This window comes from Sceloporus occidentalis, unplaced genomic scaffold, assembly GCF_023333645.1.
Source record: "Sceloporus occidentalis isolate IW3139 unplaced genomic scaffold, rSceOcc1.0.p SCAF_109, whole genome shotgun sequence".
NCBI classification, from domain to species: Eukaryota; Metazoa; Chordata; class Lepidosauria; order Squamata; family Phrynosomatidae; genus Sceloporus; species Sceloporus occidentalis.
In genome coordinates this window covers 2517363-2587550 of record NW_028317089.1, presented here as the reverse complement: position 1 = coordinate 2587550, position 70188 = coordinate 2517363, and the positions used below count along the sequence as shown (strand labels likewise).

The 70188-nt window shown below is 45.7% G+C and overlaps 4 protein-coding genes across 13 annotated transcripts; 3 read left to right on the top strand and 1 right to left on the bottom strand.

The window, feature by feature from the left end:
* Positions 1-7918: 7918 nt before the first annotated feature.
* Positions 7919-11744, top strand: LOC149283203 (eukaryotic translation initiation factor 5-like). Its single transcript, XM_089497852.1, has 10 exons — positions 7919-7990; positions 8078-8159; positions 8619-8791; positions 9193-9304; positions 9743-9870; positions 9968-10126; positions 10198-10359; positions 10487-10651; positions 10855-10995; positions 11652-11744. The coding sequence occupies exons 1-10, from the start codon at positions 7919-7921 to the stop codon at positions 11742-11744; spliced, it is 1287 nt and encodes a 428-aa protein (XP_089353978.1).
* Positions 11745-15919: 4175 nt separating this feature from the next.
* On the top strand, positions 15920-43103 carry LOC149283202 (MAP/microtubule affinity-regulating kinase 3). Of its 10 annotated transcripts, XM_089497861.1 has the most exons (19): positions 15920-16006; positions 16624-16626; positions 19432-19623; positions 21390-21443; positions 26807-26855; positions 27228-27293; positions 28431-28501; positions 28629-28685; positions 29144-29380; positions 30577-30696; positions 31134-31233; positions 32484-32596; positions 32989-33142; positions 33929-34146; positions 34902-35005; positions 37183-37440; positions 40360-40386; positions 42004-42048; positions 42758-43103. In XM_089497861.1, the coding sequence occupies exons 1-19, from the start codon at positions 15920-15922 to the stop codon at positions 43101-43103; spliced, it is 2301 nt and encodes a 766-aa protein (XP_089353987.1). The 10 variants fall into 10 exon arrangements, with proteins under 10 accessions (XP_089353987.1, XP_089353988.1, XP_089353992.1 ...); XM_089497862.1 differs by lacking the exon at positions 16624-16626 and having other exon boundaries at positions 15920-15970; XM_089497866.1 differs by lacking the exons at positions 16624-16626; positions 40360-40386 and adding an exon at position 32790 and having other exon boundaries at positions 15920-15970; positions 33038-33142.
* A 5458-nt stretch (positions 43104-48561) lies between these two features.
* Positions 48562-52627, bottom strand: LOC149283201 (creatine kinase B-type-like). Its single transcript, XM_089497845.1, has 7 exons — positions 52435-52627; positions 51816-51970; positions 51430-51562; positions 50140-50311; positions 49430-49553; positions 48905-49094; positions 48562-48740 (listed from the first exon to the last, which is right to left on the bottom strand). The coding sequence occupies exons 1-7, from the start codon at positions 52625-52627 to the stop codon at positions 48562-48564; spliced, it is 1146 nt and encodes a 381-aa protein (XP_089353971.1).
* A 6335-nt stretch (positions 52628-58962) lies between these two features.
* Positions 58963-67028, top strand: LOC149283200 (tRNA (adenine(58)-N(1))-methyltransferase catalytic subunit TRMT61A-like). The gene is made up of 3 exons (XM_089497853.1): positions 58963-59293; positions 61004-61270; positions 66721-67028. The coding sequence occupies exons 1-3, from the start codon at positions 58963-58965 to the stop codon at positions 67026-67028; spliced, it is 906 nt and encodes a 301-aa protein (XP_089353979.1).
* Positions 67029-70188: the final 3160 nt, after the last annotated feature.

The window sequence follows — 70188 nt, the reverse complement described above, 5'->3', positions numbered from 1 at the left end:
GGGGGATAGGCAGGCTGTTTGGGTGTAATTTTCGCACTGGTGGCCTGTGGTTTCTAGTTACGCTCCTGCCCACCACTAAGTCGAGTCTTCGGGGACCGGGCTCCACTGTGACATTTTCAACGTGACAAAACTACAAAAATCTCTGATTTAAATCAATTTCACACCTTCCCTTAAAAATGTGAAGCGTGAGCAGGAGCCATTTCTGGCCCCAGCCCATGGTTCTCTTAACCTCAAACCCATGTAAGTAAGCATATAAAAATTTCTCTCACATCCCCTCTCTCTCTTCTCTCCTCCCAGCCGGACATATTGAGTTCTCCTGACGCCTGGCGAGAGTGACTGGCTGGCTTAAGCGGGGATGAGACCGCCGGCTACTCACTCTGAGATAGTCCTAACGATCAGTGACAATCCCTGTAGTCATTTTCAGACTCGGCAGTTCAACCCAACGCAGTCACCGGAGTCACAACAACCCAGGGAGACAACTCCAGCGCTACACCCCCTAATTATCTGCCCCTGGAGAGGGACCGATGCAGCCTGAGCCGTTCCAACATGTGCATAGGTGAAAACTCTCCTGATTTATTTTGAGCAGTTCTGTGACCAGGATTCATATATCCGACTGGCCGACTGAAAATATATATATTTTATATATAAATATATATACACACACATACATTATATATATATATATATATATATATATATATATATGGTATATACTGTAGGGGACAGCTCACGCATGGGGCGGCAATGACAGTTTCACACAGGTTTCCAACGTAAAAGCGTGTTTATTTAGATGTTGTAATCACAGAGCACCTTGTAAACAAAACAAACTATAAGCCTGTCCGGCTCTAACTAAACAGCAGGATACCTCTCTAGCAGCCTAAGGTCTGACGCAAAGCAAAGTAACCAGTTTTGTATGGGGTAAAGCTTCATACCTGGTGGGCTGCAGCGCTGGCTGTAGCTGCTCCTTCATTCAGTGTCTCCCTCCCTCTGAAAACCTAACAGCCCTTTCTTTTAAGGCCTCCTCCCCAGTAACGAGCTTAGGAAGCCTCACCTGAGAGCACCTGGGTTTGCTACCAGGCCTGGCTGAGGTAACCAGGTGAGACATATATCCCATCAACCACTCTCCCATACACTTTACCACAATACACATACATACACACTTTTTATTACATTACGGTACATTTTATTAATTGTTCAGAGACAGTTTAGAGCGGTTAATAACGCCTCGTCCTAGCGTGGGATGAATATCACAAGTCTGAAAGCTGCATCTGTTTATCGACACATTTAAAAAGGACCAAAAAAAAGTGTTATCAGAGCCGCCACGCGCTGCAGCGTCATTCCCGTTTCATGACGCAGCAGGAGCGTTCCCCGAAATCTGTGTTCACGGCCTGAGGACTGCTGCGTACCGAGGGCTGGCAGAAACACACAAAAAGCCGCGGGGTGAGGAATGATGGACGGCGCGGTCACTCAAACGGTGTCTTTCCAAATGGATCCAGTTAGCAGGAGCGTGCAGATTGCTGGATTCAAGAAGAATGCATTGTATTAACCCGTTCTCTGCTGTTCGTACGAACACTTTTTAGGACTGTAGATGCTCTCGTACCCATACCTGGGAACACGCCATGTTTGACCCGGAGTCTCCCAGCGAAGTGCCGCTTCTCCGGGTCGTAGGAGCCACGTCTTGCCCTATTACCCCATTACAAAATGAAGCCGGCTGGGGCCACAGATCAGAGAATCAATCAGTTCCCAGGTATCCTCATCCCCAGCAAACATTCCGGGCGCCTCGAAAAAAAAGACATCAGGGGGCATACGAGGGGCACCAGGATTCTGCACGATTGGGGGGTAGAAGTTAATAATTGGGGTTTTAGCCCCCCCCATACTATTTACTTACGGATACAGCCAATAACATCCATGCCGTGTTTACGGGTTTATTTATTATTATTCTGATGCCGATCAAGCCAGAAAAATAAAGACTTTTCTTTCTCGGTGACCTCGCTTTGCAGACACTGCTAGAAAAACATATCCTTCAAATCACACGGTTCTGGCTGAAATAAAACTTGCTTTTGTAGACGGGGTTGGCACAGAAACGTGGCATGGGTGGCTTAACTCTTTCTGTGCCAAGCTGGCCGCAATGTATCACTTTTTTTTTTTTTGCTTTTTGGTATACTTGATGAACGGGGGAGGGGGGGGTCTTCCTCTCGGCTACCAAAAAATGGGGTAAAAAAAACAAAACAAAACAGGGCTGCAGTTCAGTAACGATAGTGAATAGATATCGGCACAATAAATACGTTTATTAGCGCGGCTTTTTGTCAAAGAGAACTTTTCCTCTTCTCTGGAAGAACTTTTCCGATGACCTGTTCTAAATGATTTACAATGCCTTTCGGGGACAATGGATGCATTCTGCTGCTCATTGTATGGGGCTCTAGAGAGAGCCGCCGGTTTCCATGGCAAGTGCTGGATATTTTCCATTGGAACGCATCGCCTGCGACTGCCCCGGCAGCCCCCTCTCCAGCGTTAGAGGGAGATCTCGGGTCATTCCCGTTCCGTTTGGGAGAATTTCCCGATAAGACTTGGGACGTGAGAATTTTTGCCTTTCATCTGGAACCGGCGGGATATTATTTTTTATACCGTATTTTAAAGCGCTTAAAACTTAACCCTCGCCACCCTGACCAAAGTTTTTTTTGTTTGTTTTTTTTCATAAAGTTGTCAGCCTGCACATGTATGAGCTTTTGTCGTGAAGGGGTTAATTGCAGGACCTTATCCAATACACCCATCCCATCAGTGTTTATCTTATACGTGTGTGTATATACACTAGTGTCCAAAAGTTCGGGGTCACTTAGAAATGTTTTTTTGAATGAACCGCAAACTTTGGCCATTAAAATAACATGAAACTGATGAAAAATCCAGCGCAGACGGGGTTAATTTTGTAAATGACTATTATAGCTGGAAAATAATTAATTTTAATAGAATATCTTCATAAGTGTACGGAGGCCCTTTATCACTCCCATCACTCCTGTGTTCCGATGGCCCTTTATCACTCCCATCACTCCTGGGTTCCAGTGGCCCTTTATCACTCCCATCACTTCTGGGTTCCAGTGGCCCTTTATCACTCCCATCACTCCTGGGTTCCAGTGGCCCTTTATCACTCCCATCACTTCTGGGTTCCAGTGGCCCTTTATCACTCCCATCACTCCTGGGTTCCAATGGCCCTTTATCGCTCCCATCACTCCGGTGTTCCAATGGCCCTTTATCGCTCCCATCACTCCTGGGTTCCAATGGCCCTTTATCACTCCTATCACTCCTGGGTTCCAATGGCCCTTTATCACTCCTGGGTTCCAATGGCCCTTTATCACTCCCATCACTCCTGGGTTCCAATGGCACGTTGCGTTCGCTGATCCAAGTTTAAGTTTAAAAGGCTAATTGATGGTCAGAAAACACTTTTTGCAAATTACGTTACAGCCGGAATTGTCCTTGTTTTCCATGGAAACAGCTCTGCGACCCCAAACTTTTGAACGGAATTGTGTATATATTACGGTATATTCGTACACAGACCTGGATATGTTACTATTCAATAAAACATATAAAATATTTGTAAGGTGAGAACATCCGGTATCTTCCATGTGTGACTCTCTGTGACTCATTAAGAAGCGCAATAGAAACATCGGAAACGCGCTGTAAGAATCACACGGGTGGCCAGACCTTCGTTTTATGATCCAATACCTGATTTTATGGCTATGACGGCAGTCAATCCAACGAGCATCATCATCATCATAATGTCCCCCACCCCAAAAGAGTAGTGCTGCTGAAATAAGGGACTGCTACACTGTGATTCAGTTTACAAGAAAACAAACATAAATAATAAACAAACATGAACACAAAAAACCCTCACACTCAAACACGGGCCAAAAAATATTATTATTATTATTATTATTCCAGTATTTTACGCTTCACATCTTAACTATCATTTCAGTCAAAAACCAAAACTCTTCATAAGTAAGAAAATTGCTGGAAATCAAGGATTGGGAGGGGGAAAAAAAGTCTGTCTGGCCAAATAAATCCCTTTTCCTGATCCATTTATATGGAAGGATTGCTTATAGATTTGGTCGGAGCAGTGCAGGCAATGGACCGGATGATCTGAGGGTCACGATAGATGTTCTGGCCCTCAGCCCTCACACCCCAAAACAGACCGGAAACAGGGTAACACATGGGGGGGTGAAGTCGCCGGGACAGAAAGCCGGCAGGTGTTATAGGGGGGGAGGTGATGCCGACGGTTCAGGTGGTTCTGGCTTCGGGTGAGTTTGGTGCAGGGTCTTAGAATAAAGGTTAATGTAGTCTGTAGAAATATAGGGGTCTAAACACAAGACATAAGCTGTACTATAGTCATAACCAGGAACATGAATCAAGACCCCAACGGGGGGGGGGGGAGACAATTAGGCAAATGCCCCCCAGGGACTCGTTTGGTTAAATTGCTACACGGTGCAAGTTCCTTCCCTCTCCGGCCCAATTGAGTCAGACCTCTCTACTCCGTTTTGCGAACCAGTGTTATCGCGTCTGTTTCTATTCGGGGGCAGTTTAATGTCACGGGCAGCCTCGCCAAGGAACGATGCACATGAAAGTATTTTCTATATGCATTCTTAAAATAAATAAAAAAAATAATAAGGTAATTCGCCTTAAGGAGAAGCTGCAGCTCTCCTCCCCCCCCGGGGTCCGACACCTCTCACCGCTGGTTCCATACATTTAAAGTGACCCCTTAGCTCTTATATACGAGTGCATGGGGTGGCTGGAGTGTCCCTTTAACTTTGTTTTTAAAGAATTTAAAAAAACACCTTCACCCCTTCCGTACCGGTGACGTACCTGGTACTTCCTGGTTGGGTGTCGCCCACAGACGGGGACGTACCAGGTACGCCATCGATGTTGCGCGATCCAGCGTCGCTATGGACGCTGGGATCGCGAGGGGCGGCTGCGACTGATCGCTGGGTCGTTATTTAGTGCTTTAAAGGATAAAAGTCTTACTTTATTTCCTAAAAAATGAGGGTTATGTCTGAAAAAAAAATTGGTGCAAAGCTTGAAAGGTGGCGTTACTACCAGTGCAACCAAAAGCAGGTTGCCTTGGTTACTACCCTTTCTCACAATCTACACCATATATGTTTGCACATAACCCCCAGACGCTCGTTATTGGGGTCACAGATCCCCCTGTGGTGACCCCGGATGCTGCAGATACCCCAGGGGTAGTTGGGCTGCCTTAGTACATTATCGCACGTGATGACCCCCGGCTGGGCCGAAGGTGGTTCGTGTTACCCGTCGTCGTCAAGGTCCCCGTCCAAATTATCGCGACACGTCCCGCCCCTCAGAGCAACCACCTCCCTCCTCCCACGCTTTGGCACCATTGGCTCTTTGCGATTGGCCGCCGTTGTAAACCAACCGTAATCCGACATGGAATCCCTGTCGGGCCAATCACAGCTTGGCGATGGGTGGGCGGTGTTCGTCCCACAGCTAGGGCCGGACTGTGACAGACGGGCTCAGCTCACAGCGCCTCCGTGCTCCACACGCGCTACAACTTTCCTGAGGTGAGTGGCGGCGCTTGCGTCTGAAGGGGGAGGGGCGATTTATCGTATTCGTTATATCCGCGCCCTGAGTGGCGGCTAATTAAGCATCAGTTAACCCCTTCGGTGCTGTTACACCGTATGCATGCACCGGGGGATCTCGGCTCTATCGTGTGTTATTGCAATCATTGCTGTGATCGGTGATTAATGGCTTTACCCCTCCCCCTTTGTTGCTCCTCAGGTTCCCCGATTGGAGGGTGTCTCCCGTTTGAGTGTAAGGGCTTTTAAACCCCAACTCGCTCGGCCTGTGCCCAGACTCGTGGCCAGCTCTGCGCTGTGCCGTCCATCTATCCCCGCCGGGCCGCCATTGTACGACGCTTCCTGCTGCTTCCGTTCATCGCACCACCGGGCGAGCCGCGTTGTGTTTATGTCTTTATTGGACGAAAACGGTGAGTACTGAATGGGTATGATGGGTTTCGTGGTCACTGTCCGGTAACGGTGGGGTTTAGAGGTGGCGGGGGGGGGTAAGGCTTCCCGCGGGGACGCTGAGGGATACAGCGCTAAAATGGCGGTCGCACCTCGTGACTCTGGCTGTGACGCATGTTGGAGCAGCTCCCTGCGCCAGCACCTAGCGCGCCCTCCCTGCAGCTTGGCTGGGTTCCGGGGCTCAGGTGGGTCCGTAGGGGGTGGGCAGACCCTGGCAGAGGGCCTGGGGTGCAGTATTTACTGGGGTGACGTTGGGGAAGGGCACTAGGCCGTGCGCATGCGCAGCGGATCACGAGGCTGACTCAGTGCTGCAGTTCTGAGTCATCAGGAGCGGGCCCTCGGCTCTCCTTCCCCCTCCCTGCTTGTTTTTGTACCCCCAGCCCCCTGGGTGAGTTACCGGGACCCCGGGGACTGCCTCTATTTATACGTAGATCTCGGGGGGGGATACCGATCCGCTGATCCGCAGCCCTGGGGTAGAGGGACTGCTGTTTGAAGGGAAGGCTTCCCTTATGTAACACGCCTGCTCCTTTACATATGGAGTTCTGCTCAACCTGCAATAAACTGGGTGCGTGTTACGTGACATCATGCATGGAGCCTTTTTGGTTGCTATGCAATATATAATGGGGACCCTTAAACAAACGAGGGCTTCATCTCAAAGGATGATAAATGTTACAAGGTCTTCATCTAAAAAATAGAAGACCATAGGCTTTGTAATGGAGACTTGCTCTACTGAAATCGTGGTAGATAAGGGGAATAGCTTCCCAGCAGAGGTGGCAGAGACTAACACAGGGGATTTAAACATGCATGGGATAGGGATATGGCTCTTGAATCTAGGATGAGACCAACGACTGATTAAGGTCTGAGTCTTTACAGCAGGGGGGTTCTTGTCTGTTACGGGGTCTCAGCATCGTGTAGAACATGTGGGACGTTAACCGTTTCCTGCCTGCAGCTGAGTCTGAGACACGAGGTTGTGGTGGGAAGGGAAGGCTGTGTGTCTCGTTGGGTTAAGTGATTATAAGGATTATAATATAATGCTGTCTCTGTGTGTTTAACCTCTTGTTAACATGAACACCGTGTCCGTTATAAACCAGCGTTTGCATGTGAGGGATCTGTACCGAGTATGTACTGTTACCACGCACACGCTGAATGGAACTTTGGAACACGTCTCTGTTCTGCTTCCCTCCCTCCTGGTTTTGTGGGTGGGTGATACTGACGCCGCTGCCCGTGTGGACTTTGCGATTAAAGCCGAGCCTCCGCTGCCATGAACGCTTCTTACACTCGCCCCGGGAACGTGGCTGACGCATAACCCTGTAACAAAATCTGTCCACTCTTTCCTCGCCGCGGTCCCGTGGAGCTGATGCGTTTCTTGGGGTCTCTACCGAGAAGTTGCTGTCTTACGGATCCGGCTCTGGGCTGCTTTATGTTATTATCTTACGGGATTCTAAATAATAAAAGCGGGGAGGAATTACATCTGAACAACGGTGTCCATAATTGACTGTTGTTCTCGCTGTATTGGCTAATGGCGGAGTCTGCTGAGCAGCTCTGGGGATTAACAGATAGCCGACCGTCAGCACTCCTGTGTTATCTGCAGAGCTGCCTGTTAGTGATGTGATTTGCTAAGCTGGCTTTTCTTACTCTTGAGCGTTTCTCTGTATTAACATATAATTTTTGTTTCCGTTTGCAGAGCTGTTGCGCAGCCATTGGTACCTGTATTGGGGGAACATAGCATACAAGCAAGAAGCTCACAGCCTCGGGGGCGAAATTATTTTCATGTCAGAGACCGAGAACTCTTGCAGTCGTTTATGTCATCCAGTCTTCTCCAGACAGAAGATACCAAAAAGTTGCAATCCAAGAGCTTTTCCTCTTATTGACAAGGCTAATAAAAAGCCAAGATGTCTGTCAACGTCAACCGCAGCGTTTCCGATCAGTTCTATCGGTACAAAATGCCCCGTCTGATTGCCAAGGTGATGTTTCTGAGTAACTCCTGTTTCTCCGACAGACTATGATCCGACAGCTTCTATAAAGTGTTTTTCCCTCTTCTCCCCTTACAGGTAGAGGGCAAAGGAAATGGAATAAAGACGGTAATAGTCAACATGGTTGACGTTGCAAAGGCGCTTAATAGGCCTCCAACGTGTAAGTGACTTGTGCTGTCTGAACTGCGTTTTTATTTATTAGAAGTGGCCTGAGTCTTAGTGTGTGCTGCCTGAAGCCGTCTCAAACCCTAGGGAGTGTTTGTTCCTATGTGCATTTATTTCTAAGCTGGAGTGGGCCTAGGACCCCTAAGTGGGAGCCAAACGTCCCGTGAGCAAAATGTTACCCCATTTTGCCGCAAAGTTGCTGTTGGTATGGCTGCCGCTGTATGTGTTATAGAGGGACGGATGATGGCAACGGGATTAAATGCTCAAACCTGTGGGACCCGGTCCAGAAATGTGGTGGCTTCCCACTTGACCAGTTGGTTAAAAGGAGGGTAGCGCTGACCTGTTCAGTTGGGGGGGGGGGGTGTCTTGTATGTTTAAATTTGGTGTGAGATGCTGCCATTTCTTGCTTGTGGGCTTATTGTCTTAATTATGTGTTGTTGTTTTTTTATTATAGATCCCACCAAATTTTTTGGTTGTGAGCTGGGAGCGCAGACCCAGTTTGATGTTAAGAATGACCGTTTCATTGTCAATGGATCTCATGAGGCAAACAAGCTGCAAGACATGTTGGATGGGTTCATTAAAAAGTTTGTTCTGTGTCCTGAGTGTGATAATCCTGAAACAGATCTGGTAAGTCTGGCTAACGGCGTGATTGTTACACTGAATGGGGGGGGGGGGGTTCTTGTGTACCTTCTGGAGATTTTCCAGATTCTGTATCAGTTACATTGTAGATAGCGCTCCCTGCACGCACTAACTACTACCCCTGCTGAGACCCATCTTGCATGTGAAGCATTTTAATGTTGGTCTGGCCGTCGTGCGTGCGCGCGTGTGTGTGTACGCATGCTTCGTATAAGCAGGTCGCCATCGAGCCTGCCTTAAGGATTCCGAGGCTGTTTGAACACTTCTAGTCCTGTTTATGGCATCAGAAGTCTATAATTCTATCGCCATCAGTCAGCTGTTTGTATTGCGGTCAAAAAGTAGCAGTTTTTTGTCCAAATGTAGTTCATCTGATGCCTGTTTTCTTATTACAGCACGTCAATCCCAAGAAACAAACAATAGGCAATTCTTGCAAAGCCTGCGGCTACCGAGGCATGCTGGACACAAACCATAAGCTGTGTACTTTCATTCTCAAAAACCCACCAGGTAAGGCGCTTGATACATTTTTCTTCATAGTTCAAGCTGGCTCTGTTAATTCATGCTTAAATCAGCATTTTGTAGATATGATCCATCTCTCATTCACTCGCTAGTTTCTGTAACTTGGGTAGAATTGTTTATAAGGCACTACGACCAAAAATGCTCGTACCTTTTAAGAACCTGTTTAAGAAAGTTGGTTGGATGAATGTTTACCCCAGCCGGTTAATCCGGTCAGTACAGGCCTGCAGATCTCCAGAGCGAGGTGCAAGCAACACTCTGTGGCAGACGGCTGTCTTCTGTCCCAATTTTTCGCTTGCTAAACTAAATACAAGCTGAACGAGCTTTCACGGTAACCTCCCGGTGAGATTTACCGGTTAGTTGGCTCTGACAATCGCATCGGTCGTTGGAGCGGCACTTTACGATGCTAAACCGGTCTTCTGCTTGCAGAGAATACAGACGGCAATACGGGGAAAAAAGAAAAGGATAAAAAGAACAGGAAGGGGAAAGAAAAAGAAAATGGCTCTGTAGCAAACAACGATTCCTCGGTTTTATCAGAGTTCGGTCCTCCGCGTGGGGTAAGTAGCTGAGCTGCGTTTTGTATTTTGTGCGATTGGCCGTGCTGCGCACAGGGAATTCACGGCCATTTTTGCAATCAAAATATTTCTCCCTCAGGAGGACGATGACGACGAGGACTGGGGCGAGGACACAACTGCGGAGGCACAAAGACGCAGGATGGAAGAAATCAGTGATCACGCGAAGAATCTTACGCTCAGCGATGACCTAGAGAAATCTGTTGAAGACAGAGTAAATATGCTCTTTGACTACGTCAAGGTATGTATCGCTTCCTTCACTCCGCTGCGGTGAAACGACCTCTGTGAATAACACTCCCGTCGCCCCTGCAGAAAAAGAAGGAAGAGGGTGTAATCGACTCCTCGGACAAGGACATCTTGGCTGAGGCGGAAAGGCTTGAGGTGAAGGCTATGGGACCTTTGGTGTTGACTGAAGTTCTGTTCAATGACCAGATCAGAGATCAGATTAAGAAGTACAGGCGTCATTTCCTCCGTGTAAGTTTATACGTTGTCAATAAAGTTTGTTTTATCTCTGATTTGAATGTCAAAAACCACTGGATTAGTAACGCGAACAGAGCAACTGCCCCAGTTTCTAAAAACATTTTTTTTCTTTCTTTGCCAGTTTTGTCACAACAACAAGAAAGCACAGAAGTACCTTCTCCATGGCTTTGAGTGTGTTGTGGACATACACCGGGCTCACCTCCTCCCCAAAATACCGCATATCTTGAAGGAAATGTATGACGCAGACCTCCTTGAAGAGGATGTGATCATCGGCTGGGCTGAAAAGGTGGGTGAACACGATCGTTTTTAGTCCTTTAAAATCTGTGACAGTTTAGCAAAGCATTGATGTCGATATTTGCAAGAGTGTGTAAAATACATGGGTATAAATGCTGCTCCTGCGCAGCGGCGCAGTCAACCCTTTGGTGAATAGCGGCGAGGTCTTGTGCGTAGAACAGCTTATCAATTCATGATGATTTCCTCCCTCCCCAGCCTTCAAAAAAATACGTCTCTAAAGAGCTTGCCAAAGATATCCGTTCAAAGGCAGAGCCCTTTATCAAATGGCTGAAGGAAGCTGAAGAAGAGTCTTCCGGTGAGGAGGATGACGACGAAGAAGAAGATGAAAATATTGAGGTAAATAAGAAATAGAAATTTGCATCTTGTGCTCTTCCCACCCACATAATGCTTAGTAAAGTAGTTCTGTTTGCAAGTGGAAAATTCCGTCACACAGTAGCGCCCACCTGTAATTTGTGTTTGGGGTTTTTTTGCTAGTATCGGTTCTAGTTCTAGAACTGCTTCTAGTTTTTGCATAATGTTTTTTTTTTCTCAGGCAGCTGCATATTAGCTGTTTTGTATGAGTTCTCGCTCTAATCTGAGTCCGAACTACTAGACATTTCTACCTCTTATCATATTGTCTGTGGGAAACAATAGGTCTGCCTTAATCAACCAGCTGGACTCCCTGACTAATGAAGGTCTATGGGGAACAGACTTCATTAGCATTGCCATAAAGCATCAGCTCAGTGTGGTGTTTGGGTCGGGAAAGTCACTCAAAATATCACATGACTGACAATGACGGCTGCAGATAAAGGGAGTTTATTGGATGAAAAGAACCTGTAACGTGTAAAGCGCTGGAAAATGTATTTCTGCTCTGCGTCTTTGTGTCTGAGCTGCTTGTATATAAGATGCTCAGCTGCCAGACTGCATTTCACATCCGTTTAAAACCTTTTGAGTTATGTGCCCTGGGCCTGGCTTGCTGGCATATTTTAATGGCTGCTCGTTTGTCTCGGCAGGTTGTCTATTCTACATCCGTGAGCGTTCCTAAGGTTGAAACGGTCAAGGTACCCGTTGAGAAAGATGACGACATCGATATCGATGGCATTTAAAGCTGACCAGATCTACTTAAAGTTATGATTCAGTTTCCGCTTCTACGTTGTACGCCCGGAGTGCAGCATGTATGTGATAAAGCCGGACGAGCCGAACATCATGCTGCACTTTTTACGCTTACACCTTTCTTTATGCTGTGATTTATGGTCTTTAACAATGTTTAACAAATTATGAGACGCCAACAGAAGGGTCTTAGTTTTGTCTAAAGCATGTGATTACTTTTTTAAATTCTAATGTTTGATGCACATTTATACAGTTGTGAATAAAGGGTTATGAGGAGATCTGTTTCGTGGCTGCTATTCTGATTTGGGGCCGGTGGGAGTGTTCGAATTAACACCAGTTTCATACTGGGAACTGAATGGGTGCGGGCAAAAGAAACCCTGATCCTTTAAATTCTGCTAATGATGCACCGTTCCCAATGACCGCAGTGAAACAAACAAAGCATAAGTACTGAGATTTAAAAAAAAAAATGGAAATATAATATAAAAATGCATATGGGATATAAAAAAAAAAAAAGTTTTTTCCGGCCCAACAGGAAAAAGGAAGAGACCGTAAGTCTTCAGTACAAACACTAACTTGACTGTATCTACAATAATATTGCTGGCTGAACTTCATGGGAATTGTAGTTTAAACAGTAGGGGGTGACAATCGCCATCTTTAGTTGGGCACAACACATTTTCAGCTCGGACTGTTTGTGTGGCTCTGATTCCCTCCCCGATCCAGGGGAAAGTAGGTGATCGCCTATTCAAAGGGTCAGGACAGAATTATTTACATGCAACAGCCTTTTGTACCCCCCGCCCCCCAAGTTTTTGTCTTTTGTCTCCCTCTGGATTACCGGGAGGGAAGTTTAGGATCAGGCTGTAGGTTTGCACTATTTACATATCTTGGTCACACTTCTGCTGTTCCAAACGTAGATGTCAAGCATAGAGGGCCCCCCCCCCCGGCAAATACCAAACCAGCAAAGTGCAAAAACCGACAATGGGTACGGTGATCAGTGGAAGGGGTTAAATCCCCACAACTAAAATCTAATATACGGATCCAGAATTTTATGTAACTGAACTTTCTGTCCAAGGAACCAAATGACATTAAATGTCAATTTGATTTAAATTACATGACAATTTTAGAAGTGGGATGAGACCAAAAGGGCAGAACCCTGAAAATGATTTGTGGGCGGGGCTAAACTGCTACATTTGTTTGGTTCTAGGAGCCAATCAATGAATGAGGAAGACCCTTTTTTCTACAAGTCATTATTTGACATATACATCTATATATAATTCACTGCTGCAGAGTCCAGCGCCGCTCCAGCCCACGCTCAGCATTGCCCATTTCATGAAGCTGATGTTGCTTCCAACCAGGCGTTGGGGTAAAACAACATTTATCTCCCCCAGCAGGCTGAAGAAGATGGACTTCCAGTTCTTGATCTGTATCTTTTCTACGTATTCAACGAAAGATGTCTAGACGGCACCTCCGGGTTTTTGGGGAGCTTCGTGTCATGCTCTGGGTCAGCCATTAGGGGGCACCAAAAGCAAACAGCCAGAGTAAGGTTACGTTCAGAGAGGTGGGAAAGAAGACGTCATAATCTAAAACTAGAGCGTCGTAGATGTATGTGTAACGTCAGGAAGTTTTACTACACTGAGGGGGGTAGATAAGTGGATTAGCCACCAGACAGAAGCGGTAGAGGTTAATACAGTGAGGGTATTAAACGTGCATGGGATCGGCATTTGGCTCCTGAGTCTAAGACGAGGCCAGCGACTGATGAAGGTTTGAGTTTTTACAGCAGGGAAACGAGGCAGACTAGACGGGCCAGGTGGTTTTAATTTTATGAGTCCAAGGTAATGACTAAATATAAATCCTGTCTCTGCTTGCACCACCATTCAACGCTACTCGCTGCTTTGATTTTATTATGCTTGTCACTGGGTCTGCTGAGGAGGCAGATCGAGTGAGTATGGAGGGAGGTTGGGCAGCGGCCCACTTGGCATTTGCCCGCTGTGCCAGATGGCCGGACCAGGCCTGCCAGTTGCGCTGTGCTTGTGGATTATTGGAGTTTGCGTGTTGAATCTGCAGCTCCTGCGTTAGTTAGCAAACCTCTTTATGAAATCTCGAAAAGTCTTGAGGCTCGCTTTAGCTCACTTTCAAATCTGTTTTCAGAGGGTAACAGGTAGAAGGAACAAATTACCAAGTGTTTACGAAATAAAGCCCATAGAAACAGAATCTGCCGGCAGATCGGCCCCATTCGGCCCGTCCAGTCTGCTCCGAATACTCAAACCTTAAGTCAGTCGTTGGCCTCGTCTTAGACTCAGGGGCCCTTAGCATCGGCCATATCTCCCATGCAGAAACATGAATGGGATGTGTATGGAAATACTGATCCTACTGTGACTGTTGGTCATAGAGTCGGCGCCATTTGGGTCAACTCATCACTTCCTCAAATGACCAGAAACTCGCCACAGAAGACCAGCGACGTATTGATGGGATCAAGTCCCGCTTTGCTCAGATTAGACTCGGCAGGGAACCCGGCGATGGGGCAGCAATCGCTGATCAATATCCATCGAGAATTACCTTCTGTGGATGATCTCAGGTTTACGCTTCCAGGACCCTGCTTGACACGAGGCTTTACTCATAAAGTACGAGTCCCAAGAAAGGAAAAACTCCTCAACTCCTTAAAGTTACTATCGGCAACATAAAGATATACGCCTCCCCCTTTCCATTTTTTTAAGTAGCATCTCACGGGTTCGTCTATACATTTCCGCGAATGAGAAACCTGTCATCGTTAACCCTTCATAATACACGCCAAAGCGTAGAACAAAATGGGCACATCAGCAAGCTGTGCCGAGGGGCATCCCTGTCCTCCAATCTATCTTACCTGCGTCACCGAATAAGTCTTAGAACTTAGAAGTCGTTAGATGTGCGGCTATATTATTACTATTTATTGTGTTATATAGCACCATCATATTCCGTGGCGCTGTACGTGTGGACATGACATGACAAGTAGTATATAACATAACAATCTGACTTACAGAAACAACAGGTACAATGGAGGCGTCCTAGAGGGGCAGTTGCCTCAGCAGGCGCCACAAGGCGAGGGATGTGCCCCCTGGCGGCAATGCCCCTGCGCTCACTTATATTTTCACGGTGTCAGCGCAAGGTGTGACCTTTGACCCTCACCCCAAACTCTGCCCCTGGACCTGGGCCTCCCGTGAGGCGTAATGTTACCTTTCATTGTATGGCAACTCACCGTTTAGTGAATAAGGCCTATGGTGAAATATAACGACACAATAAACATTATTATTATCATTATTGTTTTTCATTTTAATAATAATACTAATAAATGTTTATTATTCTAATAATACAGAGCGGGAAGAAAGGGGAAGGACCCTCACTGTACGGCTTCAGCCCATGAAGCCCGCTGCAGACCCCGACAGGCCTCTGTATCGCTCCCGGCCAGCACCATGACAAATACCGACTTCGCAAATCCAGTCGCCCTTAGCAACAACAAGTAGCTCGCGCTGGGCTCCCACCCCAATCAAACCCGCAGACTGAGGCGACGTCACTTCCGGCGGCTGTAGGGCTAGGCTATCAGGATCCGTCCGGAGGAAGCGGGGTGGCCATCTTGGATGTTGTAAGAGCAGCACGGAAGGGGGCAGAGCGAGCCAGCGGGGGGAGAGAAAACACCTCAAAATTCCCCCCCCAAATGCTTAGCGGAGTGCTGCGAGCTCACCGGTTACGGTATTTAGCGGTAGCGGTGAGTCCCCGGAAGCCTGAAGTGTACATTTCGGAAGCCTGTCGTTCGTGAGCCTCGCCCCAGTGACATTACATCTCACCCGGGGCCTGTGTGACCGGCAGTTCGGTGGCTGTTGTTTCTGGAGGGAGGTCCCCGGCTCTCTGTGTTTGCTCTTGGCCTGCCCGCCCGGGGTTCATGATTGCACTTTATCTGTACATAGCCCTTGGATACCGTTATATAAGCCCCCTCACCGGATCCGCCAAGGAAGAACCCTCATCTGTATATAATGATCCCACAGGGCACCCGTGGGTGTCTGCTGCGGTGAAGGACTGGAATACACCCCCTGCACATCTGTCACCGAGTGGGCATCTGGCTACAACCACTATAAATACCGAGCCCATCACCCACCCCTCTTCCTGAATTACAAACACAGCGAGGGTGCTCAAAGGGAATACAATGTCCACGCGAACCCCGCTGCCCACGGTCAACGAACGGGACACGGAAAACGTAAGTGGATTAGGCGCAGCATCCTCGGCTTGTTGGGTGGACAGCTAGACACAGGGCCCTGGGAATAAACAACGGTCGTGGGGCAGGAACAGTCTACTGGTTACCATGGTGACTGCTCAATTTATAGGTTTTGCCCCAGAGTAGCTGTTTATGAATATGGCCCATCGTTGGCTTCCTGGCATGTAATGGTTAAAAGCGGCTGATTGTGTGTGCTGAGCTTATGTATTGGAGCGATGGCATCACGCGGCCCTATCTTACCTTCCGAGTAGATCTTGGGGGTTTATTCACTAAACCGGGAGTTGTGGACCCAGCTCTTTTCACAATCCACTCTGAAGGGCCAAAGCTTCCAAGTTTCTGAAGAAAGAACGCCCCTGCTGACCCCGTATAAATTAATCTCACGGGATTGAGGAAATCTCACTGATTTAGCTATACATTATGCAGGGCCAGACAAGCACTTCCTGCGGGAGAAGCTTGCTAGATATGGACTGTCATAATGTATGGCATATGTAGTAGGACCTCTTTCCTACTCTCTCTCTCTTTAGTGAATAACCCCCGTTAGCTGATCCTGTTTATATTCCAGGCGGCCCGTGGTGCTGCCCAGTCACGCTGAGTGGACGGTTTCATTGATCCGTTACTCCGCGTGGTTACCGTAGAAGGTCAGGGTTGGGTCTGAGATACCGGCCGCCAGGAGTTTAGACATAAAGTATCGGCTGGTCGGGAAAAGCTGAGGCTCGTCGTCAAGGTGGGAGACGCAGAGTGGGGTATTTCTGAGCGCTTTAGGTGCAGGAGTCGCCCCGCAGCACGCCGTCATCCTGCTTTCCCCGACGCGCTTAACTTTCTTTTACAGAACCGGACCCGACGCGGTCTGAACACCAAATAATACGAGGAGTTTGTACTTTCTTTGGAATCCTCGCTGTTGTCTTTTATGTAAATATCGGGAAACGTTCCCGGGAAAGTCTCTAAGTAAGAAATCTTCTTCGTTTGTTTTCTTATTTTAATTCGTTATACCCAGGAGAGCGAAAATCCTTATTTCTCATCCAAAATCCTTAAAAGATGTCAGGCTTTCCGCGTCCTTCTCCCCCGGCTCTGTACATTAGTTGAGTCGCCGTAGGCTGGATTGATTGCGGAAGGAAGCCGAGGCGCTCCGGGGCTTTTGTTCCACGCTGCGGTACTTTCAGGCTTTCCAACGGACCTTTTGGCCGCGTTTCTTTTTTTCTCTATAAATGCCGGCTTTCTCACTTTCCTGGAAGCTCTCTGGCATTGAGCTTAAAGGCTTTATCCCTTTTGTAATAGATGCGCGCAGTAACTTTGTTCTGGCGATCATGCTTACTGGCTGTGGTTAAAGTTGATGGATGACCGGTCGGAGCTCTGTCGAACGCAGCGGCAAGAGTTAAAAACTTGTCAAAGCGGGAGGCGTTTTTACCCCGGGTGACCCTTTGTGACGGCGATACGGGCCGGTGTGCCATATGCTCCCGTGATCCAGCTGTGGTCTGTCTCATGTCCCGCCGGTCCAATCCCTGTAAGAAGAGCCATGTGATGTCCCGATCCTCGTTGTGGAATCATTTTTGTTTTATTTTTTTTATCCTTTTCTATGTAATATTTGATGCGTCTGGCATCCTTTTCCGTTTTTAGTGTCGGGTTTCGGTCTGCGATCCCCGGTTCCTCCGTCTCCGGTACCAGGTACCGGATTTGGGGTTGCGGAGTGAGTCGCGTGTCTGTTGAGCCGAGGCTCAGGAAATGCGTCAGTACTTTATGGTGAGAGCTTTGCGGATGACGACGTCGGTTATGCATCCCCCGGGGTGAAGCAGACCCCGGCTTAATGCCCCCTGCTTTGTTCCGAGCCGCGTTCTTCCGACGAACAGACAGCAGTTGTAGGAATATCTAAAACATATGTAGAGATTTACCATTAAGCTTCAATTTGATGCTTTTTCAATCTTGTTATATATTTTTCTATTTCTTTATATTTTGGAAGTCTCTGGTACTCAACCCTTTTTTGCACAGGCAGGATAATAATTTTGGCCGCTTTCCTTTTTTTTTTTGCCGTGCGCTCCGGATCTTCACACGTATGTAAAAGTGAAGTCATCCCCCGTCTGTTTACGTCTACCCCGGGCGGGCGATAAGCATGGTGTGCGCAGCAATCGGGACGAATTGACACAAGATAAGAGTCCGTGGAAACAAAAAAAAAAAAAAAGTCATTCCAGGCATAAGTCATTATTTGCTTTGTGTGATAAACAAAAGGGCCGCTCGTGTCCGTTTTCAGCGGCTGATTGGCCGGAGGTGTTAAGGATCCGGATTGTGATGCGGAAAGAACAAAACTCAAGAAATCCAAATGTTAAGGGGGAAAAAAACTGCCCTTCGACGTTATTTATCTAGAAAGTCTTCTTGCCCCAAAATCCCTTAGAAGCATTATGTCTCTGGTGTTTGGCTCGGTGTAAAATACAACAGTTGGCAGGGAAGTTGGCAGCTATTACGATGCGTATCAGTGACATCACTTTTTTGTGGCTCTTCATAGAGGACCGGTTCCCTTTTTTTTTTTTTTTTGTTGAGAGCATATGTTACATGTGACGACGCGGTATAGACCAATCAGAGCAGAAGAACCAATGTGAATGAATGCTGTGTCGGGTACACGTTACACGGAGTCGTAAAGCTATTACAACGTAAACGGCCGTAGGATCAGTGATTAGCGAAGGCTTATAGAGAGAGTTAATATTCTCTCTATAGCTGCCGCTAAGGAAAGGAGGCGTCACGGACCCGTTCCCGTTTTAACGCCGATGATGTCATGATATCTTTGATGTCATGATATCCGTGTGTTGCCGCTTCAGATATTCCTCGTTTACTCGCTGAAATCTCTTGTAGACTTTACTAATCCTTAATTGGACAGGCGAATAACGCGTCGTTAACATATTATGTTTTTATTGGCATTTTTCCTTACATATAAAGTATGCGCTGTCCTCATTCTTTTCCCTTCCATTCATTCGCTCGCGGACTTTCTTTGGCCGTTTCATCGCGCACGTCTTTTAACGCCAGTGCGGCTTATGATTCGGGACGCGTAGGTCACGTGACCCGGTTTCCCGCCGGTTAATATGGCGCTCGCGGCCGCGCGGATATCCGGCGTCTGGATGAAGCCCCCGGGGCTGCTGGACGCCTCCAAATGTCTGTATTAAGAGGAACATCACCTCGTTGATAGGGTCGCCCAGGAACTAGTAAGGGTTTTGGATCTAATTAAATAATTAATCAACATTGGCGTCTCTACGATGATCTGAAGCTCTACTCTTCCTTGTCCTTTGCCGTTAGAAATTGTTTCCTTTTTAATATATATTTTTTAGTTTGTTTTTCCTATGACCTGATCTTTTCATGCTTTGTATCCCAGAAAACCCACCAGCCGTCCAATTTTTTTTATTTTTTTTTATAAATCCTTGTTGAACTCTGAAATAAAGTTTAATTTTGCCTTGGTGTTGCAGCATACGTCTCACGGAGATGGGCGGCAAGAGGTCCCTTCCCGGTCGGGCCGCTCCGGGGCGCGCTGTAGGAACTCCATAGCCTCCTGTGCCGACGAGCAGCCGCACATCGGGAATTACAGACTCCTTAAAACCATCGGCAAAGGAAACTTCGCCAAAGTGAAGCTGGCCCGTCACATCCTCACCGGCAGAGAGGTAAGCAGCCTGTTACAGTCCCGAGGGGGGCCGATGGCGTGACTGGTGGTCCTTCCGCCGTCTTCTAGCTGTAATTTGCTTTTTATGGTGACAGGATTGCTTTTCTACTCTGGGGACAGTTGGCGTTTTCTGTGGAAATGAACATTAGTGTCCTTTTGGATTAAATTTCCACGCTCCGACACACGGGAAACCATCCCATGTTCTAGGGCAGTAAAATCTAATATCCGTCTAACATTTAGGTAGATAACCCGTATTTGAAAGATTTACGCACTAAATTATTGCTGGTTATAAATGAAAGCAATAATCTTAACTTCTCGGGATCTGTTTGATTAGTCCTCCCCATCCCGAGAACTCTAGTACAGGGAAGCGATTGGATGATGCCAGTCGTGCCTGGTTCTTCCCTGGTGTATACGTTCAGCCTATATATCTGAACGAGTACAGGGACTATCAAATATGCATCGACAGTTCTAGTAAATTAATCCAAGTGTGAAAAAAGTGTGGGGTCAAATTTTGCTAGTGTTTGATAGAAAAGCTCATTTTGTCCATTAACATAACAGGGAATGGATCAGAAATCCAGCGCAGACAGGGTTAATGTTAGAAATTACTATTAGTCTTCATATGTGTACAGAGGCCCTTTATCACTCCCATCGCTCCTGGGTTCCAATGGCCCTTTATCACTCCCATCACTCCCGGGTTCCAATGGCCCTTTATCACTCCTGGGTTCCAATGGCCCTTTATCACTCCCATCACTCCTGGGTTCCGATGGCCCTTTATCACTCCCATCGCTCCTGGGTTCCAATGGCCCTTTATCACTCCCATCACTCCTGGGTTCCGATGGCCCTTTATCACTCCCATCACTCCTGGGTTCCAATAGCCCTTTATCACTCCCATTGCTCCCGTGTTCCAATGGCCCTTTATCACTCCCATCACTCCTGGGTTCCGATGGCCCTTTATCACTCCCATTGCTCCCGTGTTCCAATGGCCCTTTATCACTCCCATCGCTCCCGGGTTCCAATGGCCCTTTATCACTCCCATCACTCCTGGGTTCCGATGGCCCTTTATCACTCCCATCGCTCCTGGGTTCCAATGGCCTTTTATCACTCCCGTGTTCCAATGGCCCTTTATCACTCCCATCACTCCTGGGTTCCAATGGCCCTTTATCACTCCCATCACTCCTGGGTTCCAATGGCCCTTTATCACTCCCATCACTCCTGGGTTCCAATAGCCCTTTATCACTCCCATTGCTCCCGTGTTCCAATGGCCCTTTATCACTCCCATCACTCCTGGGTTCCAATGGCCCTTTATCACTCCCATCACTCCTGGGTTCCAATGGCACGTTGTGTTCGCTGATCCAAGTTTAAAATGCTAGAAAACCCCTTTTTGCGATTGTTAAGCCAGAAATTTCCTTGTTTTCCATGGACAGCTGGGTGACCCCAAACTTTTGCACAGTAGTGTGAACAGACTCCGATGAATGTATTCGGTTAGGTGACCTGTGCAGATACGCGGCTGCCGTGCCTTTTCTCTTGATATTACTGTAGAAGCTGAATCAGACCCCCCCCGTGACGCGCCGGTGATCGCGGTGACGTGTTAACGGGGAATGTTTCTGTGTACGCCGCTGTTTGTTTCCGCGTCTCGTTACATTCCCAGGAAAGCCCAAGCCGTTCTCTCTGTTTACCCCGTTGTGTTTGTAGCGGCTCGTTGACCGGAGTCCGAGCCGATGCGTAAAAGGCCGCCGCGTGTTTATCTTCTGTTTCTTTTTATTTCAGGTGGCAATAAAAATCATTGATAAAACACAATTAAATCCAACCAGCCTGCAAAAGGTAAGAGACGGGCCTCGTGATTCGCTAATATGTTCCGTTGCCTTACTTGCTGCCATATGTATTAAAATAAAGGCCATAATTTCGCTTGCTTCGTACTCTGTGGTTTGGCAGATTCCGTAACTCCTATTGCCAGTGAGGCATTTCCCTGATAATTAACCGACTTGCATGAATCACAGAATTTTGGGGTTTTTTTCCCCCTCCCCGCTATGTATGATTTGTGCAGAATTAGACCAAACCTATATTCTCTCGGCCTTAGACGGCATCAGATCTTGTTTTATTCTACCCTTCGTGGGTTTATTGGCACAAAAGTGCGCGCTCAGCAAGCCCTTTCAGTAGCGGTAATCTCTCCAATGCTGTGTTTAGTGGAATGGTGGAACAGCAGCTTTAAAGAGCGAGCAGTAACCGGTTGGAGGGGCTGTAGGATGCCCCTCGCCGGTCGCCGGATGGGAAAGGGGAGGCTCGGGGACTTTACGCAGCGCTCGCTGTCCTCGGCGCCCTGTTGAAAGGCAGCAGCTTTTTCCTCTTTCCTTTTCTCCTTCAATCATATTAACGACGGCTGCGAAGAGTCTGCGGGAACGGGAGGGGGATGGGACAGGAATGCCGCCGAGACAAAAGTCCTCTTCATGCGCTAGACGCTCCGCTCTTTCTCTCCACATTCCAGAGCTTGCTATTGTATGTGTGCGTTTGTCCGTCTCCGTAGCTCCCGCACAGGCTGCGGCGCTGTACAGCAGACACACTAGTTGGCGATCGCCGATTGGAATAAAGGGGGGGCGCGGGGGCTTCACGTTTTTGTGAATGGAGAATCCCACATGGAAAATGTCGAGGTCAAAGGCAGCCGTTCTTAACATTCCTTCTGCGGATATCTGAATGAAAAAGAAAACAAAGAAGCTCAGGCTAGGAAGCTGTGAACCCTTCGGTCATGTGGGCATTAATAACTAAATAAAGCTGAATGTTTGCCACGCGTTACAAGCACACGTTACACTTACATGCTTACTGATCGTTAATGCGTTTAAAATGATCTGAATCCTCGTGCGTTTCGTCCCTTATTGAGTCCGGTTGCACCCCAAGAATTCTCTGCGACTTGCAGACGGGGACCCCGGGGATCTTGTACAGCGCTGCGGTGTATGATGGCGCTATACAGAGCAATTAATAATAATCTGGCGGGTTCCCTGTTGCTCGGCTGCTTTCTGCGGAGCTTTGGGGGGGTGGGCGGCAGCGCATGGTGAGGATTGCGTGAGTCGCGGCTCCTCTTTCATTGAAGGTCCGGCCGCCCTGCGACTTGTTACCGGAAGCTTCTGTTAATGAATGCTGCAGCTTTCTGCGCGGTCAGCATTGCCCCGGGTTAGGTTCGTGCAGCCGGGGGGGGGGGCGTTAGAGTAACCCGTGGGGTGTAATTTTCCGCACGCGGTTACAATGCGGAGATAACGCGCGTCGGCTGCTTTATCCTAACAATAGGATGCTTGTTTGTTTTGTTTTATTAGAGGTGTTGTTGTTCCCTTTTGTTTCGTCTTTTCAGCCGTAGTGTTGATAAATACTTTCTTTTTGGGTTTCGCCACAATAAATATTTGTATTAAATCCGGCCATTGTTTTTTTTGTGTTTTTGTTTATTTAATGGAAGATCAAATCGGTCGTTTTGGGTCATTTCCTTTGTTTGTTTTTTTTCTTCTGTTTTGGGCCGTATAGACCCCGGCTCCGTCTGTTTCTCCAGTAAGGCTCTAGAATGATCTTCCCCTAATGTGTCGGATCTTCTTATTCCGTGTTCTGTATTCCGGATCGCAGGGCTTTCTTGGTGACAGATGCTCGGAATCGCCGCTATAACCTCCGACTGACCGCTGGAGCGCGACTCCATGTCCCGACGATCAGCAATGATCAGCATGGGAACCGCAATCCCCGGCAGATGCCGTGCCAAAGGTTAACCCTTACCACCCTCAGTCTGTGTGCGACAATCGCGTTGTGTCCAGGCTGCCGCTGCTCAATAGGCTGGTATTGTGTATCTTGTGCAGGGGGGTTACGCGGGGGCAGTAGGGTGCGGGAGGGGGGGTTACACGGGGGCAGTAGGGGGCCCGGTGTAGTTTATAAGCCCATAGTTTCCCCCACCAGGTCTTTGTGGAATCGTTATTTTCTTTGTTTCCCCCGGAACCCAATTACTCAAACCTTCCGGATTTCCACTAATGTAGCTACTTCCCTTTAACGCTTTCCTTGCCAGTCTGCAGGTGGGTTGCGTTTACATGCCGTGGGTAGCATTTAGGCGATATTGGTTTTGCGTGGTACGGAAGAGACATGGCGTACGAGGGGTATGGCGTGGGCGAAGCAGATGATTTCCCGGGCCCGGTCGCGCATGCAGACACTGGGGCTTTGTTTGTCAATGGATTGAAGAGCATGCCGGGATTACCAGGGATTTTCCTCCCCGGTTTGTTTTCCCAGGTCCTTTTGTCACCGTTCAGTATGATGTCTGATTGCCGTCGCTTTATAAACTGGGCAGTGCTGTTCGTTTCTTTGTATAATATAGCGCTTCATGCGCGGAGGAGGAATATAAGGACTGGCTGTCCCTTTTCTCCGTGTTATTAGGCGATCGTGGGCATTATATCCCCCCCTGTGTTTGGGACCCCTTTTGCAGAAATCTCCCACCGGCCTTTGAAGGTCTCGCCTGTGAGCTTTAGGTGGTTTTCACAACCTGCCGTCTGATTACTGAGCTGGAAGCCGTCTCGTCTAGGTTTGTGGTCCGAGGTCTCCCATTTCTGGGCGTCTTGTGGAAGAAGCCATCGTCCGGTTTCGCCATCTTCCCCTTCGTGGCGTTTCTCGCTCGGTGTGATCATCTGGCACCCTTGGGTTCTTCCCGACGCCTCCGTGTCCGCTTGTATAAATCTGTAGTGAGTATAACCGGTTCTTGTGGGCTGCCCGCCCGCGGCTGGTGTTACGGTGTCTTAGATGTAGATGCTGACAGTCGGCCCGTCTTCTCTTCCCCTCTTCCTCGCGATGGCTTTATGCTTATCCCAGCCTCCTCGAACGGCTCCGTTGAGTTTCTGCAGTTACCTCCGAGTGGCCGAGTCCTGATTGCGGTGTTGTTTTCCTGTTTTGGCTGCGGCGGTTTCCCTAAAGTCTCTTCACGTTGACCGCTCGGCTCGGCATCATCGTTTAAATCCATCTCCGGTAAGACGCCTCCTTCTCCGGCCTCGGCAGACATCTGTGATTTTCAGGCGTGAAGGGAAAGGCAGATCCGCCGTCGCGGGTAGCTGGATCCGGTCGGTTCCTGTGATATGGATTGGCGCTGTCACACCTCCGCGCTATGATGTCATACCTAACTGAGTAGTGAGATTACGTGGACTGTCCATCAAAGCAAATATTTGGCTACAAATCTAGCGTTTCACGGCGCGTTGCTGTTCACCGCAACATATTGTGTTTTTCTTTAATGGTTTAGTGTCCTGGACTCAATATGTATTCATCAAACCAGTAGGGGGTCAAGTGGTTACCTGACACAGAAACTTTGCTGCTGCAGCTGCCCTCCTATATGGTTTGGCCACTGTCTGGCAGGTAGAAGCAACCAATCAGTGGCAGGAAAGAGCTTGTATTGAATTCTATGGGCAAAACCCGGCACTGGAGCTGACCGGCGGCAGATACCGTATTTGCTCGATTATAAGACGAGGTTTTTTTCAAAGCAAATGCTCTGAAAAATACCCCTCGTCTTATAATCGGGGCCGTCTTATAATCAGACCTCAAATAGGTCTGACTATGAGACGACTAAGATCCAGATCCCCGCAGCTGCTGGGGACCTGGATCCTCCTGTCTCCCCACCCCCGCCCCACTTACCGGTACTTATGAGTCCCCGGTGTGTAGCTGGGGCAGCGTGTAGATGTCTACGCAATTTGCGTAGACAACTTCCACTGCAGCCGGAAGGAGGTGTGGCTAGCAGCGGGGATTGTCTGCGTCCATCGCGCAGACCTTCCCTGGCTGTCAGAGATCAGAGTTCACCGCACCGGTGCCGGAGGCAGAGTGGCACATAGGGGGTCAAAAGGCATATTATAGGGCACAGTGGCATATAGGGTTAAAAGGCATATCATGGGGCACAGTGGCATATAGGGTTAAAAGGCATATCATGGGGCACAGTGGCATATAGGGTTAAAAGGCATATCATGGGGCACAGTGGCATATAGGGGGTATAAGGCATTTCTGGGGCAGATTTCTGGGGGACAGGTTGGAAAAGAGAAGGAAATAAAACCAAAATATTTTTCTCAATCATAGCTTTTATTAAAAAAAAAATAGTTTAGATGAATTAACATTTACTGGCAAAACTTTTTTCCTATAGGGTCGTCTTATATTCAGGCTTTTTCTTTTTTTTTTTCCTAAATTAATATTCAGATTTGGGGGGTCGTCTTATAATCGAGCAAATACGGTATATCGCGTGCAGGGCATTTAGTAGGGGCAAATTCATATTGAGGGGTTCTGCAGAATAACCACCCACCCACCAAAACATTGTAAAGATAGCACACAGTGTTATATATATATATATATATATATATGTGTGTGTGTGTGTCATCGCGTTGCATGCTTTTTTGTATTTAGGTTACTGAGCCCGTTTCTGGCGGCACCGGCGCGTTGCGTTTCCTGTGCTTTTATTTCTCTGCTTCCCGGTGCTTCCCGTCGGCGATCCGTTTCCACGCCGCGCGGCTGGAGCAGGAAGCGAGGAGTCACCGGCGTCCGTTCAACGCTTCAATCCGCTGCCGGCTGATGACCGTCTTATTACTTCATTCCAATCTTACGTCATAACCCGCTCCTCGGCTTCGTAACACAAACTCAATGAGTGCATTGTGCTCACGCCTGTCCCTTCTGTTGGCGATGACCTTTCTCTTTTTTTTTTTTTTTTTTTTTTTTCAGGTCACTTTTAAAAGCAGCCATTTTTTTTCTGCAAATGTATTTGTTTATTTTTTTATTCTTTTAGTCCTCCCCCCAACTTCACTGCTTAAAAAAGTCACATTTTCTTCTTTTTGAGGTGATCTGGATGGATTCGACATGCTCAAATATTTATCTTTATCTAAATCTTTGTAGACCAGGGTTATGTTACATTGCATACCTGTACACGTTATATACTGTGTGTGTGTATATATGTATGTGTGTGTGTGTGTGTGTGTGTATATATTACACACTTTTTTAATCAGTTTAATTTTCTCCGTCTTAAGACTTTCAAAGCGTGTTTTGTACACGTGTACTAAAAAAAGTGCGAACGCCGCATGCAGCTGATGCTCCGTATCCTTCTTCTCTGTTATATCGCACGCGACTTGCGTAATATATATGCGCTGTGATATATGCTTAACAATGTAATTACTGCTGCGTATACTCACATACACCCTGTCTGTCTTTTTTTTCAGCTTTTCAGGGAAGTAAGAATAATGAAGATTTTAAATCATCCAAATATAGGTAAGCGTTTACAAAAAATCTTTTCCAGGTGGAAATCTAGTGAAAAGTCTGGGTGTGAAGCAGGTGACCCAGCGGTTGCTTTGCGTGGCGCCGCGTCATATTCCGCATCGCTCCTCGGTTCTTTATCCCCGCGCCCGGCATCGATAGCCGGCACACTGCAGCTGTGTTTATCGAGTAAATCTCTTTGGTTTACGTCGCCTTTTGAGAATTGGCCGCGGGCGCCGGCGGGTCCCCGACTCCCTGTTCTTTATATTACCGGTGAACGCTGAGGCTTTGGACTCGGAGCCGCTAACGTTTTTCTGTTACGTTTGTGCGGAACCGTTTGAACTCGTGTTAGAATCTCACAGATGTTTGACTTCTTCTTCCCTGCAGTTAAATTATTCGAAGTTATCGAGACAGAAAAAACCCTCTACTTGATCATGGAGTATGCGAGCGGAGGTAAGGGATTCTCGCGGCTTCCGTGGTTAGAACGCGATGCTTTCCTCCGTCTCCGGTTATCACGTTGGGTTTATTGATGAGGCCGGCAGGTCGGTTGTAAAGTAATCCCGTACCCAGATGAACCGGGAAGAGCAGAGAACCCTCGTCAGACTGCCGATGGTCTCAATTAACGTGCTTATCCGTGTGTTCCGCTCGAACGTTGGTTGGTTGGCTGCTGTTGGGGGTAGATGCTGTCGTAGGTGTTTTGGGGGCTTGGGGTAATTCACAGCGCAGCACATGCTATTGCCAAGGGCTGCAGCGTTTGGGGGGTCTTGCTATTGCCCCATAAAGCGGGATAGGATGAAGGGTACAGCAGTTTTAGGATGAAACGCCCGTCCTCCTAAAGGGTGACATTTAAACCTCGAGCTTTGACTGCTTGCCTGTGATTTATCTGCGTCCAAAATGCTTTTGGGCCGATTCCACGTCATTAGGGTTATTTTTGCATCCTTTTGGATAATCTGTCCTAGTCATAGTAATGGAGTCCTAATCCGACCTTGCAGGGGTGACCTTTTGAGGGACGTCCTAGTGCCCTAAAGCCCCGTTCTATATACCCGTCCACAAGAGCCGAGTAGCCCAAACCCCTCTTCTGCCCGGAAAATAAAGATGTTAAACCCGATCCTCCCAGCATGTAAAGTCCGGAAAAACCAGGAGTACAACTCCCATCATACAGCGAGTCTCATGCTCTTAAACTGGCAGCCCTGCCAAACCGTCCCGTACGTTTCTAACCCGCTATGATTTTGTTTGTGTTTTAGCAAAATTCTTTCACTTATTTTCTCATTAGCCCTGAGAGAGTTGTTAACATGCGAAGAATTCTTCTCCGAGGCCTCTAAACCGGGGAAGCTGTGTACGCGGCCGTGTACTTGCGTGGCACAGGCGTGCGGCCCGTCCAGCGGGTCTTGTAATAGGAAACCGATGGCTAAAATCAGGCCGTGCCCCCCCCCCCCCATAAGCCCTTATTGAAATATAATTTAGAAACTGTATTCAGGTGGACTGTTCCTTTTTAATTGTCCGAACAATTTGCAACCGTTTAGACGTTCAGGCACCTTTTTTTTTGTCATTTTGTGCCCCGTCTGATTTGTGCCCCGTTCTGTTTTCCAGGTGAAGTGTTTGATTATTTAGTTGCACATGGAAGAATGAAGGAAAAGGAAGCGAGAGCCAAGTTCCGGCAGGTCCGTGCGATGGAAGGCGTTTTTTGTTTAAATGCACATCTCGGCGTTTAATGTAAAGAAATGATTTACCCGTCCGGAGCCTCTCCCGATAATCCCGCTCTCCGCTTCTTCCCTTCTGTTTTTCCAGATAGTGTCTGCAGTGCAGTATTGCCATCAAAAGCATATTGTTCACAGGGATCTGAAGGTAACCCTTTCTTCTTTTTAATATATACACGGTCCTAGTCGTACGACGCTCTTGTCTTTGCGTATGCTCAGTTTTAGGAGAAATAGGAAGGAATGAACAAAAAAACAATGCATTTTAATACAGGGTTGACTTCTGTAGAGCAGCTTGCTTTAAAAAGACATCTTCTGTCTTAAGTTTGGTTATTAAAAGTTTCTTCTGGATTCGCTCCAATCTCACTCACACACTCACTCACACACTCACTCACACTCACACTCTATCACCAATGGCCACATCGTATCCCTTGCGCCAGTCCTTATATACTGTAACACAGAGACGTCCCGTTCTCCGGACGGGGGTGGTAATGAAGATGGGACGTGATGCCCAAAGACTCCTAGAAACCCATGCTGTGTTTGGTTGTCATGGTAACGGGCCCTGTTTGCACCATCCTTGGAAAGACTTTATGCCTCTTCTCGTTTCAGGCAGAAAATCTCCTTTTGGACGCGGATATGAACATTAAAATTGCAGACTTTGGGTTTAGCAACGAGTTCACCGTCGGCAACAAGCTGGACACGTTCTGCGGGAGCCCGCCGTACGCCGCTCCGGAGCTCTTCCAAGGGAAGAAATACGACGGGCCGGAGGTGGACGTGTGGAGCTTGGGGGTGATACTTTACACTCTGGTCAGCGGATCCCTACCCTTCGACGGACAAAACCTAAAGGTGTGTTCAGGGTTTCCGACGCTGCCGGCCAGCCGACGTTTACGTTATATAGCCCCCTTCTCCTAAGACCCCATATGTGAGGACGTTCCCTTCCGTTACTTACAGCGCTTATACTTGAATGTAAACTGTTAAAGTAGCTGTATGGGTGGAAGGAAGGGTCCCTCGTGTTTCCGAAACCAGGTTGCTGGCTGAGATTTCGGGAGTCTCCTGGGGCGTGATGGGTAAGCTGTGGAGCCGAAACCATTTTAATGAATTCAGCCCTTCTGGACACTTTCTTGGGAAATTGCCTAAGATTCCTCCCGCCGGTGTAGACGTCTATAGAATGCCAGCTAGCCGTTTCAGATTCTCTCCTAAGCGATGCATAGGATGGTAGAGCGTGAGAGGAGCTAAAGATGACCTGGAAGAGCGAGGGCTTCGATGCTTCGCTTCCTAAAGGCGTCTTCGTGCCTTATTGTAAATTGCTGTTTGCGGAAAGTAGAAAGACCTTAGACGTTCTGTTTTGAAAGTATATTAAGATCGTTGATGTGCCTTTTATGTGTGTGTTGAATGTAATAACGCTCGCGGGGTGCTAGGCTTTCAGCTTGCTGGACGGCGACGCTGTGTTGTTTCCCGGGAAACCATTAAATATTAAAATGTATTCATTTTAGATGCGAGGTTGTGGCAGAATGGAGTGCAAAACCTTATATTTAGTAAACGTGGCTTTTTTTATTAGTGTTTGTGCTTCAGGTCCACTTTTGCTCTGTAGAGAAACGTGCGCACATTGAAAAACCCTATCCGCCTCGTTAACACCATCCGTGGGCGATATTCCCTGTTATTTCCACGACCCTGCTGGGCTACCGTCCATGCTCTCTCCCGACCGCTCTCTTGTTGCCACTTACATCCAACGCTCGGGGTGCCAACATCAAGCACTCCGCTCAGTGCCTAAAAGGAGCCTCCGACGAGGCCTTACTTGGCCACCTAATCGTCAAGCTATCTTTTCAGATCCCAGAACTCCAAACTATAATTCGTATGATATATTGTACGCACGCCCTAGGGTGACTCGGGAGGCTGATCTCCCTGCCGAAGAGCGTGCTTGGCTGTTTGTGTCTTTTAAAATATAATTTCCTGAGGTTTAGTGAGCGCACGGTTAATGGTTAAAGCCGGTGTACCGTCCGCCGCTACCAAGAGCTAACTCCTCGCGATCTTTCCTCTTCTAGGAGTTAAGGGAACGAGTGTTACGGGGGAAGTACAGAATTCCCTTCTACATGTCAACAGACTGTGAAAACCTTCTCAAGCGCTTCCTGGTGCTAAATCCAACCAAACGAGGCACCCTCGAGGTACGTTCCCGCGGTCAGAGCGCCGCCGGATGTATGGAACCAAAGGGCTTTTAATCTATTCTGCGTAGTTAAGAATGCAACAATAACATCTGTTGACATATATATAATATACATACATACATACATATACACACATATTTTTGGGGTTCTTTTGTACATTCTTTTGGGGGGTTGTGGGGTTTTTTTGGGGGGGGGGTGTTCCTTTATTTAGGGTTATGGAGTTTTGGGTTTTTCTTCCCCATTCTCCTTATTTCATGCAGTTCATTGGTAACAGTTTTGACGCAGACTGAGCCCCAGACGCCCCAAGGACATGGCAAACGTCTTCTACATGCAATTCAAGCCCTTTCACGAGGCTTTCCTTCTCCCCTGCAATGATTTATATTATATAACAGATGTGCATATTAAGGAGTTATCATTTTTATATTCTTTATTTTAAGCAAATAATGAAGGACAGATGGATCAACGCAGGCCACGAAGAGGAAGAACTGAAGCCGTTTGTGGAGCCTGAACTCGACATTTCAGATCAGAAACGAATAGGTAATAAAGGCGCCATTTAATCGGCATATCGGTGACTCCATCACTGCTTGTGCCAGTTCCCCAACGCTATAGAGTGCGATTAAAGCCCTGGCGTAATGCTTTCCTCCGATCTGTCTTCTGTTTAAATATAGCGCTAGCGGTTTGGGTCTATGTTCTTCCCTGTATGGGGGCTTTCTCAGTGTCTTCTGCAATCTGAGGACATCTAACGCCCCGCTGAGTGTCTTATGCCTGCAATCTCAATTTCTATAATGCCGACTTTGATCAATTTAGTTAAATTTATTTGTCTAGTTTAATATAGGTTGTTTGGGTTTAATGTCCTTGGTGTCACGGGAGCCGCCGCGGCACTTACCTCGCGTGCTCGCGGCAGCTCCCTCCGTCCTGCCGCTGGCGCCGTGCGGTCACGTCGGGGTCGCGGCTCCGCTCCCGCCGCGACCGATGTCGGCTGGGCGTCACGCGCGCCGCCGCGGCGCACACGCCAGGGGCTCCCGGCGGCGCGCCCGTCAATGCCGCCGACGCCGTGAGGTCGCGGCTTCACCGCCGCCGCAACCGGGACGCCGGCAGGGAAGTCCTGCCTCCACGGCCTCACTCGGGCTTGCGCCTGCCTCGCCAGGGACGAGCAGGCGCGTCACCACCTTCCCCCACCGGGATCGCGGATCGGACCACTGCCGCGATGACGTCACGCCGCGCACGGCACGCCGCGGCCTCATTGTGAGTAGACGGTTTCCTATTTAAAGGCCATTTGTTTTATCTGCTTTACCCGTTCAAAGTTTATTGCTTTTTGGGGTGTGCTGTTCTTTATATTACCTTGCCTTGTGTACAGACCCTTGCCTGCTCTTTGACTTCGATTCTGATCTGCCTGCCTCGACCTCGGACCTGTTATACCGTGTTGCCTCTTATCTGCCTGCCTCGACCTCGGATACGTTTTTGACCTCGCTGTTTGCCATTGCACTTTTGACCGGACTACGCTACGTCCATATATCTGCATAGTGGATCCTCCCCCTGCTACCTGACCCCGTGACACTTGGTCCCTTTTGTATCGGTATATTTAAATATACTTTTACTATCTGCGTGAACTGAATTTCCTTACGATTAATGTTAAATTAATTTTTTGTTTTTGGAAAGCCGTCTTCATATATTATATATATATATATATATATATATAATATACTATATACTGTGCCGAGAGGCTTACCGTAAGAAGCAGAGTTGTAGTGTTCTGCACGCAGGTATATTTAGTATTTTTTTTGCAGACATAATGGTGGGAATGGGATATTCAAGGGAAGAAATTCAAGAATCCCTGAGCAAAATGAAATACGATGAAATCACGGCTACCTATTTGTTGCTTGGAAGGAAGTCCTCGGAGGTAAGAATAAATTCTTCGATTATGTGAATCCTGCGGCGGGGTTGATACTGCCGAAATAAAGTGCTCTTCTCCTTGATAGCGTAACTCCTTGTGCCCTGTAGACCATCTAGTTGATCGTTCTATTACCTCCTATACCGTAAGAGCCATTTATTGCACATGCGTAGCAGGTTGAAACAGACCGAGCAGATAAAAGGGTCTGTCCAGATTAAGGAGCCGGGGTACCATCTTAAATTAATTGTTGACAGCAAAGGTTGTAAACATTTAGAATGCACCCTACAAAGAGAAGACTATTTGTAATGCGGAGGCAGCTGGGTTCCGTTTTTTGGATTGGTGTCGTTTTTTTCCCATCCTTACCGACCGGGTACTGTATGTATTTCCCCCCCCCCCCGTAGCTGGACGCCAGCGACTCGAGTTCCAGTAGTAATTTGTCGTTGGCCAAAGTCAGACCGAGCAGCGACCTGAACAACAGCACCGGTCAGTCCCCGCATCATAAAGTGCAAAGGAGCATCTCCTCCAGCCAGAAGCAGAGACGGTACAGTGACCACGGTGAGTGCGCCCGTCTTACCGGCTTCCGGTGATCAGTTTGTGATTTGTCTGTGAAATCCCCGTCCACTGGAAGTATTCTTGTTGGATTTTGCGTACTGGTGGCCAAAAATAATCTTCAGGTAGCAAGCTGTCCAAAGACGTGCAGGTTCTGAGCCCCAGGTGAGGCGCTCCTGTTCTATCCACAAGGATCTTTATGGGGGGGGGGGGTTTAATTTGGTTTGAATTATAATGAATTCAGTGTACCTGCCGAGTAACGGGCAGGGGGCGTAATGTACACTTGCATTTTGGTGTCAAAAACATTTGTTTTACATCACACTTGTGTACAGGGTCATTTATGTATGCATGCCCTTAATGCACCTTCTGTGATTTCCCAACTCATTGCACTTGCAGACATTATGTTGGAAAGGAAGAAAAGTTAAGAAGCTTAATGTAGAGTTTTCATTTTTACCAAATCCTATAGTTTTTATATGTATTCAGACGGCCTTTGTAAGGGTAGAGAGGCTTTAGGACACAATATTGCTAAGACCATGCTGGCTCTGCCACGCATCACACCTGCCACGCATCACACCTGCCACGCATCACACCTGCCACGCATCACACCTGCCACGCATCACACCTGCCACGCATCACACCTGCCACGCATCACAAGCTGTAGGTAGTTTGAATGTAGTTGTTAAAGCAGTGACAGCGTTAGTTCCCATTAACTGGACTTTCAGTGGCCCAAAGTCTATCGTTTTGATGTATGTATATGTGTGTGTATATATGGATGTTTTATTTTTTTTCAAGCTGGTCCCGCTATTCCCCCCGCCACTTCTTACCCGAAACGGAGCCAGACAAGTACAACGGATAACGATCTGAAAGAAGACGGTGTGCAGTCGCGGAAGTCCAGCGGCAGCGCGGTCGCAGGGAGAGGGGTGACCCCTCCAAGCCCTATGCTTGGGAACGCTAACAATCCCAATAAAGCAGACATCCCTGATCGAAAGAAGAGTGCCGTCGTCTCCACTGTAAGTAACTAACAGGGGAAGGTACAATATTACTAAAATATATGTATCTGAACTACTTCTGCTGCAAACTACCAATGAACTGCAGGATGAGCCAAGCAATCCCATGCTCAGATCCTGGTACCGAGAACCTAGCGGATCCTCCCGATAGCTTTAATGGTATACGTTCTACGTCAGGGGTTCTCAAACTGCGGCCCTCCAGCTGCTGCAGGACTACATCTCCCATACTCCTCAGCCAGCCCCTTAGCTGAAGGAGCATTATGGGAGATGTAGTCCTGCAGCAGCTGGAGGGCCGCAGTTTGAGAACCCCTGTTCTACGTGGTCTCCCACAGCTGTGTCGTCATGATCTCCTCTGAGTGTTGGTGGATCTATCGGCGAGTCCTTTTTATTATTATTTTTAATTAAAGTCTTTTTTTGTTCTTTTCTTCGGGACTAGCTGAAGCAATGCCGTGCCCGCCGAAGTCTTGTAACTTGACCTCACCTTCCAGACTCTGCTAAAGAAACAATTTGTATTAAGGAGTCGACATAATTAGACGGGATTATATTCTTTTGATGCCAAAAAATGCCTTAATCTTTTTGGTAAACAAAAAAAAAAAACAAGTTAAGGGCCAAAAGCCCTTTTAAGTATTGCTTATGCGCATGTTCTACTGGATCCCTGCGTGGTTGTATAAATGGGCACGGTACTGAAAGGGTTAACAAACTCTCGCTCTCCTAAATTTGAACAAATGACCTCATTAAGCCTTTTTATTTCTATATAGAGCAATTCTACGTCTAGTGGAATGACCCGTCGAAACACCTATGTTTGCAGCGAGCGAGCCCCGACCGACCGACACTCCGTCATTCAAAACGGCAAAGAGAACAGGTAGGGAACGTTGCGCGCATGCGGCGTCCCATACGTGTCTGTGAATACAGCCGCGTGCGGCTCATCCGGGTTCTCGTAGAGAAGAGCTGTTTGAAAGCAAGGATGGCGGGGAGGAATCGGTCACAGACAGCTTCCAATGTAAGGGGTTATAAGTATTCAGCGTACCCGTTATTTATAAAACCAGGGCCTGCGGTTACGGGTTTATCCCAAAATGGCGGATCTGCAGCTCTGCTCATCGTCCTTTCATGCCGTGTATGAGGTCACTCGGCCCTCTGAAAGTGTTTTCACTTCAAATGCGCCTTTTTGTGTCCATCTTGTGCTTTTTTTTTCATGAAGAAGCCGTTACAGCAGGACTTGGCTCCAGCTGCTTCCTCCCTCTGGTGGTCCTTTTTTTTGTCCATCGTATTGAAGCAGCGCTTTCACCTGGCCCCTGACCGGACGTACCGTGACATAACGTGGCATTCCTCCCGGCCCGTGGCCGTTGGTAGCGATTGCACCCGGAAGGCGCCCGACTCGTTTCCCCCGTTTTGTAGAGTCCAAGTGCACCGCTGCGCCGAAGCCAACCTTGCCATAATGACTACCGACATTGCGTAGCGATGCCGGAGCGGCCACTCGGGGCTCTCTGCGGACCTCTTACTACCCAAAAAGAAAGCCTGAACACGCCACCGAGGGGGAGACTTTCTGCTTAAACCTGCATTTATTTTTAATCATGCCCGCAGGCGCTAAGCGCTGCTACTGCTGTACTGCAGCTTACATATGCGTAAGAATTCAGCCAGCAGTCCGCCGGCGAGATGTTTGCATGGCTTTATTAATTCATGGAGGCCATTGGGAGCAGAGTAAGCGCATGGGCTGCTTCTAGGCGATGTCATCGCTGCTTTACAATCGTTTGCGTCATTTTTTTTCTTCTCAATTTTGTGTAATCTGTTGCATTTTTGCTGACTCTCATAACTTGCGCCGTGTCATTGGTCCATTATACTGTTCTGTCTGCCCAAACCTACCCCCCCCCCCCCACCCCCTTCCACCCCGTCCCACCACAGCCTGACGGAATTTTCGCGTACGCAACTAGTCCTGCCTCGGTTTGCGCCATATCCTCCATCTTTGCTCGGCTGCGGCATCCGAAGTCGATGTCCATGTCGGCCTCCAGGCACTCCGAGATGTTACCGCCGATAGCCAGCGAAGCAGATGACGTCGGCTCTGCGTAAGAAACTACGTGGAACTAACGCGTCCCCCCGTGCCCTCCAGTGTTGTGCCGTCCCCGGGTGTAATACAAGCTCACCGATGTGTTGCACGCCGGGTCCATCTTGTCTCCTTTTACTTCTTCATGAAGCCCCCTCCCAAATATAAACCTTAAGTGAGCTGCTGGTTTTTGTTGTTTTTTTTTTTTGGCTCAGAAGTCTGAATATAATGTTTTTTTCCTTTAACGTTGGTTAAAAGTTGCCGTTGGTCTCTGATCCTTCATCGTGTCCGTAACGATCCCTGTACGTGACGAGTATCCCGGTGTTACATTCACATTCATGTGCGTTCCTTTCAAGCTGTTCTTTAAATGTATATAAAATGTTAATCGTTAAAGGGGAACTCCGTTACATTTTTTTTTATTACCCTGTGAAATTAAAACTTTTTCAAAAATTAAGCTTTTTTTTTTTTTTCTTCAAAAAGTTGTCCTTTTTACATAATGTTTTCAGGCGAATCAGCCATTTGTTTGAGTTCTCGCTCTTCGCTCTGTTATCTGAGCCCCGATCTCCTAGACCCCCCCCCGGCAATAGAATAGCTCAGTCTTAATCACCCAGTCTGACACTGACTAATGGCGGGATGGACTTCATTAGCATCGCCATAAAGCATCAGCTCCGTGTGGTGTTTGCGCCGGAAAGTCACATAAAAAAAAATCACACGACCGACAACAATGGCGGCCTCTCGCTAAAGAAAGTCGTAAATACAGCTTTATTTTACATTATTTTAATATATTTTTTGGCAGGACTTCCCCTTTAATATGGTTTGACACTTAATACAAGGATATTTCATATATATTTGCTTAGATTTCTATATTTAAATATAATATGCTAAATTCAAAAAAAAAAAATTGGTCTTTAATTACAGATATTGGGCCCCCTTAACACCAAGTAAATGGTAATGAAAATGTAAAAAGTAATTAAAATAATTCTGTTTTCATCACCTTGCAGCACGATGCCCGATCAGAGGACTTCGGTCTCCTCGACTCACAGCATAACCAGCAGCACCACGCCGGACCGCATGCGCTTCCCGAGGGGGACCGCCAGCCGAAGCACTTTCCACGGCCAGCTCCGAGAGCGACGCACCGCCACGTACAACGGCCCACCCGCCTCCCCCAGTCTATCCCACGAAGCCACCCCACTGTCACAGACTCGAAGTAGAGGCTCCACAAACCTATTTAGTAAACTAACGTCCAAACTGACCAGAAGGTAAGTTTCAATGCTTCGGGATTGTTCCGCCATCACACTCTGGGTGCCATCACTACCAAAAAGACGACGACAAAAAACACACACAATCGCAGAAACTCGCGTCGCAAAGATAGCGTTCTCGTGTTCTTTGTACCTCTGTTAATGTGCCATATCTCTAATGTTTTGTTTAAACCTTTTTCTTTTTTGAAAATGTTCTATTTTGTAGGCCCTCTTAGATATTCCAAAATCTAAACGGCAGGCGAGTTTACGCTCTAGAGAATGTATTCTCCAGTAAAGTTCTACAAACACAAAATTCTTAACCAATATCTTCAGTTTTGTATTTCTTTTTATTTTTTTTCAGTTTCTGGAGCACTATTTTATTATTGTTAGAGTAGGGGGTGTTATGTTTGAGTCCCGCACCTGTTTTCACCGAGTTACATATAGATAGAGCACGTGGAATTTTATAGGCAACTGGGTAAGGAAGTACATGTTAACGCCACGTAAATGCTTAAAATCCATGTTCTCTGTATAAATAATATATAAGTCGAGCGCTTAACCGGCAGTAAGTACTCTTGGCATATCTCTCTGTACCCCTGTGCACTGCTTAATGCAGCCCGTCACTTTTTATCTTTCTTTGTCTGTGTTTAGCCTCACGATTTGATTATCATGCGTGTTTTGTGAGGTTCATCCGTGACCTTGAAAGCAGGGCTCCCACCGCTTTTTGTTACATATTTTTAATAATTTTAGCCACCTGTATGCCTTCTGGATCCGCTATCTTGGCCTAAATACGCCGTCTCTTTCTAATGCTGCCTTGTAGTAGACAATAGAATGACTCGGTCTTAACACTCTAACAAAAGTCTAGCAGAACGGACTTCATTAGCATCGCCATAAAGCATCAGCTCAGTGTGGTGTTTGAGCCGCGAAAGTCACTCAACATATCACGCGGCTGACAGCAATGGCGGCTCCAGGTCTGCGAATAAAGGGGGTTCATTGGAGCCAAATAGGGGTTATTGGTGCCCATTAATATAATTTTTTTGAAACCCCTAGGCAACTTATCCCGTTATAACCATTGGAACGTAGACGGACGTGTATCTTCCTCCCTACGGAGGTCGTATGGGTTCAGTAGTCACAGGGGGGCAGGAGATGACTCCATTGTGTCTGTCATGTGATTGCGCATGTTACTGCTTGTTAAGTGTTTTTCCTTCGGTTCAGGCTCATTAGAAAAACATATAGAGAAGAGCATAAGTCTCAGATTTTAACACGATAGAGGGGGGGTGCGAAGTGTCCTGGCGTGGGGGGAACTTGAGTACCCCCGTTTGGTGGAATCCGTCCATCCCGCCTCAACGAATGTCCAATCCAGCCTAATGGGTTAACGCCCCCAACTCTTCGCCGCCGCTGGGAGCGGGGGGCCGCGGGATACGACGTGGTCGGAGCGCTCGCCGGCGTTCCCTTCAATGCCTTTTGTACGTCTCGATAACATGGAACCTACCTCCAGAGCTTACAGGGACGCAAATGTTCAAAAATACGTTTATGCCATAAAATGAGGGAAAATCCTAAAATAAAATAAAAATCTCACGGTAGCCCGATCGGCCGTTGAGTTTCTTGGTGGAGCCTCGGTATAAACGGACAGTTAGACATCCAAAATTTAAGGGAAAAAGAACTTATTTCTGTCCATTAGCGTCCCTGTAAGAAACCACAACACAAATGTCGTCCCCTTGAATCGTTTTACTCCGGGGTTAGAGAAACGGCCCGACCGTGGCCGAAACCGTTCCTCCGGCGCCGTGTATTAACCCCTAAAACACTTTCAAGTCCTCGTCGGGGCCGCAGCAAAGCTTCATACGTGTGAATCTTGGAAGTCTGAATGAGTTGTTACTCTGATGCTGCTCCATCACGCACTCTCTTTACCTTTAGTATTAGTTGAGGTTTTTTAATGTAGACATTTAATGCATTTCTGCTGTAAATTGTATTGAATTTTTCGCCGTCAGCCTGTTAATAGATTATTCATTGCAATTACACGAGTGTTTTGTACCCGATCTGTCTATGCCTCAGGACCAAATCTCCTAGTTCTGTAATAAACGCTGCTCACGGCTCTTTCATCACCGAGATGTCGAGGATCTGGCAGGCCCCAGACCTTTTCACGTGGAGAAAAAATAAAAAAATAAATGTTTTGTAAATTCTGAACTACCAGCTTCTGTAACAACAACGTCTAACTAATAAACTCTTCCGAAAAAGAAAACTGTGTGAAATAGTGTCATAGAACGTTATTAATCTGTAGTATATTCTTAAACACGGACTATATATCCAATTCTATTCCATATTTAGGTTTTACGTCTTAAAGTAGACTATCGAAAATATGTAATTGCACAAATTGCATGTTTTGGGGTTTTTTGGTTTGTTTTTTTTTGTTTTAATACATAGGAACGGAATGCTTCTTTAGGTCACTTGGCTTCTTTCTTTTATTATTCTTTAATCCAAAAAATATGGCTATAAAAGACATAAAAGACAGAATTTAACACGGATACACATTTTAAAATGTCGGGTTTTTTTTGTTTTTGTTTTTTTTTCTGCCTGAATTTATTATGCATTTTGGATTGATCATATTCAGTAAAACTTATTTTACCCTCTAAACGCCAGCGACTTGTTCAAACTAACGCTCGCTGAACACGCAAGCGGCTGAAACAGAGGCTGACGTTGGCATAAACCGGTCGGTCGCTCAATTTGCTTTTTTTGTGTGTTTTGTTTTTTTTTTATTGCAATTTTATTTGTGTTTATGTTTATTGCATGCCGGTTACGCTTATTAGTGCTGGTCGTATGAAATGAGTCTAGTGATTACTTTTTAAATACCCGGAACAAGACACCTTTTTACGTTAAATTATAATAAAAATAATAATTAAAAAAAGAAAACCAAACACTGAAAAATGTCAATTTTGTTTTTTTTAGAAACATGTCATTCAGATTTATAAAAAGGTAGGATTAAAAATGCATCTACATTTTATATTTTTCTCTTAAACTTTTGTCTTTCTGGTTCTGATTTTTTTTTCTCAATACTAAACTTTCTGCTTAAAACTAAATATTTTGGTGATGAAGCAAAAAACGATATTCACATTTTTTTTTCTTTGAAGAATTATTTTTTCCTTTTTTTAATGCTTGGCATGCCCTGTGCACCGCGCAACCATAAGTCATACACATAAAACTTCATTTTTCAGTTTTACTAATCTACACTTGGCATGTTTATGGCTGAGGGGTTTGGGATGGTTAATTTTAATGATTTTAAGTCAATTTCCTGGATTTTTTGTGGGTTTTTTAATTTTTTTTTATTTTTTTTTGCAGTTGTGAAATAACAAAAAAAAAATAAAACTTGCTTCCAATTTATATTTTTAGTAAATATAAGAATTTAAGCTTCCTTCGGCACTATTGCTGCGAATAAAATCAGCTTTTAGAACACAATGACATACAAGCGATAACACAACTTAACACAATGTTGAGACCCCCAATCATTAGAACATTAAGCAGTCGTGCATACAGCCTCCCCCGTGCACCGTTAATATATTAATTTCACTTTACAGCTCCATTAAATACTTTTTATAGCTTTTTGAACTCATTTATATTAAGAAAATAATGAAATAAATAATAATTTTAAGTCTTTAATGTTCCCCGTCTGAATAAGTTCCATAATTAAAAAAAAAAAAAACAAAAAAAAAACAGGTCCGTCTCAGCCAACCAGGAACTATAGAAATTCATATAAAACACACAGCCAGGTGTCCACGGCGTCTAAAACGTCACTTATTACAACTTCTTTTTAGTTAAATTAATTTTAAAAGGCGTGTATTCCGGGGAAAGTCACCAATTCAGGTTACGGTTTCTAAATTTCGAATACGGGTGAAATAACACATTTTTTTAATGCTTTCCCTTGAAATCCGCAGAATTTATTGGCGACGTTGATTTGTGATAACTTTTTTTCTTTTTTCCCCCTCCCGTCTCGTTGATCCAGCGAGCTACTAACTCCGTGTGTCCCAATTAACGATCTTCTGGTGTACTGCATGGCAGCTCTAACGCACTTTTACAACTGTTTTTCCTGTGTTTTTATTAAATTTATATTGAATCCCCCCCCCCCCCGTATTAATAAACTGGATATTTCTCAGCAGGTACCTTTTTTTTGGCCAACTTACCCCTAGTTTAAAAAGCCTCACCGCTTGGCCAGAACTCTGCGGATTCTCTGTTCGGCCATGTTGCTTTCCCGTTGGCTTCCGTGAGACTTCTGTAGGCTCGATTTTGGGGCAAAATTAGGTTTTGTGACGTGTTAGAATAAGCTTTATTTAATAGAGCGCCTGCGAGCGGACCCCGCTTCTGCCAACATACGCTGACCGTGCCATGCCGGAGTAGAATGTGTCCTAAGCCACCTTCTTCTGCCCGCTCGCTAACAATCACCGCTTTCGTGTCCAGCAGACGGCCGGCCGGCTCGCTCTCTCGCTCTCGGTGTCTGTTGTCTGATGAATGATATTAACCCCGTTGCCTTCATGCAGTAGATGTACATTAGTGTAAGATCTCTCTTCTCTCTTCCGCTTGCCTTTTACTCTCAATGAGGCTACCGAGCGAATCTGAACGAAACGGGCGATATGAGGGCTCAAGGTGAGGGCGGTTTATTTCTTTTTAACCGTAAAACGCACACAATCGCTGTCTAAGTGTCCTCGTGGCTCGTTTTATACGCATGCTGTAAATGTGATCTCTAGAATGTCTTTCGAATTATGATGATTCCATGAACATTGTATCGATGCCAGCATGCAGTTATTTTCTTCTTTCTCCTCAATGCCAGCATGCAGTTTTTCTTCCATTGCTTCCCATGTTTTCCTCCATTCTTCATTGTATAGCATGCAGAACCACTGTATATATGTACTTGATTATATCCACTATTAGTGTTATTGAGACAATGGACTACGTGTAAGAAGTCCTGTTGGGTTGTAGTAACTTTGGAGGTGGCTTTATGTTAAAACTTCATACTTTTGTCTTCAATGACAGAAAAAAGCTCTTTAGAGGTAAGCTAACCGAGCATCTTTTTTCTATTTAATTTTTTTTTTTTTTTTTTTTTTTTTTATCAGTCAGCCCCCTACAGACGCAAGGAGTCCATGTTCCTTTATCATAGATGGGAACAGGGCTGTGATGCCATAAAAAAAAACCTTTTTAGACCCATTATGGGCTCTAACGTCATAGCAACTATTTTAAATAAGCGATGTTGGTTGGCAGTGGCGTTACTGGGAATAGGAGTCATTTTAAATGGTGATTTAAGGAAGAAAAGCTGAAATCTCTGATCGCAACAGTCGTTTCTTTTTTCTTCTTCTAGTCGAAACGTGTCGGGGGACCAGAAAGACGAAAACAAGGAGTCGAAGCCGCGGTCTCTGCGTTTCACCTGGAGCATGAAGACGACCAGCTCCATGGACCCCGCCGACATGATGCGCGAGATCCGCAAGGTTCTGGATGCCAACAACTGCGACTACGAGCAGAGGGAGCGCTTCTTACTGTTCTGCGTCCACGGGGACGGCCACGCCGAGAACCTCGTGCAGTGGGAGATGGAGGTGTGCAAGCTGCCGAGGCTCTCTCTGAACGGCGTTCGCTTCAAGCGAATCTCTGGGACATCCATAGCCTTCAAAAACATTGCTTCCAAAATTGCCAATGAGTTAAAGCTCTAAGGAAAATAGAGAAAAATTGTACATTTTACGTAGCAAATTTAAGTGTCCCTCCCCCCACCAAGAACACTGGTTTAATTGTATAGGATTTAGGCAATAAATACTGCATCTCCTGAATTATGATATTACAAAAACCGAACAAGCTGCTGGGATGGAAGGGAGAAGGTGGACTTTTTTTTTTTTTTTTTTTTTCCCCCTTTTTTTTTTTTTTTTTTTTTTTTTTTTTTTTTTAAATATACGTATATATATGTGCACTACAGCATTAAAGTTGCCTAAAATGTAAATTATTTACTCCTGCTTTTTTTTTTTTTTTTTTCCTTTTCCTGACATTATTCGCATAATATATTTCCTTATTGATATACATCTTGTATGCGTGTGCAAGAATGGATGTCAGTTTGAGATGATCACAGAGTATTATATTAAAATAAAAAGTGGCTGTTGAAGACCTAATGTTCCAAAATTCCCTTTTTTTTTCCCCCGCCCCCCCCGTTTTGTTTTCCACATGCCATGTTTTTGAATTTTTGTATTTTTTTTCTGTTGAATTCTTTTAGAATTTGTAAGTACGTTCATTTCAATCATTGTTACGACCTAGTGTTTTCATGTCGGTTGTTGTAAGCGAGGGGAATGTGGCAGGAAAGAAAATTGTGGGGGATGTTACTGAAAGGTATGAGTTGGCCAGCAATTAAAATGTCCCCTGCTAAAGAAAAGTCTCTTTATTATTATTTATTTTTATTATTTTATGTTTATCCTGGTTGTGGGGAAAAAAAAAAACTTTAATTCAATATCTGTTGGTTTTTGTCTTTCCACTAAGGGAAAAAATCCAAGATGTCTCCCAAAAGCCATCGTACAATTAAAAAAAAAAAATTTAGAAATTAAAATTAACTTAAATAAAATTCCATATACAGCAGTATACATTTATAGATATTTGGGTTTTTATTTATTATTATTATTATTATTGGTGTTGTATGATTTGGAGAGCTAAAAGAAGCTTAAAAAAACTTTGCTTGACCCAGAATCGTCTTTAGCTTCCTATTTAGCCAAGAGCTTTATCTTATAATGAAGCAAGCACCGTGACCTAGCGGTGCCCGCTAGCGAGGACCCTTTGGGTGTTTTATGTATTAGTGTTTTCTGAGGATTGAGTGTTAAGGAGCAGCTCCTCGTTGAGGTGTTTGATGCGGGAACGGGTGTGAGAGCAGAGAATGAATACTCTATAGAGGTAGGACATTATTTGCAATATGCAGGTTTTTTTTAACCCTAATTCAGAACATTCGGGGCATTCTTACGCTGAATTTCCTTTTACTTGTTACTCCGTAGCCGGCTCTCCTTTAACCCACCCAATAAAGTATTTTACATCGCGATGTTTGAGTCTTTCTTATATAATATGTTGAGGGCCACGAACCTGCCATAAATGGCAACGTTCTTTAAAGTAAGGGTTGTCGAGTTCCAGAATGCACTTCCTACGGCGTGGCTGCAGATATTATGGAGGCGTGTGGGGACAAGGAAGGGTATTCAGGGTTATTGCCTCTAAAAGTTGGATCTAGCATTATTCTGACATGAAGCGAGAGCTTGGCTGGCCCTGTATAATGTATGGTAAAGGTTAGATTTCCTCTTGTGCATTAAATTATACATTATCCAGGGGTAGCTGCCCCCCCCCCCATATAAAGCTTTCGCAGAAAGGCTTGTAGCCCGGCGTTCCATTATCGCGTGATGGAATTCTGTTGGATTCCTTGTTCCGTTATCGGCAAATGTGGAAAGGAATGGTTTTAATGTATAACGGTGCAGGGGACTTAATCACCCAATTGATCCGTATAAGCAGACAGCGTGTTTAGAAGGTAAAGCCCAGATTTTAGGGACATGGTTTGAGTGACATCTAGTGGCCATTCATGGAATTGAGTGCCATGAATTATTCTGTTCTGCTCCGTTTATATGACGTTAGCGGCTGGGGCTGTGCAAGGCAGGTCCTTGGGGATGACTGGGGGGGTCATGCCGTTTTGCTTATATATACGTCTCTGCTCTCTGTGTTTTTACTTTTTCTTGTTCTGGCCAGGCTGGGCCACCACTGTTATAAATGCAGATGTGCCGAGAAGGTGGGAGGTCAGGGCAGGCAACAGCATAATTATACGCTATTTGGTATCAAAAGGCAGAGGTCTGCTATGGTAACAGCAAATGTATCTTTATCTTGCGTTGATACTTTGCCTTTGAAAAACTAAAATAAAAGATGAGTAAAAACCTAAATTCTCTAGAATGTAAGCTCACGAGCCGAGTCCTCCTCCGTGTAATGTATCGGTCGGGTTTGGTTTCGAATGTACGGACTGTTTGCTGCGCTGTGCAAACTGCCGGCGCTATGACGGCAATAACGGAAACGGCCACGAGAGGTCCCAAGTGCACGGTAATAAATGCAACGGGTTCTGGAAGCTTCCAGGACAGCCGACACCACCATTAAATACAGTCATTTGTTTTATGACATTAAGTATTTAATATAGTAATGGTTTTGTGCCCGTGGGCTCCTGGTTCGTCAGTCTGGCCCCGATGTTCTGCGGTCGTCTTGGTAATTAAGCAAAGTTTCATACTTTCAAGTTCCATGATCCAACGGCTCAGTTTTTGGACAACGAAGGGTGTAAAAAAGGTGCCCAAAACTCCGGAATGTCCCAAGAAACAAAAGACCCCCCCCCTCCCATAAACAAAAATAACCACCGCATATGAAATTACTGTTTTAGGTCCGCAGCAGAAGTATCCATATTTCACCTTTTTAAAGATTGTGTTGCACTTGAGACACCTTCATCCCTACCCCCCCCCCTGTCCATGCTACGAATTCTAGCGTATTTTTCCTTTTTATTGAAAAATTTGTTTCTTTTTGAACCCTGAAGCAGAAAATTGGATTATTCTCTGCAAATCCGTTAATGGTTCCAGGAATCCCCGCTCTGTGAAAACATCTAAGCGTCTGATCGCCGTCCAGGAACGTTACAGCGCCCCTTAAAACGTCTGAATCCAGAACAATGTCCGCCCCGGAGCGGCCAACAACTTAATTACGCTCCCCGCCGCCGGTCAGGTCAAGATTACCGCAAACGACCTCATTGTGACCTGAAATTGTTGGCCGGACCTTTGGAGAACTCGCGGCTGGTGGGGGGGGGGGGGGTCAGGTTCGGGGACGGGACATCTTTGGCCATGGATAGAAATGGTCCGTTCCATAGAGTATCTGTTGGCCATCAGAATATCTCTGTTCCTCGAGTACCCCTCACTTGGTACGGCTCTAACCGGACCGTCTTCTGAGGTTGGACTTGGTGAAGTTATACATCCTCCATACTGCAGGGCGGCACTTTATCTGGGCTGGTCAGCAATATGTCCTGGAAAACATGGCTGATGTGGTCACCCTTCCTTCCGTGTGTTCTAGGACAAACCTAGAAAACGCTACACGCTCCCAGAACTGCCCATCTCTGACATCATCGTTATACGCTGCTACTTTCATCTGCATAAGATACCGCGTGATGATGTCATACCTGAGACACACCTCCAAGGCACTAAGTAACTTTTCTCCTCCTTTTTTACTCGATGAATAATGAATATTTAACTTTGTTCCTGCCTGTCCAATTCTACATCAAATCCACTAAAATGATGCCGCCGTTCTGAAGTCCTTTCGCGACCTTGAGAGTCCTTCAGCTTCTGAGGTCTGACGTTGTTTATCGACGCTCGGCTTGGCCGCTTTTGTTTGTTTTGTTCCGGGCTCGGCGTTTCCTAGCAGCTTTCTCGGATATGTTCTGAAGAATCCGAGAAGACGAATTAATCAAACGGGATTGTTTCTACAAGTTCTTACATGTTGCTTATTATTTATCGATCTCTATAGCGCCGTCCTATTCTGTGGTGCAGTACAATGGGCACGTAGCGCATCACATAAAAATGTGAATTTACAGAAACAAGATAATCCGATAAGGAGCTCAAAAAGGAGCTTCGAAAGTATGAATTCGACACCAATTCCACCTGCCGGCAGACAGCTGCGCATGGACACAATTCCTGACCCTCCTGTTCTGCAACTTGGTTCACGTTGCTATTGGAAACAGTCTGTAAATAAGTGAACCTTTTTTTTTTTTTTTTTCATTAAATTGTACAAATTGGGTGTTTTCAGATGGAAATTTTAATTAATGCTTTCCTTGATCAGAAGTCTGAGGTTTTTGGGGTCAAAGCCTGGTCACATGACAAGCGGTCCAAAATCCCCCAAAAAATAATTAAAACTATAATTGATTTTAATATTTTAATTTGTCAGTTCTATTTGGCAATCACATGGTTAAGCCCGCTCTTTTAGCATATTAACACCATCTGCGTGTCAGCCGACGCGGTGAAACATTAACAAGGGACGTTTTATATTCCGGTACGGCGTAACCTTGGGGACGTTACTTGGATCGCCATGGCAACAGCCACAAAGTTTTATTTTAGACGAGAACATATATTTACGGAAGGTGTTGATGAGATGCTCCAAAGGCTGTGGATCGGAGGAAACAGGCCCTTAATCTTGCGGGTTTCTTCTAAAGCTACGTTACAGCTAAAACCCGCGTAGTATTTTTTTTTTCTCATTGTATATTTACTACGCCTTGTTTAGCTTTTGTGCTTGAGACGTATAGTCTGCTTAACCTCAGGTGGGACCAAGATGTGGCGGTTCAGGAATGTGAATTTTCACAGGAGGCTTTTTGTTTAGCCCGGGTCGAAATCCGAAGACGACCCGTAGCATCCGGAGGAACGGACAGCTGATATAAACAGGCAAAATAAAAAAATATATATATATATAAAATAAAATATAAAAAAAAAAAACAAAAAAAAAAAAAAACCACGTTTCATAAAAGCAACAACGTTCCTGGGTCTCTTTCTACCGAGAGAGACGTAAATGAATAATCCACGGGCTCGAGATGTCTTCAAGAAACCCCTAATTTGGAACCTTAGTTTTAAGGTGGTGGTCAATATGTTCTATACATATAATTAAAAAAAAAAATTGTATGCACAAAACACACAAGGGGGGGGGGGGTTAACATCTTTTAGGACAGTTTCTGAATTGTCCTTTTTAGATGCGCTTTTTTTTGGGGGGGGGGGGGGGGGGGACAATTCTAGTTTTTTTTGCACAACTCAGCTTCTATTACTGCCCTGGTATTAGCATATTAAGAATTGTTATTAGATGCCAATGTGATTTAAGCCCTCGCACGGTTTTGATAAGGGTTCCAATCCAGACAAAATCCCCCCCCCCCCCCCCTGATGGTCACCTCTAGCAAAAAACACAAGACGTCAAGGCAAGACCGTTTTATTTTCTATTTTCAGTAACATTGCAGCCATCAAAAACGGAAAAAAAAACCTCTAAAAAACATGAACGGATGGAAGACGATCTCTACAGTGTTACTAAGCAGGAGTCGGGTCCGGAGGTCTCACTCAGTGATGCTATTGGTCGTCCAATAAATTAGAAAGCATGGCTATTAAAGTGCATTTATTTCTGCGCCGGCATCAGGTCGTCGATGGACTGGCCCTTCTCCAAGCGTTTTTCCATCTCAACAAGGAGCTTCACCCCGTCGACGACCATCTGGACCAGTTCGACCTCGGAGAATCCCAGGCGGTCGGCGTTGGATATATCGAACACGCCGCCTACGGCAGCTGTGTCTACGCCACCTGAGAAGAATATCACGTAAAGGCCATCAATATTAGCATTAAGATATATATTTTATAATAAAAAAAATAAATTGGGGGGACGCCGTTAAAGTTGCTTTAGACAATAAGCCAACAGGACAACGGAGCCCAAGCACGGCAGTTCCACGCCCAGCTCGGCTCCTTACCGGTTCCTCTCTTTTGGAGCCTTAGCCTCTTGAGGATTTCGCCAAACTTGTCGTTCTTGCCGAGGTTCGGCAGCTTAACGTGAACGCCGGCGCGCAGACCGGTTCCCAGGTTCGACGGGCAGGTCAGGATGTAACCGAGGTGCTGGTTCCACATGAACTCGTACCCTTTGTTCTTGAAGAGGGATTCAATCTGGAGATTAAGGAGCACATAGGAGTTACGGACATCACATGGATATAGGCTTCGGACTACTCAACAAAAAAAGGGGGGGGGGGGGGTCCACCAGACTTCCCATTTTACTAGTTTCAAAGTTTTTAGACATCTGCAAGTACTTTTTTTTTTTTTTTTTTAAATGTTAGAGGTCTAAAAATGTGAAAACTAGTAAAATGGGAAGTCTGGATATTTATTTTTTTTTTTAAAGAAACAATCACTGCCAAATAATAAGGGAAAATCCATTTAAAAGTATAGGGGAAACAGTGATGGGCGCAGCAGCGATTAAGCACCATGTTTAGTTAAGGGGCACCTACAGTGGTCAGGCCATCGCAGAACCTCTTGAACACTTCTTTCATGTTTCCGCCCTTCTGCATGGAAATCACACGTAGGTGGTCTTCCTCGTTGATCCAGACAAGGAAGGTCTTGTTGTCGTTATGCCTTAGAGAATTAAATAAAGATTAAACATACAAATTATGTAATAGTTTTTTGGGTTTTTTTTTTTTTTTATTAAACTCTCCAGTAAACCCCCCCCCCCCCCCCCCCCAGGCCTGCTATTCTTACTGCTTATAAACTGGCAACAGGTCAAGGTGCATTGACCTAGATTAAAATGTTTAGGTTGGATTTAATTCAATGGATTGCCAGGGTTTAAACCGCTTAGCGCTAATGCTAGAGCATAGCAGGACTAGACACAAAACCGTCACCATGAATGAACTTGTGTATCAGGATCTTTTGTATATCAAGGGTTGATTACATTGTATAAAAAGACACACAACGTGCCACATTTAGGGTCAAGGAGAAGAAAAAGCCTAAGGGTCACTGGGTCTCTCCAGATATCCACATACTATGGCATGTTGTGGCACGGTGCAGAAATCCAGATGGATCAGTTCTCAGGTACAGCCATACATTTAATTTGCTTTAAGACGTTCCCTAAAGCCCATCAACGACACGACCTCAGAATGCAACGACCATAAACATTCTACGGAGTTTAAAGAAAGACCCATTCAGGAGCGTCGGAGAAACATACCAGATCCCCCTGGCATCAGGCCAGTCCCGGGCCATTCCAGAGGCCAGGAGCAGAGGAGACACCGGCTTGTCGAAGAGGAAGTGGTCATCTATAAGCTGCTGCTGTTCTTGATCGGTCATGCTTTTCAGGGCGTAATATTTTCCTTTCAGGTCACCATCCAGGTTAGCAAGAGCTGGACCACAAATATATAAAATAGATTTGAACATGTAGAAGTTAAATGACAGGATGAGACTACAGTTTGAAATGGCAAAGGGGATAGCCGTGTGTACATAAAGCATGAGAGGTCCTCTAGCAGACAAAGGTGAAAAGTATTCTGTATTACGGCAAACACTTTATTACATGTATGGTGCCATCAAAAGAAGAAGAGCATGTAGAAAGGACGGACAGGTTCCTCCTCATTAGCTACTTCTCCCTGTCTCAATTTCAGTGCAAGCTGGAATTTGTAGATGCCAAGTCTTTCCACGAAGACTAAACCATATACAGACAGGTATTTAGGAGGATCCGAGGGATGGAAACTTTCCTTAAAAGGTTCCTTATACTAGAACAGCAGCGTCAGGATCACTAATCACCGCATGGAGCACACGCCGTGCGACAGCTTCAAATAAAGACATTTAAAGAGGAATCACAAGCGATGCCGAGTCCAACCCACGTTATAGGAAGTTCAAAACTTCAACGGTTTCTCTAGAGAAATCGATCTGATCTTGTAGATCGGCTAAAACATCAAGCTGCACCTTATTATACGTATCCACGGTAGATATTTGTGTTGTAATGCAGTGTAACCCCACCACAAACCTTACAGTTTAGTATGGTGGCATCTGATCCACCATGAAACAAACCACCGGTTGGGGAGAAGGTTGGCTCATTGTCATGGAAGACATTCCAAAAGCTGTTGGATGATGCCTGATCCTGGTTAAACCGGGGCGAGAGCGTCTTACAAGATTCCTGAGCTCAGCTCCAAGTGTCATGTAAGAGACATTGGAGGGAAACCCACTGGAGTGAACGGAAGACAATTTGTGTCAATAACCCAAGTCATTACCCATTAGGTTATTATGTATTTTAAAATGTTTGCACTATAGTCCTGTGGCAGTTCTACTAGAGCTCTTTTACAGTTGAAAAGGATTAATGTTTCTTCCACACATTCCGGCTACAGTGTATCAAGTGCAGCGACACCTTCTACAGCTAGGGTTACAATGTTTGCTTGGGCTTCTGGACCTGTTAGCAACATGGTCAGGTATCTACTTTGCCCCAAGAGGGCATTTTGATAGATGCAGAGCAGACACCCAGAATTACCTTCGATGGACAGCTTTTCAATTGCTCGCCTTTCGCCGCGGCTGCAATGAGGAGGGAGGCAGAAGCCACGAATGCTCCTCCCGGTCCGGACACGGGAGCTGATGACGTAGTTTGGGTCCAGGTCATCACCACCCTAAATTAGATAAGAAGATCTAATGACTTGAGAAATCCAAGCAGAAAGGGTGCACCAAAGAGACCGATGAGTCTTCATCAGCACCAAAGTCTACGGCCAAGGAGATTACAGGTAGTGCCAGCCGATGGAGACACTATCAGCGTAATGATCTACATATTAAGACACGTGTCACTAGTACTTAATTATTTGATATAAAAACTCCCCCTCGTGGAGGCTGAAGTCAGTGGCAGCCTATGGCAGAGCCAGCACTCACCTTCAGGTTTTCAGAATTCAAGTCTGTCTTGTGCTGGTCAGTTGGCTTATATCCTCCATGTCTGTCCTCAATGATGGGGTCAAACAGAGCCTTGAATACCTCATAGCATTCCTCATCACCAGCAACACATCCCACGGTCATAATGAAGGGGTGTCCTGCACAACACAGCAACGCATTACAAATGTCTGGCCTAGAACGCCAAGCTTTGGCCACAACTAACCCAACGTTCATACAATGGATGGACTCAACCCAATGGGTTGTATGGCATGACATTATGAAATCACATCATTCTTTAATACTCCAAGTAATTTTCCTGCACAAGTCAAGGGTTGAGACATTAGCCACGTGGTTCAGTTCCCCGGACTTATAGAAGGCAAGTTTACTGCTTTTTTTCCTTCCCCTCCCATGAATATCACATAACCATCCATTCGCTCTGATAATGAAGTGGACTCCGATAGGGGCAACTTAAAAGAAATGGTAGCATGGGGTGTCATGGTTCAGCTATAGGATTTGGCTTTTCAGCATCCATTCATGTTGGGCAGGTCAAGCATAAAGTAAATGGGAGCGAGGACTTGCTTTGATGGACAGCAGCGTGGACAACAAGCATCCCACCAGTTACCTGGGTTATCGATCCCAGTTTGAATGACATCATCCACAGTAAATCCACTGGGGGTCTGCTTGTCTCTCAGCTTCTTGTACAGGTCCAGGGTCAGCACTTTGGCCATGTGATTGTTGTGGAGACTCAGGTCGGGGAACTCATCTTCCACAGAGTTTTTCAGCTTCAGAAGGTTGTGGTTGTTCCCGAAAGGCATGATTGCTCTTTACTGCAAGAGAGCATTTAACACGAACGCAAGTTACTTTTATTTAGACCGGAAGCTGGACGTATGCAATTTGACCTTGGAACGAACCTTAGGCCGCTTATAGGTAGCAGCTCTAAAACCAACCACCTTGCGGTTTAATCAATAAACTAATAGTCAAGAGGTCCAGATACTGGTTGTAAAAACTAAATAAAACCAATCAAGTTTAACCCTTTTAAGTGCACACATTTTGATCCAGAAGGACAGGGAAGACCCCCCCCATAACAAATCAAGTAATATATATATCACACTGTCTATGCTAAAGTGACTTGTATCAGACATCCAATTCTATAACTAATATATATATATATATATATATATATATATATATATATACACACACACACACACACACACACTTCCCTTTAAATATGGTGACAGGACAGCTTGTAGCCCATTTACCAGACTGGGCTACTGATTATGCCGACATGCCCCAGCTACCAGTTGTCATATCTGTTATAGAAGTGCCTTTTTATTTATAAAAATAGAGTGTAAATCTGAATATTTGTGGTCAGTAGCCCACCGGCTGCACAGACATAAGACATGTCAGTAGGGGCAGTGCTGAGCTATTAAGGGAAATTCAGTTCTATTAACCCAATGCAAGGAGTTTATAAAGAATAGCAGAATCACAGCAGCAGATAAAAAAAAATAAATCTATTCGGGTTTTTACCCCAGCATTTGTACCCAAACATAAAAATAGCAAGACTAGCATTATAAATGTTTTTTTTCTATGTGGGTTCCAAACCCCCACTTTTTAATATAAGTGTTCATCTCTTTAAAACCTGCCCCTGGGAGCTCTGCATCCTCAAGCCAGTGCAGACTAATTATCAGTGATTATAACCGATTATTAATGCCCCAGTGCCTGCAGGGAGAGCCTTTCCATAAGAATCAAGGGCTGCAACGCCCTAGATGCACAGAGACGCAGCCCAAGGACAAGGGCTGCTGCCCCCCCCGACCCGCTGTGTTTATAAACAGCAAAGCGCTAAATGATCAGCAACGTTCCATTTAGAACCCTGCACCAGATCTGCGCACGGATTGCGCCATTACACGCCCCACTCACCCCTCCAGCGCTAAATAGCACAGCACCGGGTTCTGATCCAAACCCAGCATGTCAGAAAAGCCCGCAGAGGGACAACCAGCACCCAAAAAAGCAGCAGGCACGGCCATTTAAATTATTATATTTAATCCCCATAGGGCTGGGGATCATGATTGCAATAAACAGCCAGCATTAGGACAATATATAATATATAATACATATGCGATATAGAGAGAGAAAATGCCCCAAGCAGATGCCCCATCTCACCCACCCCAAAGCCCTGCAACCTACCTGCTGTTTGTAGGCTTAAGAAGAAGTGATTGCCCCCAAGACCAGCAAGTATCCAGACCTGAAGGGATGTGTATGTGCAGATACACCCACCTCTTATATATACAGCACTCCAGCCTGCCTGCTATTGGTTGCTATGTATATCCCATTCATTGGATTGGTTGGCTGCTAGAGGGAACCAACAGCACCTTGGAATCAATGCTCTTTCCATTTTGCCAGAGGCTGCTCCTGGTGTATTATACAGAGGCTGCTCCTGATGTATTATACAGAGGCTGCCCCTGATGCACTGTACAGGGGATGCTCCTGATGTATTATACAGAGACTGCTCCTGATGTATTATACAGAGGCTGCTCCTGATGCACTGTACAGAGACTGCTCCTGATGTATTATACAGAGGCTGCCCCTGATGCATTGTACAGAGGCTGCTCCTGATGCATTGTACAGGGGCTGCTCCTGATGCACTGTACAGAGGCTGCTCCTGATGTATTATACAGAGGCTGCCCCTGATGCACTGTACAGAGACTGCTCCTGATGTATTATACAGAGGCTGCCCCTGATGCACTGTACAGGGGATGCTCCTGATTTATTATACAGAGGTTGCCCCTGATGCATTGTACAGGGGCTGCTCCTAATGCATTGTACAGGGGCTGCTCGTGATGCATTGTACAGGGGATGCTCCTGATGCATTGTACTGTATTAGCTTCTACCACTTCTGCAGGGAGGCTGTTCCACTTATCTACCACTCCCTCAGTAAAGTAAAACTTCCTGACATCCCATCTCAGCCTCAGCCCCCTTAGTTTACATTACGGCCTTTTGTTCTATCGTTTCTCCTTCTTTCCAATAAACTCCTGTCCTTTGTGAAATCCCTTTATGAATTTAATGTTTTCTATTATCGTGGAGCAAAGGATTACATTTAAAGCAAGCTGAATAAATGTTGACTGGTTTCTATGGCGATTGCTCAGTTTTGCCCTGTTTTTTTTTTTGTCGTTTTGCATTGTTCATCTATAATACGAAAATAATGCATCCTGTGTCACTTCTCATCTCACATTACGTCTGCTTTGAACTCACAAGATCTCACCGCAAGAGCTGCAACTTCTCCAATGATGTTTATAATTAGATATTAACTCTTTCATTCCAGTTTGGAAATATATACTCCTATACGTATAAAAGCCTTACCACAGTGGAAATTGTTGGCCGTGCTGGGGGGGGGGGGGGTTAAAGTGAAGTGCCCCATGGTCGGACCTTCGCTCTATATCCCACCCAGCATGACCCAGAATTCACACCGATGTACTGGAAAATGCTGTGGGCAGGGAGGGGATCCCTGATGGTCTGAGCTTATGTGGGGAGGGGGATGTGAGGAGGGTCTTCTGGATAATGTTGTGTGCGCAGCCCCTCTCCTTCCTGCCCACAATGCCATGCAGCCCCTCTTGCAAAAACACCGTCCAGCAGCCCCTCTCTTTGCTGCACACACACACACACACAGCATTCATCACAGACTTGGTGTCAATGGGCAGGGCACACAGCGAAGGTCCGACAATTCCCACAGTCAAGTATTTACTAAGACCTTTTAGATGGATTTGTGGCCCGTCTGGGAACTCTCCGAGTTTGCCCTGGAGGCTCCGGGTGAAGTGCTGCTTCTCTGGCTCTCCAAGTCAACATGCTCTGATTCTGGGCGGAGTTGGCATTTAGACACACCCACTGTCCATCCCATTGCCCTCCCACTCCCATACAGTTTCACGCTAGGTTACCCCTCTATAGAGAGTGGGCTCCAGCTAGCCTGAGCCAGAACACTCCCAGGTATACTGATAGTGATTTATGTTAGTCATTTATAATAAAAAACAACTAAATATACATTTACTGCAGTCTATACGCAAACCAATGCTTGTTTTTATCTCCAAAAAGGGAGGACAACAAGATATTAAAATATGGACTGAATATTTTGAGTGTGAAAGCAGGACTATCATTCCAAAACAGGGACTCTTGGCAGTTTTGTATCTGCCCTGTAAGTAGGAGTAATGGATTTTCTGATAACGGCACTCAGCGTACCTGGAACCGATTTCTACCTGGAAATAAAATGATTAAAATATTATTATCGCTTTATTACTAAAGCCAGGAAGGCGCTGTATAACTAAATCATTAGATGCCTTCACCAGAAAAATAACACCAATAAAAATTGACTAGATGCTAGAGAAAAAGGGAGTGTTAATAAAAAATGTTAGTTTCAAAGAGGATCGGTTTTATCCGCAGGAGAACGCTATAGCTAGCTCCTGCCTCAGATTTAACAGGACTGTCCTGTTTTGGGACCTGGGTCCTGGAGGTCTGGGTTATCTCTATGTCACCTCTCTGGATGTACATAGCTTATTGTACCTGAGCGCACACTCACAAGGTCCTTCCTCACGAACACTATGACCCCTTTTGGCTTATGGTGATGAGAGCTAATACATAGCACTGAGTCTTGCAGTTGAGTTTTTTCAGAATTTTTATTTTTCCCAAACCGGTAATAATTAGTCAACTTGAACTAAATCGTTTTGACCCAGAATTCCCATCAAGGTCCTGGCAGCTGTGCAGTGAACAGGTGGGAGAGGGGCTGCTGGATCATGTTGTGTGCAGAAAGGAGAGGGCCATTTAAACATAGCATTAAAAATACTTTAATTCCTATGATTAATGGCTTGGAATTATATTTTTTTTTGCGTTAGTTCTACCTCCTTATAAGCATTCCCCTATCTGCTTTCTATACAGACTCTGGCTATATCACCTTCCTAAAAAAAACAATGCAAGAATAGGGAGTTAGGGACTGATCATGGAAATCTAGGACAGCTAGCATCAGCAGAATGTTGACATTCTTACACCATGAAACTGGCTAGGATCTTTGCACATTTATTTTTATTATTGTTATTATTATTATTGTTATGTTAAAATATTTTCAAATAATATAAAAATATTTAATTTGCACATATCTTTTTCGAACGTTATCCCTTTTATATTATTATTATTATTATTATATTAAAATATTAAAAAATATATATATTTTTATATAAAAAAAATATATATGTATAATAAATAAAAATATTTAATCTTATAATATATATTATTATTATAACGAATAAATGTAATAAATAATATAAATGAAATAATATTTTTAAATATTACCACATACTGTTTAATATAATAACAATATTTTCAAATATGACCATAAAATGTATTGAAATAATAATATAAAGATAAAATAATGCGTTCCTGCCGATACCGCTGAGAATAACCGGCGAATAACTGTCAGCTACCGCCTGATCAGCAGCAGCGAGCATCCCGTGACGTCATATTAGCGCGACCCGGCAGTCACCCACGTGTCTGACAGGAGGCTCCTGCTGCTGAATCTCGAACAGTATACTCGGTAAAAGCCCCTTTTTTTCTATTATGTTTTCGCTTCTGTCCGCTGATACACCCGCCCTGCCGGTGGCTGCTCGCTATACAGCGCTGTATTGCTTTAGCCGGCGTTAGGCACGGGGTGTGTGTCGTACAGAGATAATAGCAGCTTCAGGATAGATATTTAAAAATGGATAGCTGAAATAAAGCTGACAGTGTGATTTAATGTGCAGCACCAAGTGCTTAACTGCTCCCCTCAGCCAGCACCCTGCACCCTGCAAAAATAACAATAATCTAAGTTATAATGTAAGATGGGTGATTTTCCTGTTTCGCCTGCTTTTCATTTTGCAGACAGATGGACGGCCTTTACGTAAAAGCTGAATTAATATTTTTCTCCACGTATTTCTCACTTATGAGTTATTTGCATCTCTTGATATGAAATGTAGATATTATAAGCAAGCAGGGAATGGCGCGTCTACAAACACACAATCCGCCGACAGATCGGCCCCGTTCGGCCCGTCTAGTCACCGGTTATTCCTGCTCTAAAGACTCAAACCTTTAATCAGTCGTTGGTCTCGTCTTAGATTCAGGAGTCATATCCCTAACCCATGTATGTTTAAGTCCCCTCGCTGTATTACCCTCTACCACGTCTGCTGGGAAGCTGTTCCACTTAAGTACATCCCTAGAATGCACAGTGATGCGCATAGAAACGAGACCATGAGTGTATTCATTAAAGTAAAATGTTTTTCCTATTAACGCCTCAATATGCAAGGACCCGGGTACATAAATATCATAAGGGTATGTAAACGGTCTTTAGCGTAACCGTCTGAAGCAAATGTCCCTCTTTGGCTGTTTGAAATATGAGATAGGACTGTATTTGTTTCCAATTTCATCAAAATAGATAATAAGATCAGCAAAATATTTTACCACAAATGTAGCAAAACGAGATGAAATAAACATGTGATGCGCAGACGGTGTATCTGTTACTTCTGAACTAAGAATAACACAAAGTGCGGCGTATAGAATACATGCAGTGGGAGTGATGGTCTCTTGCCCAGAGAGCTTACAGTTCAAATGATTGAGTGTATCTGGAGAAAGGGCTGCTGTGGATTAGCCACATGTATTCTTGGTCAGGCCAGGACTGGCCATCCGGCACAATGCCCAGTGGGCCGCTGGCCATTATTGCTATATAAGCGCCCAGTCTACGGCTCCAGCGGCAGACCAGGTGCTGTGCTGTGCTGTGCTGTGCGGCCTCTCGTATCCAGCTGTCGGGGCGCTTGTGTCGCTTGGTGGCCGGCAGCCGTAGAGTGCCAGATTATCCTCGTTATCACCGACTGTTGGTTATATGACATCCTAGTGATGTAATAATATATGATGAAGTGTTGAGTCACTTGTGATTGAAAGTGTTCTATAATCCTTTGTTGTAATCGTTGTATTCCGTAAAACAATACAAACGAGAGGGGGGGGGGACTACTATTTATAGCTAGCCTATCTGACTTGATCTGGTGGAGACAGGGCGGCTTTGGAATGTGTGTATAACAGCACTGTGATGACGGATTTTTATAATATATATATTTATTATTATTAAGGAGATCACGTTAGGATGAGCTTTGTGGAATACAGAGAGCTCATACAGGATGGAGACACCGCCATCGTCTTTCTGGGCCACGACTCCATGTTCCCGGTGACTATCAAACACGGCAGCCAGACCCAGACGAAATACGGCGTCATCCGGCATTCGGCAGACCTGATCGGGAAGCGGTATGGGTCCAAGGTGACGTGCAGCAAAGGAGGCTGGGTGTACATTCTGTATCCCACGCCGGAGTTATGGACCATGAATCTCCCTCACCGCACTCAAATCCTGTATTCTGCCGACATCTCTATCATCACCATGATGTTGGAACTGAAGCCGGGGTCTGTGGTCTGTGAATCAGGTAATGCGGCGTTATTGCCTCGCTATAATGATGTAATAATCCTCGGTAATGATGTAATAATCCGTGTCGTTTAGAACACGCGAGTTGTATGTGTGGCGTCTGCATTTCTTTTGAGACTTTGTAACGTTAGATTCATTCATTCCGCTTCCATGTCTTGCAAATCCGGCTAATCCTTTGAACCCAAGTAAGAAATGTCTGTGTTAGCCAACTAAAGGGTTAATATATAGATTGCAAGCTTGCCCTTCTGTACCGGTATGTCTCAATGTGTCTTATTTAAAAATTCACTAAGCGGGTGTTGTAAGACGTAGTTAAGTGCCCAGTGCACACGGGCCAATAATACAAGTATGTCATTTTAACCATTTAAAGGAATTAAGTGAGACAAACGTTTTTATTATCATGAAAAAATGTACCATGCGGGCAGCCGTCATAACTTCTGTCCTCTGGGTCTGCGTGGTTATTCCACCCCATTAGGTTATCTATCCCGTAGTGTCGATTGTTGATAGGTTTAGGCAGCGTTTGTAATGAGGACCGGGAATTGATAACAGCCTGTTTAGCCGCCGTGCAGCGCTGCGGAATAGGATGGCGCTATATGAATCATGAATATTTTACCCATCTGCCCGCACGGCTCCTCTGTTTGGATTGGCAGCGGTATTCGCGCAGCCCCCACATGTTCTGAGGCACTTTGTTCCCTGCGGGCGGGTTATGGATTTTCTGCGTTTCGCCCCGTAACGCGCACCTTCGCTAATTTCATTTTGCTAATGGCTCTGCGTTCCCAAGCCTAATCCGGTGAGAGCTTAGCCGGCACACGTGATCCCGGAGGTCGCAGATGGCGTCTCAGCAAAAGCAAAGCTTGACCTACGCCTGCGCCACGTATCGGTGCGGATTAACCCCTGAGCCACCGCCTGCTGTGTAGAAAGCCCTCTTATTTGTTGGTCTGATCTCAGATCCGGGATCCTCATGCGCGTTTACATGTTATAACGCTGAATGTAGATGTCTTCAGAGACTTTGGAATCTAACGTGTCGATAGGCATGTCCGTCTGCCCAGCGTCTTCAGAGACGCGTTACATGGCGCCGCTCCGTGTGTTCGGAGATCTGCATTTACATAAACGCCTCGAGTCACACCAGGCATTGTTCTCCAAACAAGGGACAAGCTGTCTGTGACAGGGGCTGCGTGTCTACAAGCTCTGTGTAGGCAAGACGCTCTTCCATTTCCAGCAGAAACTTTGGCTTCTTCCTAAGGTTCTTGTAACAATCTATACGTTCTACAAACTATGCCCTGCGGCTTATGGAGACCGCTTATAAATCACGTTCAGAATGAGTAACTATATCTAAGTTATGAGCACTCTATATGAACGGCAGATATTTAAAATGTAAAAAAAAAAACGTGGGGTAACCAAAAACTGGTATATTTTCTGTGGTTATTTGATCAGAACCTTGTGGAACCTTAACGCTACTAAGCAATGTCTGAGTTTCTATCCCCCTGCTGAACGGCGAACAAACCTTCTGAAGGAGGTAATGGGAATGGAGGCAGTCAGTAATTTGCCTTCTACGATTCTTTAAATAGGTATTAGAGCCCGTAGGCGTCCGTTCCTTAGGCCCCTTTGTTTAGCTGGAATACTGAATGTTGAGGGTTCTAGAAGAAAACTCGAGGCTTTGTTGAGAAGTTGTGTGTGCGGCCTGGGCTTAGACCTTGTTCTTGTATGTTTTCAGGTACCGGCAGCGGCTCTCTTTCTCATGCCATTATACGCACTGTGGCTCCCACCGGCCATCTGTACACGGTGGAGTTCCACCAGCAGAGAGCCGAGAAAGCGGCGGAGGAGTTCCGGCAGCATAAGGTGGACCATCTGGTCACGGTGAAGAACCAGGACGTGTGCAAGAACGGGTTTGGTGTGTCGCATGTCGCCGACGCCGTGTTCCTAGACATTCCTTCTCCGTGGGAGGCTATCGGTCACGCGAGGTGCGCTCTAAAGGTTGAAGGTACGTGCGCGTTTATAATTTAGCCCGTTTTGTGGCTGACTTTCAAAGCCTAGTGTTTTGGTGGAACCATCGCAAGTGGCTAGCTTGGTGTGGAACATTTTGGCTTTTGTGTGGGGGTCATACATGGAGCAGTGGCTTTGAGTGATAGAAAATTCGAGCCATCGCTTCGCCCACAGACTCCGCTTCTTGAGTAGGCCGATGATCTAGAGATGGCTGCTCAACAGAATATAATTTGAAATCGGTGGAAATGAGTTTTCCTGGTGGTAGACCCAACGGAGAATTGGGCCAGTAACATGAGGACCTCCGTTAAAGAGCACTGAGCCAAAGAAGGTGCAGAGCCGTTAAATGTTGGCTACACAATGGTTCTAGACCAATGTCATCAATGTTTTTCTACGGGGGGGGCACGTATCATTAGAAAGCATTGGCTGGGGCCATACACCATGGGATACATGCTAGGAGGGCTTCCAGTGCCACCACTGGAACAAGAATGCTATAGAAAAAAGTCAGGTTTAAGGCCGTTTAAAACATTTATTAAATATTATATTGGATTGCGGCTAGATGATTAGTAATCTAATGCCTTTTTCTAATGTCGGCTGAATATTAAAGTCGATTTAAACATTTATGGAAATTGATCCTAAAAAGTGAGAAATTATGTTTTCGTGGATTCAAAACATCACAGATAAAAGCTCCAATCTCTTGGGATGTTTAATTGGTGTTGTGTGTGTGTTCCGTGTATTCACTGCTGCATGTTTTTTTTTTTTTTTTCTCCCCCATTTACTTTAAATGAAAACGGATAACTAGAGCTGCAACAACGAATCGATAAAATCGATAATGAAAATCGTTAACGAATTTCATTATCTATTAGTTGAATCGGTTTTATCGAATATAAGATGAGGGTTTTTTCAGAGCAAATGCTCTGAAAAATGCCCCTCGTCTTAAAATCGGACCTCAAACAGAGTTCAGATAGTAACACTAAGATCCAGATCCCCCGCAGCGCTGCAGGGGAGCCGGATCCTCCTCTCTGACAGCCAGCGAGCGTCTGTGCGATGCACGCAGACATCCTCCGCTGTTGACGGCCGGGGCTTCTATGATGGAGCACCAGCGTGACGTGACCTTCCGGTGCTCATCCATGGAAGTACCGGGGAGAAGGATCCCCTGCAGGGTACAATCAGCCTTTTGAGACGTGTCGAGTACGATCGCCTCTCCTTAGATTTGATTGTCTTCTTCTAGATGAAGGACGGTTTTGGATGGATGAGATTCATGAACATTTCCCCTCGTATTCAGCCAAACAAATGAACGGTCGTGCTGAGACAGAATGCCATTGGATGGGGATATTTAGTGTTCTTAATATAGAATATATATTCCCATTAAAGAAAAAAAAAAACTTTTATTAACCGAGGAAGCTAGCCATACCTTATCTTTGCTATTTCTGTAGGATCTTCATAATCGGAAATAATGCACATATCAAAATGACAGCCTCGGCATTTATTGCTCATGCTGTCCATGTGGTGAATAATGTATTTATTTTCAGTTCCTCCCAAAACCCTCCGTTTCTCACCCGCTCCGTACAGGAATCTGTGAGCCGCGTTGACCCCAGGCTCAGCTTCGTAAATATAGCTTCCCCTATTTCCATCTGATTCCTGATGTAAACCGAAAGCTGTAGCTACGTTCTACATAGAAGCTTCATTATGGCTTCTCGAGGGACATTGAGTGCTTCAAACATTCCCGGCCAAAGACAGCAGAGTTTAAGTAAATCCCTCAACTAAGTGTGGGGGGGGGGGTGACCTCGTGTAACACAAGCTGTGTTTTATACCCAACAATGGCACAAGTGTCAAAAGAATTTTTAAAGGGTTAATATTGGAAGAGTCAGCGCATTTAGAATGTCCGGGGTATGGATATTCCGGAAGAGCTTTGTTATAATTAAATTTTTTCTCTTGGAAAGGATGCGTTTTTATTATTGAGTTTTGTGTCAACTGGAGAGTATTTAGCGAACGTCTTATAGGAAGCAGGTTGCTGACGAGGGAGGATGACGAGGATTACACTGAAAAACCTTATTTTTGGGATAAATCGCTGTACCATCTGGACAGCCTCCTCGTGAATCGAGATACAACCGAGTTGGGGAAACCTCCAGCCATAGATGGCGAGCCTCGTTGTCCACCTACATATGGCCAAGATGGGGTTGTCCACACGACGACCCTGTCGGAGCTGAGCGTAGACCATGAGAAACCTCCAACCATAGACTGCGAGTCGACTTACATATCAACGAGTAGGGGGGGGGCTTGCAAATGACCCCCCCCAAAAAAAGTCAATAACAAATCAAAATGACCAAAAATCTATTTCTCGAGATGATGTGATAGTTTCACAGTTTTATCTTAATTACTATAAAAATGTAACGTGCCGCTGAAGTGACTGCTGGCCTTAAAGTGCCGGGACTGTTTTCCCCCCAACGATATAAGCAGATTAACCCCTCAAGTTCCATTTTGCCCAACAATGCATTGAAATCACCCGTAGGTTCACCGGTGACCGTGCGTCTGTTATGTAGCGTTTTTTGTTTTAATATTTTATGTATTTTATCATGGGCATTCTTCTTCGTTTTCTATAATGCTGCTTATCGCCCCGTTCAGCATCCGAGGAGCCTGAAACAGACTTTCTAAGCGATGCTGAAAATTACGCTGGTGGCGACAGAATTTCTCAGAGCAGCCGTTTGCAATCCCCGGGTGCTCTGGGACGTGAAGGTGACCCACGTGAATCGCTGATCGTTTGTGAAGATGTGAGAGCGGAGGGCGGCGGATGAGGACATAGGAGAACCTCGTAAAAACCTTTCACTTGTCCTGCTTACCCGTTGTACAACGCTACAGAATATGACACCGCCATATAAATCAATGTATAATACTGTCCAAAGCCTAGTTCGTGTTAAACCGAGGTTATTTACCCGGCCGTGTTTCTTTGCCCATATATGGTAAATTTCCCAGCTGCCTGTGGTTTTTGGCAACGTTCTTCTTATCTGCCCCAAAGCTGTACTCTGCGGTAAATTGAGCGATTTTATATATATATATATATATATATATATATATATAATTATAATTATAATATACACACCCCCTGTTTGTTCCATGACTACCCTTCTGTACTTTATATATAGTCCAGCTAAGGGTTAATCTCGCTTCCCAGAGCCGATCTGCTTGTCTCCTGCATTGCTGTGCTCTTTATGACGGCCTGCGCCGTTTCTGTATCAGTCACGGTAATTGGCAGTTTTGGAAGGGAAATGGTCCGGGTTTTTATTTTTTCGGAGCCGCGTTGTGGATCGTGCGGCTTTTGGCTGCGCCTGCGGAATTTTATTATTTTTAAAGTATCGTCGGCTGAGCAGAAATAAATGTTGAGCTCCTCCTGTGTAATTCTCTGGTGATGTCGCCCGAGCGGGTGATGTATGTAGAAAAAGGACATATAAGTGAAAATATACAGACTCCCAGGTGCGTCTAAGCCAAGGGTTTGCCGCGGCATCCCTTCCAAGAGGGGAGATCGTTACAGAATCTTTAATTACTCAAGAATTCTTCTCTCTTATAGGTATGGCTGAGGTTGGCTTTATAACGAGGACGGAACCCACAGGTTTCTTCTTCATAAAGATTCCAGAAACGGACTCCCCGATATGAGTCTTTATATAAACGGAACGCGCAGGGCCTGACGGGGTTCGCGGCTCACAGAGAGCATTCGGTTCCTCTCGTACCTAATCCGCCGCGGCTGCACGTCAGGCCAAGATAGAGCGATGTGACCTCTCTCTCTCTCTCTCCTCTTTTCTCTCTCTCTCTCTCCTCTTTTCTCTCTCTCTCTCTCCTCTTTTCTCTCTCTCTCTCCTCTTTTCTCTCTCTCCCCTCTTTTCTCTCTCTCTCTCTCTCTCTCTCTCCTCTTTTCTCTCTCTCCTCTTTTCTCTCTCTCTCTCTCTCTCCTCTTTTCTCTCTCTCTCTCTCTCTCTCTCTCCTCTTTTCTCTCTCTCTCTCTCTCCTTTTCTCTCTCTCTCTCTCCTCTTTTCTCTCTCTCTCTCTCTCTCTCTCTCTCTCTCCTCTTTTCTCTCTCTCTCTCTCTCTCTCTCCTTTTCTCTCTCTCTCTCTCTCTCCCTCCTCTTTTCTCTCTCTCTCTCTCTCTCTCCTTTTCTCTCTCTCTCTCTCTCTCTCCTTTTCTCTCTCTCTCTCTCTCTCTCTCCCTCCTCTTTTCTCTCTCTCTCTCTCTCTCTCTCTCTCTCTCCTCTTTTCTCTCTCTCTCTCTCTCTCTCTCTCTCTCTCTCTCTCTCTCCCTCCTCTTTTCTCTCTCTCTCTCTCTCTCCTCTTTTCTCTCTCTCTCTCTCCTCTTTTCTCTCTCTCTCTCTCTCTCTCTCTCCTCTTTTCTCTCTCTCTCTCTCTCTCTCTCTCTCTCCTCTTTTCTCTCTCCTCTTTTCTCTCTCTCTCTCTCTCTCTCTCCTCTTTTCTCTCTCTCTCCTCTTTTCTCTCTCTCTCTCTCTCCTCTTTTCTCTCTCTCTCTCTCCTCTTTTCTCTCTCTCTCTCTCCTCTTTTCTCTCTCTCTCCTCTTTTCTCTCTCTCTCCTCTCTCTCTCCTCTTTTCTCTCTCTCTCTCCTCTTTTCTCCTGTAACACGTACTGCGCATGCAGAAGCGTTCTCCGGCAGCCGCCGTTCGGTGCGTTCGGTTTGTTTTAGTCTGACGATATACGTGCGGCTGAGAAGCCTTCAGTGAAACGTGACTGCGACGAAAGAGACATCAGTCTTTTTTATTGCCGTTGTTTAAATCGCCCACCTAGAACACACCAAAAAATGGAGCGCGCTGAAAATGCGACCTCGGAGGGACGGGTTCATAGAAATGTTATGGGAACGGTCCGGTTTTAACATTAAGCGCGCTGTGAATTGTGCTGACAATGCTTTTGGATAATAACGATTTGACTTTAATAAAAGAATGCATGTTTAAAATATATATTTTTTTTATTATTATTTATTTATTTATTATACAAATCCATAATGAGTATTAATCCTGGTCTCACCGCAGACATCTCACTGAGAGATATAGAGATATTTTATGAGACGCAGGTCATGTGATTACATCACCAACGAAAAAAGCAAATTATATAAACCTTGTTTTTTTAGTAACATTAAATGTCTTTAAACGGATATTACCGATCTAGATTTTTTTTTTTTATTGTGCCCGGTTCGCGTATCATCCTCTCCTATCATAAAACTCTAGATTCTAGTCCGTGATCTCGTATGGAATCTTCTCCAAGTAGGAGATGTTTGTTGTTCTTCAGCTTGGCTCGGTTTTTCTCGGTTTGGTCCCCCGGCGAGGAGCCGCGTGTGTTATAAATGTATTATTCATCGGACGGAATACCCCCAGGACGCGCCTTCTCGGATGGCGTGGATCGGTAATCGGAACCCGCAGAAGAATGTATATATCTTTTTATCTTCTGTCTTTCAGGTGGTCGGATCTGCTCCTTCTCCCCCTGCATCGAGCAGGTCCAAAGAACCTGCCTGTCGTTGGAGGAACACGGATTCACCGAGATCAACACCCTGGAGATCCTCCTGCGCGTGTACGACGTGCGGACCGTCAGTTTACCCGTTCCGGATCTCGGGAGACCCGGCGAGGAGAAAAGTGCCGCGGGGTCCGACGGCAGCGAGCTTTCTAAGCAGACGTCCGCGTGCGAACTCTATAAAAGCGGAGTCCCCCCCAGGGAAACCGTGGGTCACACGGGGTACCTGACCTTTGCCACGCTCAGTCTATTTTAGACGTTTCCCCTTAGACTGTATAATCTCGCACCATATAAAGCCCGGCTGAGCTCAAAAAAATGCAATTTGTGTAAACAGTCGGCAGACGAGATCGGCAGAGACTGCACGGCTCACGCGTGGACTCCGATTACCCTCCCCCCGGTGCTTATGGAACGGCATCGGCGTGGGAATAAAGTGTTTCATATTGTACCTGATCACTAAGGAGGCTGAAGGGTTAAAGAATTATTAGTTGCCACAGCGGCTGTCGGTGGCAGAAATCTCCTTTTTTATGTTAACCCTTTCACTGCCAGCCACGTATTAACATGTATTTTTTTCCAAGAAGGTGTTGTGGTACAAACAGCACCGCTTTGGAACTCTAAGGGTGGTTCTGTGTTCTCTCTCTCCGTCTCTCTCTCCGTCTCTCTCTCTGCCTCTAGCTTTCTCTCCCGTCTTCCTTTTTTAGACGCTGAAGCCTGCGCAGGCTGAACGGCTCCGTACGCGAGGCTGCGGGGCTGGGGTTTGCCCATATTAGTCTATGGAGCACCGCTGGGTTGCACTCGGCAGCTGCTTATGATTCCCGTTCTCTTGTTTTAAGGGAATATTTACAGCTTGGTGTATACAGCGTCCAGGGCTGCGGCCTCGGACTGTCTTATTTTTTCGTGTTCTTGTTCTTCTGATTATTCTTTTTAGAATCCCATAAACTATCTTCAGACTTGGGTCTGATAGCAAAGAAAATCTAAACACGTATCCATGCATCCCTCTAATAAACGTTATTATACGTTAAAAATAAATAAATCATGTTTCCTTATTAGCAATCGAGTTGTTCTGGCACATTTTTTGGGGCAGCAGAACGCACTGTTTGGTTGATGATGTCATATTAATGTTGCTGTCAGTTTAATGTGTTGTGATTTCTCCTGTGATTAGGAGGCAGGTTAACGTCTTGTACATGATTTAGCGGAGTTGTCGCGGTTTCTTACAGCCAGGGTGTCAACGCACTGTGATTTTTTTCCAATCTGCAAACCGCGGTGAGCCGGCTCGCTGACCGGGTGCCCCCGCCGCCCGCAATCAATAACTTTACCCCCACCACTCGATCAATAACTTCCAAAGACGTAACGTGTTATGTGACTTATTTCTTAGAGCGGAAAAGAATTCTGGAAGCTTCACGTTGTTAAATATCTCGCTCCAGATTTTATTACATTATATATAATAATAATAGAATTCTTTATTCATGTAAGATTTTGCCACTTTGCTAATTTTTGCTGCGGGCCTCTTAATTCCCGTGAGACCCCCACGCAGGCGCTGATGTCGTTCTCATTGCTGGAAAAACGGTTTTCTGTTTAAATTCTAAAAGATCGAGATTTATTTTTGTTTAACGCTCTCTTTCCAATCGACAAACGGAGATTAATTCGGAGCACAGAAGGAGTGAACAGGCAGCCGTTACAATGTTACCAAGAATCGAAAGGAGCCAGTTCCCACGGAAAGCCTGTTGGGAGCCACCGGCCAACTGGAAAAGCGTTTCCATCGCGGAATTTGCAAAGGCCTTCCGGTTTAATAAACGTTATCATAAATACTGACCTAATTCCACTCAATTACCATTTACCCAGCGTCCATACAAACACGCTACCCCTCGCAGCTCCAACGTGTCCTCCATGCATGTAATTCCTGACGGTTTAAGGAGGGATAAATCAATGACGTCGGCAAAGATAGACCGCGTAGGAGATTATCTGTGGAAAAAAAGCCGTTTTCGCATGTAATGCACCCGTTTTGTATTTCAGCTGGATTGATACAAATGGATTATTACGGGATTTTATTAGAACAGCAATAAAATTGTAAGGATGTAATTTCTTGGTAATGGGAATTTGACTCTCGTTATTCTAACGCATGGATGAAAAGGCCACCGGTTGGAGCGGCTTGCGACGCAGCTTTATGTAATTATATTTTTGTATATTTCTGTATTTGTTGAGTGTTCCATATTTAGAATGTGACCCCAGAATTGACTCATGGGAAGGGTCCTCCTTAGCAGTTCTTTGGAGTTGCTGGGAGTTGTAGCCCAATTTAGCCTGTCAATGGCTCCTTTAAAACTTTAATCTGCTGAGTTGACAACTATAATTAATCCCATCAGTGACCCTGCTCCATGGCAGCAAAAGGGTTAAAGTGGTCTCAACGTGTCCTGAGCTGAGCCCCCAGTTACGAGGGGAGGTTTGGTTAATGTATGGACCCGATGATGAAAATGGCTTCCCGGTACGTAAGAGAAGATACTGCTTTTCTGTCTTTCATCTATTGTTTCCTCTTCCCGGGAATTAAAATAACTCGCTGGGCCGTGTTATGTAATGAAATCAGCGGAGCGGACCGTTACGTGCCCCCCCCCCCCCCCCGATGGTGCCGAAGCTCTGTGTGAAGCCGGTTATGCCGTCTGCCCGGGTTATGGAACCGGATTAATGCTTTGCTGGCGACTTGCGTCACGGCCGACTCTTCTTCTTCTAACCCGAGATGTGGACGGAGGCTATTAACGTCTCTGCCATTGGGGTGGTCTCGTATTGCTAAGCGTATGATGGAGGCCGTGGCTTGGTCCATTAGTTGTAAATACGTTAAAATGTACATTTACATCCATAAAAAGTCCAAACGGCAGCTTGAAGCTGGAGCCAGCGTCTAAGTCTCCAAGGTTTCCTGCTCTGCAAATGTATCAAAGAGTAATGGAGTATACGGTCCCTTTAAATTGACAAAACCATCAAATTCTAAAGTGGAAGGGGTCTGACGGTATTCTAAAGGATCCTCCACGTGTTCTCAGAACAAGCTCTGTTATTATATCCATGAAATAACCATTATAGGTGATGAGCCGCCTCCAAACTTGCGCAACGCGGTAACAAAAACCAAGAACTTCCGGAGGGTCTGAGTGAGATGATAACGTGGCGACCAATGTTGGCTTTATACGTTCTTTTTCCCCGACTTGGAAAATGAACAATACTACCCATTCTACAAGACAAATCTAACCAATGCGACCCCCCCCCCGACGGTCTCGTTTAGTCGTTGACACCCGGTCCAGATAATGAGTTGGATGGCTTGTGGCATCGCCCGTAACGTTAAGAAACCTCAGTAGATCTCTCTGAGATGACGACGTGTTTTTGTGTTTCTGGGTTGGGCGCCGGGGTTCAATAGACTGAACTTTGTCCAGACACAAGAT

Bases quoted from the DNA above. Each gene is read 5' to 3' on its own strand.
- LOC149283203 (XM_089497852.1), top strand. From the start codon at position 7,919: ATGTCTGTCAACGTCAACCGCAGCGTTTCCGATCAGTTCTATCGGTAC. The intron at 8,160-8,618 runs GTAAGTGACTTG...TTTTTATTATAG, and splicing joins GCTTAATAGGCCTCCAACGT to ATCCCACCAAATTTTTTGGT. The intron at 9,871-9,967 runs GTAAGTAGCTGA...TTTCTCCCTCAG, and splicing joins AGTTCGGTCCTCCGCGTGGG to GAGGACGATGACGACGAGGA.
- LOC149283202 (XM_089497861.1), top strand. From the start codon at position 15,920: ATGTCCACGCGAACCCCGCTGCCCACGGTCAACGAACGGGACACGGAA. The intron at 26,856-27,227 runs GTAAGCGTTTAC...TCTTCCCTGCAG, and splicing joins TTTAAATCATCCAAATATAG to TTAAATTATTCGAAGTTATC. The intron at 31,234-32,483 runs GTAATAAAGGCG...TTTTTTTTGCAG, and splicing joins TTCAGATCAGAAACGAATAG to ACATAATGGTGGGAATGGGA.
- LOC149283201 (XM_089497845.1), bottom strand. From the start codon at position 52,627: ATGCCTTTCGGGAACAACCACAACCTTCTGAAGCTGAAAAACTCTGTG. The intron at 51,971-52,434 runs GTAACTGGTGGG...TGTGTTGTGCAG, and splicing joins AACTGGGATCGATAACCCAG to GACACCCCTTCATTATGACC. The intron at 48,741-48,904 runs GTAAGGAGCCGA...TATTCTTCTCAG, and splicing joins GCTCCAAAAGAGAGGAACCG to GTGGCGTAGACACAGCTGCC.
- LOC149283200 (XM_089497853.1), top strand. From the start codon at position 58,963: ATGAGCTTTGTGGAATACAGAGAGCTCATACAGGATGGAGACACCGCC. The intron at 59,294-61,003 runs GTAATGCGGCGT...GTATGTTTTCAG, and splicing joins GTCTGTGGTCTGTGAATCAG to GTACCGGCAGCGGCTCTCTT. The intron at 61,271-66,720 runs GTACGTGCGCGT...TCTGTCTTTCAG, and splicing joins GTGCGCTCTAAAGGTTGAAG to GTGGTCGGATCTGCTCCTTC.